At 36.0% G+C, this 72,089-nt stretch overlaps 5 protein-coding genes across 17 annotated transcripts; 2 read left to right on the top strand and 3 right to left on the bottom strand.

Moving 5' to 3' along the window:
• The first annotated feature begins 27,805 nt into the window (after window positions 1-27,805).
• LOC141721342 (uncharacterized) lies at window positions 27,806-37,767 on the top strand. 12 transcript variants are annotated; one of them, XM_074524245.1, is made up of 14 exons: window positions 27,807-28,076; window positions 28,758-28,865; window positions 29,673-29,761; window positions 29,898-29,936; window positions 30,449-30,537; window positions 32,110-32,195; window positions 34,064-34,135; window positions 34,934-35,023; window positions 35,780-35,822; window positions 36,150-36,256; window positions 36,555-36,656; window positions 36,942-37,132; window positions 37,237-37,306; window positions 37,462-37,767. In XM_074524245.1, the coding sequence occupies exons 6-14, from the start codon at window positions 32,112-32,114 to the stop codon at window positions 37,564-37,566; spliced, it is 864 nt and encodes a 287-aa protein (XP_074380346.1). In that variant the 5' UTR covers window positions 27,807-28,076; window positions 28,758-28,865; window positions 29,673-29,761; window positions 29,898-29,936; window positions 30,449-30,537; window positions 32,110-32,111; the 3' UTR covers window positions 37,567-37,767. The 12 variants fall into 12 exon arrangements, with proteins under 12 accessions (XP_074380348.1, XP_074380351.1, XP_074380350.1 ...); XM_074524240.1 differs by having other exon boundaries at window positions 29,883-29,936; XM_074524243.1 differs by having other exon boundaries at window positions 28,758-28,930.
• Window positions 37,768-38,334: 567 nt separating this feature from the next.
• Window positions 38,335-44,278, top strand: LOC141721340 (sodium/hydrogen exchanger 4). 2 transcript variants are annotated; one of them, XM_074524236.1, is made up of 14 exons: window positions 38,335-38,555; window positions 38,657-38,775; window positions 38,865-38,962; window positions 39,103-39,162; window positions 39,372-39,418; window positions 39,542-39,736; window positions 40,279-40,325; window positions 40,459-40,525; window positions 41,867-41,967; window positions 42,084-42,185; window positions 42,985-43,129; window positions 43,219-43,281; window positions 43,384-43,467; window positions 43,788-44,278. In XM_074524236.1, the coding sequence occupies exons 1-14, from the start codon at window positions 38,388-38,390 to the stop codon at window positions 44,055-44,057; spliced, it is 1,566 nt and encodes a 521-aa protein (XP_074380337.1). In that variant the 5' UTR covers window positions 38,335-38,387; the 3' UTR covers window positions 44,058-44,278. The 2 variants fall into 2 exon arrangements, 1 of the variants encoding a protein (XP_074380337.1); XR_012574706.1 differs by having other exon boundaries at window positions 43,219-43,428; window positions 43,788-43,891.
• A 205-nt stretch (window positions 44,279-44,483) lies between these two features.
• LOC141721341 (uncharacterized) lies at window positions 44,484-47,878 on the bottom strand. Its single transcript, XM_074524237.1, has 6 exons — window positions 47,215-47,878; window positions 46,449-46,560; window positions 46,193-46,364; window positions 45,866-46,101; window positions 45,333-45,476; window positions 44,484-44,880 (listed from the first exon to the last, which is right to left on the bottom strand). Exons 1-5 carry the CDS (start codon window positions 47,706-47,708, stop codon window positions 45,336-45,338), a joined length of 1,155 nt encoding a protein of 384 aa, XP_074380338.1. The 5' UTR covers window positions 47,709-47,878; the 3' UTR covers window positions 44,484-44,880; window positions 45,333-45,335.
• Window positions 47,879-54,136: 6,258 nt separating this feature from the next.
• On the bottom strand, window positions 54,137-54,442 carry LOC141719899 (uncharacterized). Its single transcript, XM_074522263.1, has one exon. The coding sequence runs from the start codon at window positions 54,440-54,442 to the stop codon at window positions 54,137-54,139; it is 306 nt and encodes a 101-aa protein (XP_074378364.1).
• Window positions 54,443-54,553: 111 nt separating this feature from the next.
• Window positions 54,554-55,174, bottom strand: LOC141719898 (uncharacterized). The gene has a single exon (XM_074522262.1). It carries the CDS (start codon window positions 55,172-55,174, stop codon window positions 54,554-54,556), a length of 621 nt encoding a protein of 206 aa, XP_074378363.1.
• Between the last annotated feature and the right edge of the window lie 16,915 nt (window positions 55,175-72,089).

Raw genomic sequence — 72,089 nt, 5'->3', positions numbered from 1 at the left:
AAGTATCTTTTCTAGAGAATAGAGTTGATTGTTATAGACAACTCAAAACTATTCTCAATGACAAGATCACCGGTCTTGAGACTAAGGTCAAAGCTTACTTTAATTCTTGCTCTAAGGCTAAAGAGTTCTATAATAAGCAAGCTATTAATCAAACATCTGGAGTAGGTTATGATTATAATGTTGCTATTGGAGAATTAGGCATAAACTTCCCTCCTCATGTTTGTGCTAAAGGTAGGGAAGTACCACACGTGCTTAAGGGTGTTGATAAACCCCTCTATAAAAAATCAATTGCTGAACCATTTGATGAGACCTCTTTTATTATTCAAGAAGAAATACGTGCTGAAGATCTTGCTAATGAGAAGGTTGTTTCCAAGTCAAGTGTGTCGAAAGTTCCAGTCAAAGTTGTGAAAGCAAATAAGACTAACTCAGACACACCTGAGTTGGATAACAAAAATGCCATGCCTACCATGCATAATTTGCATGTTGCTAATTCCTCTCATAAAGTATGTGGTGTTTCTAATTGCATGTCTTGTGCTTTTAATTTGAGGGTTGCTTATTTTAATGATAAGCACGTTTCTAGTGATAAGACTACTCCTCGTCAGCATGTGAATAATAAGAAGCATAATAGGTCTAAGACTGCTAGTCCTCCTAAAGCTAGAAAGGAGACATTTGTGCCTAAGCCTAAACATAAATTTGTCAAGGCTGTTTACAAGGTCAAATGTCCAGTCGTTGAGAAAGTTGAGAACGTAAAAATTAAGAATGTTGTTTTGCCTGCTAAAGGCCAATTCTACAAGTATGCCAGACCCAACCAAGTTTGGGTTCGGAAGAAGGTCTAATCCATTTGTATTGCAGGGCATTAAACAGGTGGAACCGGTAGTGTGGATTCTTGACAGCGGATCGTCAAGACATATGACCGGAGATAGAGCCCTGCTATCAAATGTGGTTGAGAAAGCTGGCCCGGTGGTTACCTTTGGAGATAACAGCAAAGGTCTAACTGAGGGATATGGCTGTTTGCAAGCTGGTAATGTTATCATTGAAAATGTGTACGTTGTGCAAGGACTTGAACACAATCTACTTAGTATTAGTCAGTTCTGTGACAACGGCTACAATGTTTTATTCGACAAGCTGAAGTGTCAGATTCTGCACAAGAAAAGTGAAAACCCCTCCTTGATGGGAATCCGGAAAGGAAATCTGTTCGTAGCTGACATGAACTCTGGAAGCAATACTGAAGTCAATTGATTCTATGCAAAGGCATCGTCAGATGAGAGTTGGCTATGGCACAAGAGACTTTCCCATCTCAATTTCAAAACAATGAATTCTCTTATCAAAAGAGAATTGGTCAGAGGTCTGCCTCAGCTGGAAGTCTCCCCAGAAGGACTGTGTGAGGCTTGCCAGAAAGGAAAGTCAAAGAAAGCAAGTCACAAAGGCACTGAAACATCCTCCATAACTGGTGTTCTGCAATTATTGCACATGGATTTATTTGGACCAATTAATGTTCTTTCGATGTCAAAGAAGTGTTATTGTCTTGTGATAGTTGATGAATATTCCAAGTATACGTGGGTTTTATTCCTTCACTCTAAGGATGAAACACCACAAGTTGTGATTGATCATATCAAGTTGATCGAGTTAGATTCTAATATCCCTGTTAGAGCAATAAGGTCAGATAATGGAACAGAATTCAAGAATTCACTTCTCAATGGATTTTGTACAGACAAAGGGATTACCAGACAATTTTCAGCTCCTAGAACCCCTCAGCAAAATGGAGTGGTAGAAAGGAAGAATCGTACATTGATTGAAGCTGCAAGAACTATGTTAAGTGAATCAGGTCTTCCAATGTACTTTTGGGCTGAAGCTGTCAATACTGCATGTTATACTCAGAATCGAACTCTAATCAACAAAGACTTCATGAAGACTCCCTATGAGATTATGAATGAACAGAAACCTTCTATCAAATACTTTCATGTATTTGCTGCCAGATGCTTCGTGCTCAAGGATGGAGATGATTGTCGTGGTAAATTCGAGGCAAAGGCATATGAGGGTATTTTTGTTGGATATGGAAGAAGATCATACAGGGTGTATATCATTGATCAACACAAAGTAACTGAAAGTGTCAATGTTACATTTGATGACACTAAACTCCCTAGTATCCAAACTGAAGATCCTTCTGAGAAACTGAAGTTTGATGATATGTTAGATTCAGAATCAGAACATGATCAAGGACCTGAGGTTGTTGCTGGTAAAGAACCTGTTAATCATGATGATACTCAAGGTAATGGTGATGGAAACATTGGCAACAATGGAGATACCACTGCTACTGACGGAGAATCTTCAAGTCAATATGGCAACAACTCAGGGGGAGATGCTGAAGGATCAACTAGTAGGACACAACATCCCAATGAATTTCAAGGCGAATCATCAAGATCAAATCTTCCAAGACAGACTATCTGGAATAAAGCTCATCCTTTTGAGTTGATTATTGGTGATCCGGATGTTGGAGTCAGAACTAGACGTGCTACTCAAAATGAATGTCTGTTCTCAGGATTTCTTTCTGAGATGGAACCTAAGAAGATTGAAGAAGCACTGACTGATCCAGATTGGGTGATTGCTATGCAAGATGAACTCAATCAGTTTGAACATCAACAAGTCTGGAAACTGGTACCTAGACCTACACACAAGAAAGTTGTTGGTACTCGGTGGGTATTCAGGAATAAACTAGATGAAGATGGTGTGGTTACAAGAAACAAAGCAAGACTGGTAGCTAAAGGGTATTCTCAAGCTGAAGGCATTGATTATGATAAAACATATGCTCCAGTGGCTAGACTTGAGGCCATTAGGATATTTCTGGCATTCGCAGCATTCTCTAACTTTAATGTTTATCAAATGGATGTCAAGAGTGCCTTTCTGAATGGAAAGCTGGATGAAGAGGTGTATGTAGAGCAACCTCCTGGTTTTGAAGATCCAGATCATTTGGATTTTGTCTACTTTTTTTTCAAGGCTATCTATGGTCTCAAACAATCTCCGAGAAAATGGTATGACACTCTCTCCGACAAAACTCTCTTTTCTAAAAAGCATAAGAATGATACTATATTAGTCCAAGTCTATGTGGATGATATAATATTTGGGTCTACTAATGATAATCTCTATAAGAGATTTGCTAAGTTAATGCACAACAAATTTGAAATGAGCATGATGGGAGAGCTGAAGTTCTTTCTTTGATTACAAGTAAATCAAAGGTTAGATGGAACTTTTATTTGTCAATCCAAGTATCTCAAGGAACTCCTCAAAAAGTACAATCTAGAGGATTCTTCATCAGCAAGGACTCCGTCAACTACAGCTGTCAAGCTTGGACCATGTGAAAACTCCATTAAGGTAGATGTCACAAGCTACAGAGGTATGATTGGCTCGTTACTCTATTTTACTGCAAGTAGACCATATATTATGTATGCTACATGCTTATGTGCAAGGTTCCAAGCGGATCCTAGAGATATTCATCTCGTTGCTGTTAAACGAATCTTGAGATATCTTAAGGGAACACCAAATCTAGGTATTTGGTACCCTAAAGAATCTGGTTTTAACCTTGTTGGATATACAAATTCAGATTATGCAGGAAGTGTTGTTGATAGGAAAAGCACCTCAGGGAGTTGTCAATTCCTAGGTAGCAGACTAGTCTCATGGTACATCAAGAAATAACAAACAGTTTCTAATTCAACGGCCGAGGCTGAATATATTACTGCTGGAAGATGCTGTGCTCAGATCTTGTGGATTAGGAATCAGCTACGGGACTATGGCTCTGTATTAAACAAAATACATATTCTATGTGACAATACAAGTGCAATAGCCATCACCAACAACCCTGTGCAGCATACAAGGACCAAGCACATTGACATCATGTATCATTTTATTAGAGAGCACGTCATGAATGGTACGGTTGAACTATTTTTTGTTCCAACAGAAGAACAAATAACAGATTTTTTCACTAAACCACTTGATGAATCCACATTTACCATATTAGTTGGTAAATTGGGTATGTTGAATAGCTTTAGTGATTAAACTAGTTAATATCTGAGATCTGTTCTTGAATGAATTTACAAATTAATTTTTCATGAATGAAAAATTCATTTGCAAATTTATTTTATCATATTTATCATTTTTCTTGCTTATTTCTATGTAAGTTTTATTATCTTATCTTCTTTATTTATTCTACTTGTTAATTTTAATATCTCAGAATATTTTATTTTCTCTAAAAATATTTTTCTATGAATTTTATTTGCTAAAATTCAACAGAAATCTATTTTTGGAATAAAATATAATTACTTCTGAAATATTGTTATTTTTGTAAATATTTTCTGTAAGTGTAAATTCTGTTTAATTTGTTTTATTACTGCAATGACAATCGGCAAGACAATTGAAATTGTCTTGCAGAAAGTCATTCCAATGTATATGTGTATATGTGTTTAATTTTATTTTCAGTTTAATTTTATACTGGCAAGACAATCGGTATGACTATCAATAGTCTTGCCAGTTATAAAACTTATATTATATATATATATATATATTTATTTTTGTACTAGAATGACAATCGGTATGACTATCGATTGTCTTTCTAGTATATTCTGTTTAACTTCATATTATTTTATACCGGTATGACAATCGGTATGACTATCAGATTGTCATACCAGTTATCTTTTTCCTTTTTAAATTCCAACCGTTTGCCTGGTATGACAATCGGGAAGACAATCGGTATGACTATCCTCGATTGTCATACCAGTTGTCCTACTTAATAATTTTTTTGATTGTATTCAGTTTTAAAATCAATTCAACAGTCGTGTCTTTCTCTCTCTCTTCGAAGTTCGATCAAATCAGTCACTATTGTTATCTTCTTGCTCGAGTTTTTACTCAGCACTCTTAACTGTGATATATACATATATGTGTGTATACATACAGTGAGGAAGTGCTGCCCATTTTTTTTCTATTTTCACTTCATTTTTTTTCTCTCCAAAATCATTTTTTTTTATTTATTTCTTTATTTCAATTTGGTTTTGTGTCTTGTAAGTTTGCAAATATGATTTTGTGAGTTAAGAACATTAACGAGATACATTTCTTTCTAAGTTTTTCGGATATAATTGATTTAATTCGAATTATTAATTTTTTTTAATTTGAATTTTCTTAATTTAATTCTTAAAATTCTGAAAGTGTGTGTTTTATTATATTTTTAATGGCTCTCAATTTCCAAATTGTCTCGCATAATCATGTTGGTTATTTTAATCCAGAAAAGTGTGATGTGGAAAAATTTAAGCCGTGGATTAGATTTTAAATGACCATTCGATTGTTAGCTCTGCTATTAAATCAAATGTGCTATTAAATGTCGATCTGCTTAGACTGATTTGCACAACCTCTACTGTGGCCGATGATTCAAAATCTTTTTCATTCACCGTGGCAAACACACAGTATGTAGTTGATGAAACAGTCATCAATCGAGCGTTAAATTTTCCAATGGACAATTTCTGTAATTTACCCTCTGAAAATGAGATTTCAAACTTTTTTCATGCCATTCACTATCAGGGGGTGATTAATTTAACCAAGCTTTCTAAATCCAATTTGGTTTCTGTTATTCCTAGAGGACTAACAATGAGATTTACAGAAGGGGGGTTGAATGTAAATCTCAAAACTTTTTCAGGTTTTGAGAAGTTTATTAAAGCAGTGTGTTCTAGATGAACAAGTGTATGAATTGCTTTGAGCTAATGCAGACAGATATATATTCAAACACAAAATGTAAAGAACACAACAAACTTTAAAAACTTTTCTGGTGGATTTGTTGTTCCACCAGAGATGGTATATTAGAAAATCTGTGTTCAACAATGTTGATCACAGCTGCATCCTAGTACAAACTAGATGAATTTTCTCTCAAGATATTTCTTAACAGCTCTGGAAAATCTCTCTCTAATTACTAGCTTCTTCTTGGTTTATATATTACCAAGTGTACAAGTGAAAAACAATATAAAATTACAATAGTAAAATAAGTTCTTCACTTGCTTCTTTTCCTGTTCATTCAAGTACTTTGTTGACTATTGCATCTTTGTACTAAAGAAGAACGGCTGCTTTTTCTGTTGATCCTGAAATTCGGCTACCACATCTCAGTTTTCTCTGTCAACCCATGTGCCTCTGTCTGTAGGTACAACTACCACTTATCAACGGCTAATTAGCAGAACATCCGTTGAAGCTTTCATCCGTTGATGCATTTATCCGTTGATGCTCTCATCCGTTGATGCTCTCATCCGTTGAAGGATGTTATCCGTTGAAGCTTTAGAGACATCCGTTGAAGCTTAGCTTCTCATCCGTTGAAGGTCTTTAAGTCATCCGTTGATACCACTTCATTTATACAAAATTACAAGGCATGAAATATTTACAATTGGCCTTCCTATCTGCATATCATCTAGTAGTCAACATGACTTATAGTTTCTCTCAACTTCTAAGAATTACATTTTAAATACAGAGACTGAAATATGCTACAATACTAGACTTATTTCTAAGTAAAGCTACACCATCAACGGATAGCCAAAGTGGTCTTATCCGTTGAGGCTACTGACACTAAATTTCTACTTAAGTGTTTTGTTAAACATATCATCAAACTAATGCACATATATTCCTAACAATCTCCCCTATTTATGTCTATAAGAATTGTAGGCATAAATTCAGGGTTAACTTGATGATAACAAAACACTTAACAAATATTTGAATTGAAACTAAGTAGAAATATAAAAGTGCTGCAAAAGTGTATGTACTAGGAGGTAATTGAAGATTTACAGTATTTCCAAGGGTGCTCCTCTAGCCTGAGCAAATCATCATTTTCTTCTTTGTTCCCTGGTTTTCTTTCCTAGCCCTTTGTCATTTTCCTCAAATTGGAGTTGGAGTTGTCTGAAGAATTCAGCTTCATCTTCATCACTGATATCCAACTTAGATTGCATTTCCTTGAGAGTTTCATTGCTGGCAATCTTGAGTTGGTCTTCAAGTCTGAAAAATCTTCTGACTCCTTTGTCATCTCTAAATTCCATCAACCAATGAGGTGATTTGTGAATTTTAGTTCCCCTTTCTTGTATGAGTAAGGTTCTGGGCAAAGCATTTGGTTCCCTCCAAGTCTTCCTTATGTTGGCAATCTTGTTGAGAATTTCAGTCTTGGCTGTTCTGGTAAAGCCAGAATCCTTTTTGATGGCTGAAAAGACTCTGATCAAGGTAGAGTAGCCTTCATTTAGAATCCTGTAGAGAGGCCATGTTCTTTCCCCAGCTCCCTTATATCTGAAAACCAATCTCTCTGGTAGCTGTCTGTAGGCAGCTATTCCCCTTACTTCCTCCAGCTCATCCAGATAGAGATTAATGTCTGAAGCTTCTTTTATGTCACAGATGTGAACATAATCATCTTTAGAAATGGGTGGCTTAGGGTTAGGTTTTTGTTTTTGAGTGAATTTCTTAGAGGTTAGGGGAGGTGTAGATTTAGATTTGCTTTTCTGTTTCTTTGGTAGTGGTAGAGTGGTTAAAAAGGTAGGCAATGTGATGTTGTCCCAATCAATAGGTTCCTCTTTTGGAATGATTGGTTCACCATGGATATTTATAGAGGGATCAGCAACAAAAGGTTCAGGTATGGAAGGTAGTGGTTTAGATATAGATTTGGTATCTTCAGGGTTATCTTCACTCCTTCTGTGTGCCTTGGCCTTTCTTCTGTTTCCCTTCTGCCATTCCTCTCTTTCTTCCATATTTTCACCAAATATGCTCCCAAGAACCTCATCTAAGTTAGCAATCTTTTCTTCACCCCTGACTTCAATTCCTTTCATTTCTTCAACTTGGCTTGACTTTAGCTGTTTTTCAAGCTTTGCTTGTGCTCTTTTGTCAGCCTTGAGTTTTACAGCTTCTTTCTTCAACCTTCTGGTTTCTTCCCATTTGGCCTTTAGAAATTTGGGATGTCCTTGCATCACACAGATACTCTTTCCCTCTCTATAGATAAAGGCCATGTCCATTCTCTCACCCTTGTCCTTGGTCTCCTTCTTCTTTATGATGCTTGCACTTAGAACTTTGTCTCCATCAGGTTTTGGAAGAGGAAAGTCTACTTCCTGCATCTGAGCAAAATCTAGGGGATTCTTTGTGGAGTCCATACTGGATCTAGTGTTAGGCTTTAGAACCATAGGTTTTAAATTCTTGAAAGAAGTCTCTCCAACCTTATTTCTCCCTACTGGCTTGAGCTCCATGTTGATTGGTTCAATCTTTGTGCTAAATTTCACAGATGTTGATTTATTTTGTGTAGAACCAAACACCAATTGCAACCTTTCATCAATTCTCCTCCATTGTTCTTTCATTTGTATTTCAGCTGCTGCTAGCTGAATCAAATCAATTCCATCAGGTTTTCCCTTGATTTGAATGATTGGAGAGGTAGTGATGGCAGGAACTAGCACTTTAGATATCTGAATCTTTGTAGAGGGCTCTCCTTCCCCTTCCCTTTTATTCTCCCCCTTTTTGTTATCATCAAGGAGAGGGGTCAAGCCTTGTGCTTTTGCCAGCTGCATTAGGAGATCGGTTTGAGATTGTTGGTTGAGAAGAAGGGTGGCCACAGAATCTTCAATTCCTTGAACTCTGTCTTCCAACTTGGCCAGCCTTTGTTCAGTAACTGATTCCTTTTTCAATCTCGAAACCAAGTCCTGCAAAGTACCATAGGGCATGACTGAATCCAATTTTTCTGAAGTGAAGGATTTCAAGTCAGCAATATCTTTCCTGAGATCATCTAGACTCATATTTTGCTTTACTTTCTGCAACTTCATGAGATGCAGTGAGTCCAGGTGAGCTTGGAGGATAGCCTTGATATTTGCATTTGAAGTGTTCTGAATGGCCTGTTGAATAGTGATGATTTGTTTGACCAAGTGGACATTGAATTCACCTGTTCTATGCTCCTTAGTCAAGGCCCATTCAGGTAGATTAGGAATGGAATTAGGGTCTTCATCTCCCCCTATGTTCATGCTTCCATCAGAAGAAATAGAGTCATCATCATCAGAATTTACTCCAAATTCCTCAGATGGCTCACCAGCTGTAGAAGGCATCCTGTTAATAGCAGCTTTATCCCTTTGAAGAGATTCTGTTGTGTGCACTAGATGTAGTGTCCTTTCTGCCTCCTCATTGCCCTGAGCAGCCAACATTTGATAGGCTGTCACAGGATGAGTCAAGTGTCAGCATCCAAGGAAATGTTATCAATTACAGCTTTGTAATGTTGCTGTAACTGTCTTTCCTTTTCAGCATCATCCACAATCATTGACTCATGAGCAATGGCTGGTTTCACCCTTGTATCAACTGTACCTGCTTTTCTCTCTTTTTCTCTATGTTCTTGCATCAGGGGCTCCCCCTGGCTCACACATCTCACTCCCTCACCTTCACCTTCTAAGGTGGTACTCCACTCACTGACTTTTGCCATGCTGGAAGAAATAGCATGCATTTTTGTGCTCTCAATCTCTCCTTTTGCCTGGGAGCAACCCAGCCTCTCACTCAAATTTTCACTCCCTGCCCTCAATCCTAAAAGTGATTGCACAGTATTCATGTCTTCTACACTTGGAATCATTTCAGTTATTTGTGTAGAGACTATCAACGGATGTGGAATATCCGTTGAAGTTGAAACTGTTGTTATCAACGGATAACTGCTATTAAGCTTATCCGTTGAAGAGCAACCACTTGTCAACGGATGAGTGATATCCGTTGAAGAAGGAAAAGAAGATGAAATTGAAAGTGATATAATTGTTGAATCTGTATAGATTGATTTGATATGTGTTGATACAGATCCTTCAATTATATCTGAAAGAATTTGCGGGTGATCCAACAAATCATCTAAAAGATGATGATCACCTGTATTTGAGTGGGGCTCCTCCCTGAGTTGTAAAGAGGGAGAATCAGGAATTGATGGGAATAACATATCCACATCCAGAGATGGTGATGAAGTGTTTGGTGATTGATGTGTGATTATTGTGAGAGAATGGGGCTGTGACTCCACATTTATTGGAGTCACATCAAACTGAGTTTGAGAAGGCACAGAGACAGATGGATGTATCTGTGCAGTGTGTGCACCCTGTGTAGAAGATTGGGTTCTAGCCTTCTTTCTTCTAATAAAAGCTTTTGTAGGTGAGTGTTTGGCTTTAGTGTCCCTCCCTCTTTTGTTCTGTGTTCCTGGTTGGGAACTCTTTTCAATAGTAACATCCTTTTGGGAGGATGCTACTAGGGATGTGCTAGAAACCTTTTCAACCACCACAGCTTTTTGAGAAACTGGGGCTTGGCTAGCTTGGGAAGCACTCAACTCTCCTTCCTTATCCTGGGGGTTTCTTTGATGTTCACCCCTCCCCTCACCACTCACACCCTGTTCACTTCCCTCAGGGTTAATGGTTGTTGTTACAACTGTTGTCTTTTGAGAAACAACAGAGGTGGTTTTCTTTGTCTTGGATTTTGAAAGTTTAGATTTGGTGACCTTGGTAGAAATCTGTTGGGGCATTGACACAGATTTCATGGCCACACTAGAAGATAAAGAAATAGAGGGGTTGGAAGAAGTAGGAGTTGTAGAAGCAATTACCTCACCTACCTGGGGTGCATTCATGATTGGTAAATATACCAATTGCACACTGCTGTTAAGATCCATTCTCTTCAAGTCTGCAAGAACTCTTTTCTCTTGTGCCCAGCACTTGAGTTTATTATTCTCATTGATTATGACTAAACCTTCAGCAACATGGTTAGCCAATAACATAAAGAATCTAGCATAATAGATGTTATTAGGTCTATTAGCTTTGTTACCCAATCTAGTACCTAATTCTAGCATCACATAGTTGCTAAAGTTAAAGTACCTATCAGAAACAAGCATATAGAACATATTAACAAGAGATGAAGTTATGGCATCAAAATTACTAATTTTCCCAGAGAAAACCTTTATGAAGGCATCCCCAAGAAAACTCCATTCTTTCCTAAGGCCTTTTCGTCTAATACCCCCTAAATTAGCAGAGTTAAGAGAGTAACCTATGGAATCTAACATGCTGGATACATCACTATCAGTGTGTGGTGTCATGGCATTGTTCTCAGGTAATTTAAAACATGCTTGTAAGTCATCACAGTTAATACAGTGATTTTTACCTTTGAGAGTGAAGGAGATAGTCATATCCATGGAGTTGAACTCAGCAGTTGTCCAAATCTCCTCAACTACTTCACAGAAAATCGTTGGGGCTTCCAGCATTGCATAGCTAAGTTTACAGTTTTTGATGAAGTCCATCATTTTGTGATAATCTGAGTGGGCTTCATTCTTTTCTACCAGAGCTATGAAATTGTTCTTCTCGTAGATGAACCCAGATTGAGACATAATCTTCACGACTGGTGCCATTGTTGTGAGTAGAAATTGCAGAGAATAACTTGAAGGTTTTGCAGAGAGAAAATGGTAAATGCTTGAAATTCTAAGAAAGCGTAAAGTAATAATGAACAATCAGAAGGGCTTATATGCTTTCAAAGAAAAAGAAATAAATAAAGGATTAATCAATAAGTAGGTGTTAGTGAATTTCAGCCGTTTAAGAATAAACTGTAAGTATTCTAATAACTACCTTTAAAACCAATACATACAGATGTATGTATGGTATCAACGGTTAAGAAAATAGAATCAACGGCTGTGAAACACCTCAAACGTCTGATGTGACATTTCAACGGATAATGTAAATTGTCATCCGTTGAAAGGTACTTCAGCTTTATCCGTTGACGGATAAAAGTTCCAGAGATATACTTGTCTTTCAACGGATAATGAATATCCGTTGATAGAGCAATTTTGACTTTCAACGAATAGGGAACATCCGTTGATGGAATAAACTTTGTTAAAAGTCAAATTTGTTCTAGCAACTAATATATTTCAGGCTTCTCATCAAATTGCAAAGAAGACATGAATTTTAAGAGTAATTAAGCATACCTAGCTCACTTACCAATCTTGTGAATGTTGATTCATCAAGTGGCTTGGTAAATATGTCAGCAATTTGTTGTTCACTTGGAACAAAATGTAGTTCCACTGTACCATTCATGACATGCTCCCTAATGAAGTGGTACTTGATATCAATGTGCTTGGTCCTTGAGTGCTGTACAGGATTCTCTGTTATGGCTATGGCACTTGTGTTGTCACAAAAGATAGGTATTCTATCAACATGAAGTCCATAATCAAGGAGTTGATTCCTCATCCATAACATTTGAGAACAGCAACTTCCAGCAGCAATGTATTCAGCCTCAGCTGTAGAAGTAGAGACTGAATTTTGCTTTTTGCTAAACCATGATACAAGCTTGTTTCCCAGGAATTGGCAGGAGCCTGTTGTACTTTTCCTGTCTATTTTGCAACCTGCATAGTCTGCATCTGAATAACCAATCAGATCAAAGCCAGATTCTCTAGGATACCAAATTCCTAAATTTGGTGTACCCTTGAGATATCTGAAAATTCTCTTGATAGCAATTAAGTGAGACTCCCTAGGATCAGCTTGAAATCTAGCACACAGACATGTAGCAAACATTATATCTGGTCTGCTAGCAGTTAAATATAAAAGTGAACCAACCATGCCTCTATAACTTGTAATGTCCACAGACCTTTCAGTCTTATTTAATTCAAGTTTGGTGGCAGTGGCCATGGGAGTTTTTGCAGATGAGCATTCCATTAAGTCAAACTTCTTTAAAAGATCATAAATATATTTAGTTTGACTAATGAAAATTCCATCACTAACTTGTTTAACTTGTAAACCAAGAAAATAGGTTAGTTCTCCCATTAGGCTCATTTCATATTTACTTTGCATTAGCTTAGCAAACTTTTTGCAAAGTTTATCATCTATAGAGCCAAATATTATGTCATCTACATAAATTTGAACAAGTATACTAGAGCCATTAACATCCCTAAAGAAGAGAGTTTTATCAACAGTACCTCTAGTGAAGTGATTCTCCAAAAGAAATTTTGATAAGGTTTCATACCAGGCTCTAGGTGCTTGCTTCAGTCCATAGAGTGCTTTCAACAGATAATACACATAGTCTGGAAAATTTGGATCTTCAAATCCTGGAGGTTGACTTACATAGACTTCTTCCTCTAATTTCCCATTTAGAAATGCACTCTTGACATCCATTTGATAGACTTTGAAATTGGCATGGGCTGCATGGGCTAGAAATATTCTGATGGCTTCAAGTCTTGCAACAGGAGCATATGTTTCATCAAAATCTATTCCCTCTTGCTGAGAATAGCCTTTAGCAACCAGTCTGGCTTTATTCTTTATGATAATGCCATTTTCATCCATCTTGTTTCTGAATACCCACTTTGTGTCAATAGGACTCTTGTTCTTTGGTTTGGGTACCAGCTTCCAAACTTGGTTTCTCTCAAATTGGTTTAGCTCTTCCTGCATAGCTAATATCCAATCTGGATCCAATAGAGCTTCTTCCACTTTCTTAGGTTCCTCCTGAGATAGAAAACTACTGTACAGACATTCATCTTGGGTAGCTCTTCTTGTTTGCACTTTAGATGATGCATCACCAATGATCAGTTCAAAGGGATGATTCTTGGTCCATTTCCTTTGTGGTGGAAGATGTGCTCTAGATGAGGTGGCCTCAGTATTGTCATGATGTGAGACAGAGTGTTGACTAGTTGAAACTCCCCCTGAGTTGTTGGTCCTTTGCAGGGAACTTGGAGTTCTATCAACTGATGATGTAAATCGATTATCCGTTGATGAACTATGATCAACGGATGCTTCATTTTGTACTTCAATGGATGATGCACTATGTCTTTCAGCGGATACTGCATTGCTTCTATCAATGGATGCAGTATTTTGTGCATTATCCAGGGGCATGTTTTGAATCCCTTTTGAAGTGTCATCTCCATCAGTCTCCTCTTCACTATCATCACAATATATCTCAATGTTGTCAAATTTGAGTCTCTCATTATGTCCCTCATCTGTTAGTCCATCAATCTTTTTATCATCAAATACAACATGCACAGATTCCATAACAATGTTGGTTCTTAGATTGTAGACCCTATAAGATTTTCCAGCTGAATAACCAACAAATATTCCTTCATCAGCCTTTGCATCAAACTTCCCTTTATGGTCAGATTGATTCCTCAGTATAAAGCATTTACATCCAAAGACATGAAGAAAGTTTAGAGTTGGTTTTCTTCTCTTGAACAACTGATAAGGAGTCATGCCTTTAGCTTGATTGATCAAAGAAATATTCTGAGTGAAGCAGGCACAATTAACAGCTTCAGCCCAGAAATATGTTGGTAACTTTGATTCTTCAAGCATTGTTCTGGCAGCTTCAATTAAAGATCTGTTCTTTCTTTCAACAACCCCATTTTGCTGAGGTGTTCTTGGAGCTGAGAACTCATGCATGATTCCATTTTCTTCACAGAACAGCCTTAATGTTAAATTCTTGAACTCAGTTCCATTGTCACTCCTGATATTTCTAACCTTCAAGTCAGGATGATTGTTGACTTGCCTGATGTGATTGATAATGATTTCACTTGCTTCATCCTTTGATCCAAGAAAACAGACCCATGAGAACTTTGAGAAATCATCTACAATCACTAAGCAATATCTTTTTCTTGCTATTGACAATACATTGACTGGTCCAAATAAATCCATATGTAGCAGCTGTAATGGTTCATCAATTGTTGTTTCAAGCTTCTTCTGAAATGATGCTTTCCTTTGTTTGCCTTTCTGACAAGCATCACACAGACCATCCCTTGAGAATTCAACAAGAGGAATTCCTCTTACTAAGTCCTTTTTGACTAGATCATTCATTGTTTTGAAATTCAAATGGGATAGCTTCTTGTGCCATAGCCAACTCTCAACTGAACTTGCTTTGCTGAAGAGACAAGTAATAGATTCTGCATCTGTAGAGTTGAAGTCAGCTAAGTACGCATTTCCTTTTCTAACTCCAGTTAGAACCACTTTGTTGTCTTCCTTACTAGTGACAACACAGGCTTCAGAATTGAAGGAAACTGTATTCCCTCTATCACATAGTTGATTGATACTCAGTAAGTTGTGCTTGAGACCATCAACTAATGCAACTTCTTCAATGATGACATTCCTTGTTGAAATCAAGCCATATCCCATAGTAAACCCTTTGCTGTCATCTCCAAAGGTTATGCTGGGGCCAGCTCTCTCTTTAAACTCTGTGAGCAGGGAGAAATCTCCAGTCATGTGTCTTGAACAGCCACTGTCCAAGTACCATAGATTTCTTCTATTTTCCTGCACACCACAAAATCAATCAATTTGATTTTGGTACCCAAGTTTCCTTGGGTCCATTCTTGTTAGCCTTTCTCCTAGACTTCATTCCTCCTGCATCTTTAGACTTAGGTGAGTTTGAGTCAACCTTGGTCTTAGATGTGGTTGGTTGAGGTGTAGGGTTAGTCACAACATTATCCAGCACATTTATAGAATTATTAGGCATGGATTGTGCATACATGTTATTCCACATTGGCATATTGTATGGCATTTGAGGCATACTGAATGCAGCAAGATAAGGATTGTTAAAATATGGCATGTTTGCAAAATGTGCATAAGGATTTTGTTGAGACATAACAGGCATAGCATGTAGAGGTGATACAGACATGTTAGGCATGGAAGAGTGTACAGTTATGGGAGATTTCTTAATAGATTTACAATTAGCAGATAGATGATTAACACTACTACAATGCACACAGCTTTTTCTAGGAGCATACTTGTCAGGTGTGTAATTGTTATGTTTGTTAACTCCTACCTTCCCATTTCTGTTGGATTTCCTTTTGGATTCCTTTTTATCCTCAACCATCTTGAGCCTATTGTTTAACTGTTCTAAGGTCATGTGCCCTACATTCACCTTTCTGACATCTTTGGATGTGCTTGCTCCTTCTTTGACAAAGTTCTTTGAAGTTGAACCAAACTTTTTGTTGAGTTTCTTTAGATTTTCTCTTTTAGAAACATCTGCCTGTTTTAATTGAGGAACCTTCAACGGATGTTCCTTTTCTTCCTTCAACGGATAACTTTCATCATCCGTTGATTCCACATCCGTTGACAGTCCATCAATTAATTCCAGTTTCTTTTTATTTTTATCCCAGGCAGTTTCACAGAATGATTCAATTCCTTGGACTTTGGCAATTTGAGCACTTACATCCCTAGATGTTTTCCAGGCTTTAATCACCTCTTGCTCTTTCTCTAATTGATTGGAAAGTATTTCTACTTTCTTAACAGATTCAGCTAGTTCATTTTCAACAGATATACAATGCAATTTGGTTTTCTCTAGGTCAATCAACTTATTTTCTAACACAGTATTTCTATTACTTAAAAACAGATTGTTCTCTTTGATCCTACTATTTTCTTTAGCAAGAGATTTAAGAGACACACGCAAATGATACAATTCAGTAGACATGTCATTGAAAGCATCATTGCACTCTTCTTTAGTAAGCTGTGTTAAATCAGTAGTGATTACCTGATTGCTTGATGAACTAACTTCGTTTTCTTCAGAATCAGCCATGAGAGCAAGGTTGACATAATCCACATCTTCATCCTCTTCATCTCCATCAGCTGCCCAGTCCTTTTCTTGAGTAATGAAAGCCCTTTCCTTCTGTTTGAGTAGATCAAAATATTTCTTTTTGTAATCTACTTGTTCAAATTTCTTCTTTTCAGAGGTTGGCTTTCTGCACTCACTTGCAAAGTGTCCACTTATACCACAATTAAAACACTTGAACTTGGATTTGTCCACCATGTTCTTATAGGGTTTAGTGGCTCTAGTGTTTTTCCTGAACTTCATCTTTGCAAATATCCTGGACAGAAATGCAAGATGCTCATCAATACCATCAGAGTCATCTTGACTGGAGTTGTCTTCATTTTCAGCAACTTGCTCTTTACCCTTGTCTGATTCTGGATTTCTTACACCATCTTTGGAGCTTGATGTAGATCTCACAGTTTCTTTTCTGCATTCTTTCTCATTTTCAGCTACTAATGCAACTGAACCTCCTTTCTTTCTCCCCCTCTCCAATACCTCATCCTGTTCCAACTCTAGTTCATAAGTCTTCAAGATTCCATATAATCTTTCAAGAGTAAAGTCCTTATAATCCTGAGAGTTTCTTAAGGAAACAGTCATGGGTTTCCATTCCTTTGGTAAGGATCTCAAAAATTTAAGATTTGAATCCTTCACCTGGTACACTCTACCATACAGCTTCAGTCCATTCAACAGCTTTTGGAATCTATTAAATGTGTCATTTAAAGATTCATTCTCTTCAAAATGAAAGTACTCATACTGTTGAATGAGAAGCTGCATTTTGTTCTCTTTTACTTATTCTGTACCTTCACACAGCAACTGAACTGTGTCCCAAACCTCTTTGGCAGTTGAACAATTTATCACATTATCAAACATATCCTTGTCAAGACCATTAAACAAAATGTTCATAGCCTTCTTATCCTTGTGGACTTCTTCTGTGTCTTCCATTGTCCATTCTGCTCTAGGTTTTGGAATGGATTGACCAACAGCAATTGTGGCCGTAGCAACTGTGGCTACTTTGTGGGGAATGTGAGGACCATTCTCAATGCAGTTTACATAACCTTCATCTTGGGAGAGTAGATGAAGGTGCATTTTCACCTTCCAGTGGTGATAACTGTCTTTGTCAAGAACTGGGATCTTTACTCCAATATCCTTCTTACTCATCTTTGTTAGATTCCAAGATCTTTAAACTCTTTGTATGTCAAGAGCCTGCTCTGATACCAATTGTTATTCCTAGAGGACTAACAATGAGATTTACAGAAGGGGGGTTGAATGTAAATCTCAAAACTTTTTCAGGTTTTGAGAAGTTTATTAAAGCAGTGTGTTCTAGATGAACAAGTGTATGAATTGCTTTGAGCTAATGCAGACAGATATATATTCAAACACAAAATGTAAAGAACACAACAAACTTTAAAAACTTTTCTGGTGGATTTGTTGTTCCACCAGAGATGGTATATTAGAAAATCTGTGTTCAACAATGTTGATCACAGCTGCATCCTAGTACAAACTAGATGAATTTTCTCTCAAGATATTTCTTAACAGCTCTGGAAAATCTCTCTCTAATTACTAGCTTCTTCTTGGTTTATATATTACCAAGTGTACAAGTGAAAAACAATATAAAATTACAATAGTAAAATAAGTTCTTCACTTGCTTCTTTTCCTGTTCATTCAAGTACTTTGTTGACTATTGCATCTTTGTACTAAAGAAGAACGGCTGCTTTTTCTGTTGATCCTGAAATTCGGCTACCACATCTCAGTTTTCTCTGTCAACCCATGTGCCTCTGTCTGTAGGTACAACTACCACTTATCAACGGCTAATTAGCAGAACATCCGTTGAAGCTTTCATCCGTTGATGCATTTATCCGTTGATGCTCTCATCCGTTGATGCTCTCATCCGTTGAAGGATGTTATCCGTTGAAGCTTTAGAGACATCCGTTGAAGCTTAGCTTCTCATCCGTTGAAGGTCTTTAAGTCATCCGTTGATACCACTTCATTTATACAAAATTACAAGGCATGAAATATTTACAATTGGCCTTCCTATCTGCATATCATCTAGTAGTCAACATGACTTATAGTTTCTCTCAACTTCTAAGAATTACATTTTAAATACAGAGACTGAAATATGCTACAATACTAGACTTATTTCTAAGTAAAGCTACACCATCAACGGATAGCCAAAGTGGTCTTATCCGTTGAGGCTACTGACACTAAATTTCTACTTAAGTGTTTTGTTAAACATATCATCAAACTAATGCACATATATTCCTAACAGTTTCTGAATGGGACATTTTCTTTGATACTCTTTCCAAAGTGTTTGCCAACTGCACTAAATCAAATTTTCACAATATCACTTCCACTCTGCAGTATATTGGTCTTACGGTTGTTTTCAATCAAAGGATCAATGTTGGCAAATTACTTTTACCCATTCTTCTGAGACGTCTCATTTCAGCTAAGCGTGATCATTCCACAAATCGTAGGGTTTCTTGCTATTACGCTCGCTTTCTCATGCTTATAGCAGAACATCTTCTCACACCTGAGCATAAGGCTCTTTTTGCTAACTCATCAGTAGCTGAACCCCCTCCCGTAAGCAAAAAGATCTACACACGCCAAGACACTTCCTTCAAATTCATGCAAGTTCCAGTACTTGTATCTACTTTCATGGCCACCTTCATTCCTTTACCAATTTTTCAATCTTCCCGGTCATGAACAGCAACCTCAACCTCCAGTGGTTCAAGCCACCCAGGCTCAAATATCAGATGCTCTTCCACTGCAGGTAATAATTCCTCACTTTCACACCATTCCTACTTCTGTTGAAAGACCCCCAGTGGTTGATAGGGCTGACCATGAAGTTGTAGAACCGCAGCTTCAATCCCAGGTCATAGAGCCAAACACAGAGTCTCAACCTGTCTCAACCTTTCCCCCACTGTCTAAAATGTTACCGAGAAGGTTAGTAGGAAGTAGTATGTTATTGGATGTGAATGAACCCTCAGCTCTGCCTCGTCCCAAGAAAAGAAAAACACTTACTGAGGCATCTGAAAGCCCATCTGTGTCCTCCCAACAGGACATGGACTTTGATATGACCAATGAACAGTTACTAGAGACATTCTCTCAACAGGATGAATCTATTGAAATTCGCCATAGGGCCATGGCATCTTGTACTGAGTCAAGCACACTTTCATTACTCACAATGGAAGCATACAGACCAATAGATTATACTCAGGACACAGAGAGAGGAGTGCACATTGAGTCGGTTACAGTGCCTGCCATAGTTACGGCAGAAGAGCAGTCACATGCTTCTGAGGGAAAATCTGACTCTCAGCCACCTCTAATAGAGTCATTTTCTCCCCTCCCAAATCCAACACCTCTGGCTCCCTCACGGGATTCTCCACTCGTAGATTTATCTGGAGAAAGTGGAGGGCAACTCGGTCAATCTATCCCTGAAGTAATTCAGACATCTATTTCACATGAAAAGATAGATTTGACTGAGGATCGGGACTCGTGAATTCCCATTGCACCACCACTGACCTCTCTTGAAGAGGCTATGATGATTTCAATTGCAGGTACAGAAGATCAGCAACAGGATGGCTCCTCACGAGCACTTATATTGAGAGAAACACAAGCACGTGAGTTGAGTGAACCAAATAGGAAAGATATTCAGGTGAGCGCACACACAGATACAAACACTGAAAATCTGTTAGCTCAAATTGCTGATCTGAAAGAACAACTTGCTAAAAGTCAGGCTGAGGCTCAAACATTCAAAGCACAAGTGGTTGAACGGTCTTCTTCTTCCACCTCTGTCAACAATCAGCTGGCATTCATTAGAAATGATATCTCAGCTTTCAAGACCACTGTGATACCAAAGCTTAATTCCATTCAGGAATCTCCAACTTTATCAGCCGACGATATTACAAACTTCTGCTCTCTCCATACTAGAATGAATTCTCTTGAAGACCTAGTTGAAATGAATCATTCACTGGACTCTTCCAGATTCGTGAAGATAGAAATGGGCATGGAACATCTCAATGAAGGGATGAAGCACTTGTATTTCATGATAAAAAAATTCTCATTGCCCTAATGAAGAATAAAGGACTTTCTTTGAAGGGTAGTCTGGTGAAGGCTCAGGCTCTGGAGGTAATGGAGGTCATGGAGGGTCTAAAGGAAAATATGTAGAGGATTCATCAACTAAGGGGGAGAAGCAAGGGAGAAGTGAAAAGGGTAAAGAAAAAGATTCTTCTGCTGGAGACACAAGAAAGGCTGATGATGTCTACTATAGTGGAGAACAGGATGACTTTGATATTTTTGACATTCCCACTGAACCAGTCTTGGAAGATAAAGATGGTAAGCAAGGGAGAAGTGAAAAGGGTAAAGAAAAAAATTCTTCTGCTGGAGACACAAAGAAGACTGATGATGTCTACTATAGTGGAGAACAGGATGACTTTGATATTTTTGACATTCCCACTGAACCAGTCTTGGAAGATAAAGATGGTTTCTTTGAAGCTGAGGAGGAAAGTGATTTTGAAGAATGAGAGGAGGAAGCTCAAGTGGATCATGTTTTTGAGAAAGAGTTTCAGCAGCAGCAGTCAGAGTTGAAGAGAAAAGAAGTTGAACTTAAAAAGATATCCCAGATCATTGACACGAGGAAAGACATTCAACGAACAGAAACTCTTGAAAAGCAACGTCTTCATGACATTAAAGCTAAAGAAAGGAGAAGAGATGTCAAACTGAAGATTGGTGAAAAATGGGATGAAGCTAGGAGAGTACTTGATATGCCTCAGCTGAGCACAAACAATGATAGGCAGTTTCTACACCTTCTTGACAAGCTGGAAATCTCTAATCCAAATAATGACGTGTACATGAATGCTATCAAGACTGAAGTCTCAAGGATCACAGCTGCCTTTGACAGATCTTTAAATAAAATGAGCATCTTTGTATATTGTCATAATGAAGGATCTTTCAAAGTATCACTTCACTTGTTTGAGAATCGTTCTTTATCTGAGATTTGGGTTCTACTCAACAAAGTAAAAAGAAGCTCAGAATTGAATGAAGTTCTTCGAGAAAGGCTCAAAGAGTTTGCCAGCAGGGCTAGTCCTCAAGTGGTCAACAATCCTCATCAGGTAAGATTCTTTAAGTCTGACTGTCTTCAAATCTGACATCTCGATGCACAATCTCTTAAAGACTACTCTGCTAAGCATCTTGTCTGGATGGAACATCACTTAAGAACTGTCGGATACTCATCCATGTTAAAAACTCAAGCTGCTGATCTGATTCAAGCTTATTGTGAAAAGAATATTAAAAGGTACAATCAGTTCAAGAATAAGCTAAAGTCAATTGGAGTTCAACCAGTCAGACCAGCCAGCTTCACTTCAGAAAAGGATCGTGTCTTTGACAAGGAGTTGCTTCAAGATTTGGAAGAAGGTGAATTCGGAAGGGAAGACAACTGAATTCAATTAGCTCAAAACTTAATGTAATATGCTTAGAGCTTTATGAATCAAGATAGACCAATGTAGTCATATGTTCAGTCTAGAGGAACATCTATCTTGTATTCACTTGTAAATTTCTTTTGGAATCTAGAAAATGTTAAATATAATCCAGAACTTTTCTGCTATTTACTTTGCATTACTGTTTATATCTTTTTCTTATTTGTTAGTTGAGTTATCCTCTAGGTATTTGTTGTTATTGTCTAACAAACAAATAGGAGGAGATTGAAAGGCATATGTCATAGCCTATTTGTTTATTCGAGGATTTAACTCATCAAATAAGGATGTAACAAGTAAATAGTGGTTCTATCGTCAGAGAGATCTCTCAAAGTAACATATGTCAAAGGATTAAGTAACATTGTTCATCTACAGACTTGAGGACTTAATTCACTGGAAGAAGCTCAAGAAATTGATCAAGCCTCAGTGATATAAATCAAGATTGTGGATTTAATCAAGTGACAGAGATCTTGTTAGGGTATCAATTAATTACAGGGATTTAATCTGAAGAAAATCAAAACATGAAGAAACATCACAGATGTTAGTCATTCATGAACCAGACACTACATCCAGTGTCAACATTGAAGTGGTGAAATGGATTCATAAGTTTCAGTGATTTTCAGAAGATTGTCAGAAGAGTGGTTGCTGTTCAAGATCAGTATTAATTCTCTATTAATTCAGTAAGTCATATAATTTAATTAAGAAAATAAATTATATCTGCAAAGATTAATTTATTGATTAATTGAATTAATTGGTTAATTAATTCTAAATTAATATTATGCATTTTTCAAAAATGATTTTGAATTAATATTCAAAATTAACTCAGCAAGACAAATATTTGAACTGGTATGACAATTGGATTGTCATACCGAAAGTCTTTCCAAGTCTTTTTAGATTGTCTTGCCGATAATCTTTCCAGCTTAAATGATTGTCTTGCCGATAGTCTTACCAGTTCAATCAATAGTCCTACCGAAAGTTCTACTAGCTGTTGGGATTGTCTTGCTGAGCTAAAAGGATTGTCTTGCCAATTAAATCAAGTGGGTTGATTGAATAGAAAACAACAGAAACTGATTTTCAACATAACAACATTGAATATCAAACCAACTGAAGAACACAGAACAAAAGCAGAGAACTTACTGCAATTTCTCAAGACATTAATTTCTAGTATTTATTGTTAAATCTAAACCACTAGAAATCCTTCTCTTGTTCTTGTGTAACTATCTAGCGGATCAAAATCCCTAGAACTTAATCTCAAATTACTTTTAGCATTTGATCCTTTTTATTTCAAAAATATAAAAAGTTCATGTCGAATTTATTCTAGATTTGAAATAATTTATTTGAGATTAATTTCTTGTAAACGATACCGTTGTTGTAACATCTTTCAAGTTTAATAATAGTTTTATTTAACTTGAATTTTGTTTCACTTTTTTATTCCGCATTTTATTCGATTAAACGGTATAGCTTGTATTCAACCCCCTTCTACAAAAATATTGGGACCTAACATGATTTAATAGTCGCTAAATATGTAATTATATATCATAAAAATGTTCACTTATTATCCATGAGCTTGTCCTTATCTTAAATTGCGATACTCTATACTACATCGGGATCATGCTCATTTTAGAGAGCTCTGCCTGGTAGTCCTATGACAGGTAACCTTCTATGGGAATTCATCCAATTACGGATGGTATGACTACATTCTTGGAGATGAAATTTTGATAAACTTATGAGAGATGTTATTAACATACATACGGGTTGGAATCCTCCTTTGATTGACCTATAAATAAGAAAATGGGAGTTATTGTTCTCCGATTCAATTCTTGAAATAAAGAGTTAATCTGATCGAAATAGGTTCAAGAATACAAGAGATCTAAATAACTTTTTGGTAGACATTATGAATGTGTTGATCACGTCTACCCTCGTTATTTGGCCACATTCAACCATAAGTCGTTGATTATATTAGGTCTTCATCCTTTGCACCTATATTGGGTCCTATATTCGGTCCCATTTTAGCAACTCTTGTTAAGATGGCCTCTAACATCAACAATATAAAACTTTATAAATTCTACATTAATTTGGCGAGAATTTACACAAAAATGAAATAATTAATTTGACGAGAATTCGCACAGTATTGAAATAAGTAACAACCATATAATAATTATATATACAGAATACAAGACATACCATAATTTTTTTATAGACAACTATTTTATGCTTTGATATTATAAAAAATATTTTACACAATGAAACGATATTAAAAATATTTTTTATCATTATTTCGTGTTACCATAATTTATACGTATAGTTTTATACCTGTGCGATGCACAAAATGCTTTATATATAAATCTCTTATCTCATGAGCAAATTAATATTTCTGAACCAAACTTCTGAAGCAATTTATTATCCTCCTATTTATAATAGCCCATCGTGGGTATAAAATTAGTGAGATATTTTATTCATATGAAATGACGAATTTACCCTTGTATCTACTTAAATTTAAAACAATGTTGTTGGTGGGAATCGAACCAAAGTCTACATATTAATTCTCATACCACATACCATAACATCTTCTATGTTTTTAATTAAATACTTAATATATATGTGTCGCGAAATAGTAAAATTTCAGCCCCATATTGCAATTCATGAAATAACATTATTATTCATATTTTTTTCCTGTATATTGATTTAATAACTATATATTTCCAAATGATTAAAGTTGGAAATAAGATAATAATTTTGATCAATATTTAACATATAAAAATAGTCATTATATAAATATATATATATAAAATAAGACATAACATGTATTTAGTAACTAATATAATTTGCGGCAAAAAAATGTAAAAAATGTAATATATTTTTAAGTAACTGCTTATTAAAATGATGTTATATATACAAATTAATTAATAATGTAAAATAATCATGTTCATATTAGTAAGGAAAATAAATAAAAAATAATAATTTATAATGCGTGTTTATTCAATATATTTTTTTAAAATATATGTAATATTATTTTTAAAAAATAGAATGCTAAATTTTATTTATTTGACCAAATTGACCGCAAAAAGTCAAATCAATCAACAATTATGTGATAAATTGAGTAGTGTTAAGTGTACACATAATTTATAAATGTATTCAATTTTTTATTTAGACCAATATATTTAAACTTATTTCAAACTTAGCATCAGTAACTACTCGATTTAAAAAAACACAAAATTTGAGCATTTTTTCACAAATGTATCAGAATTTGTTTTTTGATCGATGAGAATGTTATATCAATGAAATAAAGTGTTCGTGACAATCTATATTCACAAGGATGAATGTGTTCGAGATTTTTATTAGACTAGATCAATCATTGTATGTGAAAATTGCAAGATTGATTTATTGTGATTTGTTGTAAACTTGACCCGATTTATGAAAAATACTCAATTTTTTTTTATATTATCCTCCTAATCGGGTAAAGCTACGATCATTGTACTCAACTAATTATTTTTCCCATATTCCACTTTGTTGAATAAGAGTAATATTAAAATTTAAACTATTTGTATGTAATTTTTAAAGAGCAAACTAATTTTATATTTCAAAAAAGGATCAGAAGAAAGGTGCTATTTTCTTAAAAAAAATAGCAAGTAATATAATTTGAAAAATTTACCGGCTTTAAACATTTTGGATAATAGCCTAATTATAAAAATGTAAATTTGTATATTGTTTCATATACCTAAATTTACATATGGATCTAAAAGTTTTTGAATGAAGCAGTGAATTTCTTGCAATTGTTTAATTTTGTATGAAACTATTTCATATAATTATTTTTATATTTTCATATTTGAAATTATAATATATGAGTGAAATTTATATACACACTGAAATATATGATTTTATTCGACCTGTTTTACATTAAAAATAAAAAATAATTATATGGATCACATAAATTATCGTATTATCTCTTTCATGATTACATTAATGTTGAAACACCAAAATGCCCATTTAACACGCCACTCCAAAAGGAATATCATGTACATACGTCCGAGTAAGAGGAACATCAATTTGACAGTCTAGACTTGAAGGCGTAGGACTCCAACACGCCACAAAGACACCAAAATTATACTTAAAATACGCCAAAAGTTACTTAGTATCAGTTCATCACGCTACTGTAAAAAACGTAACGCATGTGCCTAAAATTACCCGGAAAACTTGAACTGAATTTTAATGTGGAGAAAGTTGGATCATTTCCTAATATAGTAGATCCTCCGTATAGTAATAACCTCCGTATTTTGTATTAAAAAATTACAGTTTCAACTTGGACCAATTATAATTAAGAATAAACTCAATATTGTAATATTCTATAATATTTTAAAGTCCATCCTTTACTAATTTTTCTATGTATAAGAATAAAACTGCTTAAAATTTATTAATTATATTTATTTATCCAGTAAATATAATCTTGTTATATAAATACTGAAATTTCATGACAACTTAAAATATTTTTTATAAAGTTATTTGTGACAATCTCTTGTTCGTTCGGGTCAACATTGCATCAATTATATATCTATAATATATAATAATAGATGAAATATCAAAAATTTTGTAGTCGGTCGGTACTTGCTCAAATTACTTACTTACACTCACTTAATTATTCAATTCTACTTATTGGGTCGATCAATTGTAATTCCAATTGATATTGAAGTCAACTTACTCTATTACTTTACCAATTTTAGTTATATTTTATATCGAACTCCATGTCATTATAATTTATATTAAATTCAACTTCTTCTACCAATTTATATTTTAATTCATATTCATTTGTATATTATTCTAATTTGTTACTTCGGGCTAAATTAAATTTAAGCAAACTAAATATAATTATGAAGATTTAGTTGATATATATCATGTGAATCGGGCTAAGATAAAATAATAATACTATCCATCCTCCTAAAAAAATTATACTAATGAATTTGGATAAACAAAATAAAATATATTTCATTTATCCATTATAAAAAAATACATTATACAACTAATACATACTAACACAAAATTAAAATAAAAAACTATTCGACCAACAAAAATAAAATCATATATACTAATTATTCAATCTAAAACAAAATTATCTTATTGTTCCAGACTATAAAAAAATGAAAATTAAATTAAAAATAATTAGTTTAATTTGGTCGGTATATTAGGCATCGGGCTAAAATAAAATAATGCAAACCACTGATCCGAGATAAATCAAATTAATATTAGAATAAGTATAATTCGCATCCTATCGATGTGAACTAAAAAATCAATTTTTAAATAAAATATAAATATTATTTTTTTTAAAATACACATAGAATTATCAATAAAACTATATCGTTTAATCAGTAATATTGTCTTTTTCAAATATCTTTTATAGAATTATAGTTAATCGATTAAGTAATCACCATGCTAAAATAATATTTTTTTACGGTCCGAACATAATGAAAACATTATATTTTTACCCTCAATAAAATAATAATTTCATTATAATAACATTTCCCCTACCAATGTTATCACTTTAAATAAGTTTAAATATTCTAAAAAGTTATGAATATATACGTCTACTAATATAATTATTATGAAGTCATATCATTTAAAATTTTAAATGAATAAAATTAAGAATTGAATTCAAAAAAAATTTAAAAATTATATAATATTAAAAAAAATTTGTGCAATCTGTGCATCGCACGGGTTTAAAACTAGTAGTTATCTAATAGTTGTATAATTAATTCTGGTTTTACAATACTATATAAAGAATTATTTTAATTATTAATGTTAAAAAAGAGGTTCTCGAAAGATTTTGATTTGAAGGAATTATTTTCACATTTTGCCGAACATTATAGAAACTTGTCTCTTCCGCATTTTACCCAGTTGCTAAATTTAACAATTCAGACAGACCCTTTGCTCATTTTACATTTTACACAAACACGTTTCCCTCACACATTCTGGACAACTTGTACTATGTCATTTCATACAATTATGTTTATGGTACAATTGTAAAGACTTCAATGCGTAAAGTCCCAGGAGTTGCTTATAATGTGTTTGCTAAATTGCCAAGCTGAATCCTAGGTTTTGCTTACTATACTTTGACTGTCTTTAAACAGCACAGATTAAACCATGCTTAAGTAGTTAAGTGGACTGCCAACTATACATTTTAATTCTCATGTGCATTTTTCTTTGCAATTTAATTTCCTGTCTTTGTTTAATATTGTGGGTGATCCTGTTCCGCGAGAAAGATTTCATAATAATAAGCCCCCTCTGCCATACTGGTTAGAATCTCGTAAAGGAAGAAAAACATAGCTGAAAATATAGAGTACATTTTAACACCCCTAGGGGACCTATTGAAAGGGTTCCTTCTTGTGCTACTTGTGTGATTCTAGGCAATGTTAAGAGCTAATAATGTTTGTCTAGTCATTTAACGTTATATATTTCAAGAATTGTGTTGATGATGCCATATAGCGTTGTACCTGTTATAGAGAAGGGAATTTTTCCCTTGAACCTCTTTCATTTTTATGTCATATATTATTAGTGTCTTGCTGAAGAAGCAAGTGCAAAATATAACCTTGTAGATTGGGAAGAGCTATGTTTCGTTATTTTGAAAGTCAGTCTACAAGCCAGGAGAAATCCCTACCTATATTTTTACTTATGACTGAATGCAAGCCCTTAAAACATAACTTCAACTTTAAAGCATTCATTCTATTTTCTATTGTATTTACAGCACTGAATATTGGTGTCTTTTCACTGATGCAGATGGAACCAAGCTTATGCAGTGCACTGGGAACCGTCTCCTGAGTGTACATATAGTTGGAGACACGAATATCCCTGTCCAGAAAAAGCTTTGCGTATCTACAATTCCATGTTAGAATTAGTGGGCAGGAACCAAAAGTTGCCTCTTTCAATAATCTTATCGAGGATGTGATTGGGTCTTCTTGTTACCTTCTGTCTTGTCCAACCGTTAATTTATTATATTTTCATTGACTAACTACATTTTTTACCCTTTCTCATTGCCATATTGAGTTAAAAGAAGAACCAACGTTTATATATATTTTTTCATGATTGTTCATTCGTAGTCGGTTTTTAATGGCTTGAAATTCAAGCCTTGAATGACTGCTATTTTTTATACCGGCAACTGCGCTTTAATTTCTTATGTCGATACTTTCCAGAATGCATTTTAACTCTAAGTGTTGTTAGTGTTATGTGTTCTCAAGTCATACACCCAAGTAATTTCACTCACTTCTCTTACACGACCCTTTCTAAATTTAAACTACAATGTTTCCACATGCTGATATGTGTTTGTGATTCCAAGTCCAAGTGGATGGGATCCCGCAAGGTTCTTATCAATTGTTTTTGACCGAATAGTTAATTCATGTAGATTGAGGACAATTTTGGAGATAATACAATTCAGGTTATTAAGAAGGTAACATTGTATGTTTATTCCGATAATTTAGTCTGAAAATAAAAATTATAAGATGCAAAATGACTTTCTCCTATGTTTATTATTTAGTCTGTATCTGTAATTATTCGTTGTTACTCTAATAGAAGTGTCCCTTTTAGAAGAGGATTCAACAATTTCCATGATCAACTACTGTGACCAAGCTTAATTTTTTTCCTCGTTAAAAGTTTTTTTAAGTTTGATCTCACTTCAATAAATTCATTCATCCATAGGTAACGAGGCCAGCACGATGATCAGGGAACGAGATTTTTTATATATGAAGACTTTAAAGTGCTTCATTTTTACGCTCGAATTTTAATTGGTATATGAAGTTCTTTAATTCTAAATCTTTGTATATGTATGTACTTTTTTTCCCTAATTAATTCTCTCTATCTGACCTTTCAAGGCACAATCTAATCTTCAGTATTTCTTGTTTATATAAGTTGGTCTATGTTCAGGTGTTGATATTCTCAGATTGGTAGAGGAACACAATATAGGTAGGTTTCATTGTCATTATCAACGATGCACACACAAAATTTTTGCTTCTTTTATGGCCAATATGGAAGACTGAGATTGATGTTGATCTAAATCATTGTTGTTGTGTGTGCAATGTTTTGAACTTTATGGCTTCTGTTAATTGGCCTTTTTTAATTGTTTTTGGCATGCAAGGTATATATTTCTTAAAAATTTATTTAGTGAAAACCTAAAATTATTATTTTGAAGGACAAAAAAATTGTTTGTCCCAATTATTTAAAATTTTTAGCATATTTCTCTGCATTTTGATAAAAAATATTATTTCTTCAGGGATGGCTGTTGATGTTTTATCTACCTCACTTTGAAAATATTTGTGAGATTCTGTAAAATATTAATTAAATTGATTGTAAGCGTAAGACGGTAAGTTAGCAAAGAAAATGAACGCATTATGGTAATGTAGTTTGATAGAACATTATCTTATGATAGACTTTTTTCGTCATTTCTTTCTAACCGGGAACCTACTTTTTTGTTGTAGGTACTATAACCAATATGTTGGCAAGGATTCCTTGATATACTTGATATTGACATATAAAACATCCGAGTTAAATTACAATTGCTAAATCTGTAAGTAAAATCCAAAGTTAACCTGATTTCTAATAATGCAATGTCTTTGTCTTACCCACTACTATTGTATTGCTATAAGAATGTAGTATAGGATCACAGTGTCTTCTATGCATTCTATAATCAATAAAATGCCCATCCACACAGAAACACAAAGACGAAGAGCTTGCAGGCTCCTGAATGTTAGTCTATACATATTAAATATTTTGGCTAATTAGAAAATACAATATGGAAATGTTTCTGAATCAATGATATAAGGTTACTCGCGAATGATCCTGACTAAGGAGAATAAATAAGTTTACAAAACATATTCATTCTGAAGTTGTTTGAATTCTAATGGTTCCATTAAAGTAAATTCTGAATCTCACTTTTAGCCCTCGGCGATTGTAAAAAATCTAATGGTTAATAAACAAACAGTGAGTTACATGATTCAATGTGCTTAGAGTCACAACCATGTCTCCAGTTTGATCTCACTGTATTGTCCCAAATTCTGCCCTTGTTGACCCCCAATAAATTTATCTCCTCCCGTACCTGTACAAATGCTACTTCCCCAAAATTGACCAGAGCTGAGTCCCGAGCCCTGGGGTCGATCCAATATTTCCAGACCTTCTTCATTTAAACTCAACCTACTCTTACCTACCAACCCTGAATTTGTTCCTCCAAACCCTTAGTGGTTTTAGTAACATGCAACGAAGAAGAAATGAACGACCTCCTCCCCTTTTGGAACTTGAAGTGCTCATCCTTTAAGGAGTTCGTTATCCTTTAAGGAGTTCATTATCAGATCATGCTGCTCATGAGATCTAGTAATTCGATCTTCCAATCGTGGTGATCTTTGGTCCATAGTCATAGTGAAATGCTAGATCAAGGAATTCTGCATATCTTGAGCAGCAGTTTTAATTGCAAAAGCTATTTGCTCTGCCGTATTAGACTTCATATCGCCCAGACCTTACTTCAACAACTTATCTATGTTAATTTGTTGGTGGTGCCCCCAAATTTCCCTTTTTAGTAGACCATTTTGCTCCGATACGCATTGCTACGAACTAAACACAAATGCTTTCACAGAATCCACGAACACACAAATATAAACAAGACTCCAGCTATATCATAAATTGAAGTTACTAATATTGCTTGCAATTTTCACTATTCGAGAGGTGAGATATCTCCTAAAAACAAACCAATTCTCGTAAATAATTTAATTATACCTTACTCTTTCTCTAATATTTCCCTACGACACTGCATTCGAAAAACTACAATACCCCTTTACTGTAATGGGTAATTATGTTGTCACGCCTGCAACTTTGGGCTGGGCTGGGCTGTAATTTTGGGCTTTCCTCTCATGGCACACACGTTACAATGTTATACGATTTAACTGAATATTTAGCAGATTCTCAAAAAATGCAATCAATATCTAGGAGATTTTCTGTATTTCTAGTGAAGCTTTTTTTTTTATTTACAGTATATGTCTTTAAAAGAGGGAGAGAAAAGTGATTGGGTGTTTGTTATTTTATTTCGAAGGTAAATAAATAGAGAAAAAGGTAAAGAATCGGCAAATTAGCAGTGGTGTTTGTTTTGCAGGAATGGATAACCTGATGTTAGAGCAACTTGTGCTGAATATAAGCTATCCGGATCGAAGAGAGTACGCCATTCGCGAGCTCTCGAAGGTCTGTATCTATATATTGATGTCTTATTTTTTGTTATATATACACTTTCCGATTAGTTTCCATAAATTGCGTTATATTGTTTCTTTTTTAGGCTTTCTGTGTAGCGTGCAATATACATATAATGTTTGATGTATGTTGTTATAAACTCTCGTAGAAACTAATTTATTTTGTGCCTTAATTTATTCTAAAATGCTAAAATGATGTGAATTTTGCTGTGAATTTTGCAAGTTAATTGTGGTTACAAGTCTGTTGATATTATAATTGTGACATTATTGTTATCGACAAAACTAAGAATATAGTTAGATTTATTTCAAAACTACTTTTGTTAGTTTCCTTAATTGCCTTCTTGATGTTAATTTTTCTATCCATCCCCAATTTTATTTGTTGTATGCGTGTTATGTTCTTTTTTAATCAACTCACCTGTCTTTGGAAATAATTCCTTTCTGTTAGAATAATAATTGAAAGTTGTTTTAATTAATTTTATTTGAATTTTAATAATCAAAATTGTTAATTATTGGTTAAAAGATAAGTGGAATTAGTTCAAAAGATTAGGATGAATAAGTTACTGGAGATAGTTATTGAAAGTCATTATCTTCTAGGTGTAGTTATCACAATGTACTAGCCTACAAAACAAGGGTGTGTATTCAGAATTTTATGATTGAGGGTGGTAAAATATTTGTTCTTGTTATTTTTTCCCGTTTTTATCAATAAAACCAACATTTTCCATTAACGATAAGTCTATCAATGTTAAAGAAGTTTTAATAAAAAAATTAAATCTTCTGTAGATTGTTCCAGTAACACTAAGCATAGTTGCCACTCCGTCCGTGTCAATTTTTTTATGGGACACTTGATCTAGAACCTGTTTATGAGGTGCCCTAATTATTATGATTAACTGCTTACTGTGTGAGATAGCTATAAGCGGAACATGAACTGATAATTCAGAAAAGTTCTATTCCTACCCCTTTTAGTGTTTTGAATTTCCCTACCCAGCATTTGAAGTCATTCACTCCTTTGCCACTGTTAGTATGTACCATTTTGTCTAGTGATCGTGTGTTTTAGTAAAGAATGTTCTCATAGTTTCCTAATTACCCTCCAGACTCTTTTGTTTATTTACACAGTGTTTAATTTCCCAAGCTAGATCTTACCGACAAATTACTGCCTTTGAAACCATGAAAGATCATTCTCTTCTTAATTTCTCTCCTATCACCTAAAAAGTGCCTGCCACCACCAATTTATTGCTAGCACTAGTGTAGAATGAGAGTCATTTATTTAAGGTTACTCGATAACAGATTTTTTTTTAAAAAAGGAGGAAATTGCTGACTTGGAAAGTCCACCGGCTAAAGCTGTGAATGTTATATTACATTGTAATCAGTGGCCATTTGATGCCCTCCCTGCTACCACCTCTCTCCTAGGAAAACAATTGTCTGGAAAAAATTTAAACTGCTCATCCAAGATTAACTATCACTGCAGCTGATTTAATGTCGATTTTCTTTTCTTTTTTGTTCTTACAAAAAAGTTAAGTTTAACTGGTTTAATAGGTGTGCAACTATTTAGCATGCGGAACTGGGAGTCAATATCAAATGTAATAAATTATTCAAAAGTTGGGTTGTCTTTATTTTATTTTTTATCCTAATGGAAATATGGCAAAGTGGCTATATTACTTAACTGTATGATATTATCAAATGAAAAGAAGACACAGACTGTATATTCCTGTAATTTTTACAATTTGAGAGTATGATACGGTTATATTTTATAGAAGAAGGAATCATTTCAAGATTCGGCTGCTTTTATGTAATTCTTTTTTGGTACTTTTAGTGCACTCATTCAGGTATGCCTAATAAACTTGTTTCGTCTTTGTTTTATTTTAGAAGAGAGGATTATTTCAAGAATTGGCTCCATTACTGTGGAATTCGTGTGGTACCATTTCTGCACTTATACAGGTATGCTTCATGTAGTTCATAGCAATTTTTCTCCCCCAGTTTATTATACTGATATAAAAAATCATTTCTGCAAGTCACTAAATAGTAAATACGATGTCTAATACGTTTTACATTTTATGTCGAGTGATGGATGTATTTTGTGCATATAATGATGCCAGTTTCTCGGTTTGATGTAATTAATTCTTAAAAAGGAATGTTAAAGTCAGTAGATGTACGGTTCTTATGAGTGTGGAGGTTATCATGTTGGATTTCATCAGCCTTTTCAGTTATCCAGAAAACTTCAAATATGTTGCTTTTTAGTAGGTATGCTGATTTAGTGATCAAATGAATAACTTATCTGTTATCCTATTCTGGTAGGCTCGTGGATAATATTTACATGCTTAGACACTTATTTATCAGAAGCACGCGACTTATTACGAACTACTGAGAGACAGAGTTAAAATGTAGGACTCTTGTTATTGATCAATTGTTAATTCCTGTGCTGACCTCTCCTGTTCTTGACAGTTCACCAATTGCACTTATTTATCAGATAAAATGAGGAGGATGTTACTTATAAACTGTGTAGAATATAATTTGGTTTGTGGTAACTGATTCTTGTGGTACTAGGTTAAATTAGTTCCTTAAACAGAAATATTTTATCATCAGGAATTGCATGTATGTATTGTACCTAATTGAAAATGTTTGAAAAATTACTGTAATAATTTTCTTGCTTTAACCAATTATCTATTATCTATGAAGTTGCATCAACCAAAAATCTGTTAAAAATTACTATAATGTTTCTTTGGTTTGTAAATGCAGGAGATTATTTCAGTCTACCCTGTCTTATCACCGCCTAATCTGACTCTGCTGCAGTCAAACAGAGTTTGCAATGTGCTTGCGCTTTTCCAGGTATTCTCCTTAACTGTTACATATTTATGGAAAAATATTCTTACATATAACTGTTATTACTCTTATTTTTACTCACCGAGGACTGCCAGCTTTATAACTGTCTTGGTCAAGTTTTTCGTTTTATAGTTAAGATTTTTCAATTTGTGTGAAAAGATTTACTATCCATAGCTGCAACATGTTGTGATTAAGTTATTATCCCGTCCTCTTATAGTTGCTTCCTCTGTCCCTAATTTTGGAACAGTGGCTAGTATTATTCAATAATCATATAATTCATACTTCTATTTGACCCTTTTATTTTAAAAGCAGTGGACTTCCAAACAAAGTAATGAGCTTCCAGCTGTCTCTTCTTGATATGAAATCTTTACCTCTGTATAAGTATTAAGTACTGAGGATGGACCAGACATTAAGGGAAATTTCTAAGAACACATCACTCGACATTCAGATGGTTAAGTTCCCATTAAGGCTAGATATGAGTTGCAGGTAAAAAAGTATAGGACAGCAAACTGTACTTGAGTACTATTATGAGTTTAAATGATAAGTTCGACAAAATATCCTAAATTTGTCTTCTGAAGCCCCTCAAATGGTGAACCTTGGTCCTTGCTGCGAATGATTGCCTATAATTAATTGAAATTTTGGTTTAGATAAATAAATTTCCATTCTGTTGGTTGCTTTTGTTTGATAAAATTTACTCGGTTTGTATTTCAGCTAGTAATATCATCTCTTCCAGGTCATCACTTATGGAATATTTTTTTGCAGTGTGTAGCCATGCACCGAGATACAAGGATGTTGTTACTTAATGGTAAACACCTGTATATTTTCAGTAAGTTATAGAGTATATATTTGTGCAAGGGGAGGTGGGGTGAGAAATTGAAGAAAATTATGGAAGACGAAATCATTTAAATACCAATTATAGAGTGATAGGCCTACTTATAAAGCATGTTATAGAAACCTCTTCCTCTGATATGGTTTGTTTTCTGTCTGCGTTAAACTAAATAATATGGCATCATGATATGTAGTCTTTCTGTGCTTAGAGGTTTAAACAGTCGGGTTTGGTCAAGTCTTTTCATAATTATTTTTACGATCTTTTGGGAGTTCTCTGCAACATGACACATTTACTCTCTTGCAGCTCAGATTCTTCAATATATATATCCTTTTATTAAAATCACCAGTGAGTTAAGGCCTTTCAACAACCTGAGGCATACCAGTTTAGGTGTCATTGCTGCCCTAGTGAAGGTACTTTATTCCTCTTGATTTATACACATACTCACGCACAAACACGGACTATGTATTATGTATTTTACTTTTACTTGACAAGTTGGTTACATAAAGATACATGGACTTGTTGCTTACTCTTATAAATTATTTTGCTTGTAATTTGACCCGAGGAATAATGTATCAGTGCCTTAGTTCCTTGTGTTTATTACCCTAGGAGGATGTTTTTTGTATGCATGGTATCTGTTTAACCATGTCATTTGTTTGCTCACTTCAGATTTCTCAAATCCAAATCAGGAATAGTTCTTTTCTTTTTCAGGTTGATGATCCTGAAGTAATAAGCTTCTTGTTGCCAACTGAAACTTTTCTTCTGTGCTTGGATGCAATGAAGACGGGGAGTGTATCATCTAAGACAGTTGAGGTCTCCTAAATGCTATATTAATTTTTCTTTGTTCTTTCCTTTATTTTCTCTCGAGGCAAGGGATCACTATCAGTAAAACAATTGGGTGTATAAGGTTTTATCATGATATTGTTAGAAACCAGTTTGAGGCAAGGGAACACTATGAATAAAATGAATTTGTATATTACGTTTCCACGAGATTGTTAAGAACCACAACTTATAACTTATAATTGTTATGATTATGAAGGTAACATTTTGTACCTTTGCCTGGCTTGTTTAGATGTCTAACTGATGTATTAATGTCAGGTTGCAACTTACATAGTGCAAAGGATCTTGTCGAATGATGATGGCCTGACATTTATTTGTACCACACCGGAGCGATTTTTTACTGTGCGACAAGTCTTGGCCAACATGATTGCTGCTCTCGCAGAGCAACCATCATCAGGGCTTCTGAAGCAAGTTATTCGGTGCTACTTGCGCCTAGCCGATAATTTAAGGTAAAGGACACGATATGAAATGTTATACTTAAGGAAATTTGTCAGGTTGGCTCTGCTTTGCCATATTCACTATTGACAGATGCCTTGATCTTATATTGTTGCAGAGCTTGTGATGCCTTAACAATTTGCCTTCCCAGCATGCTTAGAGATACTACATTTAGCAGCTATCTACGTGTAAGTACTTTTCAGAACTCATAATCTGTCAACTGTAGCTCTGGATGTAATTATAAAGAAACAAAAGACAAACTCCGGGCCCTTTTGGACGTTCGATGTATTTGTCACATCCAAGAAGTTTGATCTAATCTCGAATTGCTGGTGTTTGTTGGCAGGAAGACCCGACAATGCGGAGATGGCTATTGGAGCTGATCATCAAAGTACAAAGGGCTAGTGTAGCAATGCAAGCAAGTGGAGGGTCAGGGTATGAGCATATATGATGGTGAACTGATTTGGTATCTTTGGTTAGCCACAGTTGCCATATGGCTAATGTATGTCATTGGATATCTGTTTGATCCAAGCTGTGTTGTGAACAGACTTGGTCGTTGAATTATGTACTCTTTTCTGTCGCAATTACTTTTATCACTTTTGGTTTCTTCGAAATCCTAATAAGAAAGAAACGGATATCTGTTTTTTTGACATTTTTTTTTTCTTGCATGTGAATGTTTGTTTATTTCGGTTTCTGTGTGGTTTAGAAAAAGTTGTTCATAGTTTTGAAATTATTTTACTGATGTTTGTTTGTGTAAAGAAAATTATTATATTTAGAGTAAAAAAAAATCCCATTGTAAACTACTGTGATTTTTAGAAATTGGCTTCCATTTTATCTGAAGACTACAACATTTTACCAATGATTTTTTTTCTCTCTCATTTCTTAAAAAAATCTCAAATATTAGACATCAATTTATTATTTAAATGAATCCCTATATCCATTTTAGTTTCAGTAATTAAAAAAGGGTCATGGATTATTTAGGGACAATTTTACATAATACTATTCTCATGTAAATATTTGATTACATATTTGACAAAAAATATTAGATTATATAATTTTAGCATTTTTATGTTGGCAAGGGTAAAAATGAGATAAAAGAAACTGAGAAAAGCTGAGTTGACGGGTATCACGACACGTGGAACGGAGAAGAAAACGTGTCAAAAAACACAACAAACATGATGACACACTCTTTGAGCTAAGCGTTAACTGAAATCATGCTATTATTATTATTATTGTGATGAATCTAATCGGGCGATTAATCGATCGACGAACATGATGAATATAACAAAAGCAATTCTAAGTAATTACGTGGATGAGAGGAGTCACGAACAAGTTGTACCCATAACGCTATTCATAGCAGTCCTCTGCCTTTGTTTAGTCATCGGCCACTTACTTGAAGAAAATCGTTGGCTTAATGAATCCATTACCGCCCTTCTCCTCGTACGTGCGGAACCAGGATTTCAAAACAGTGTGAACTAAAATATTTAACACATGCATGCATGTTTGAATATGTTTAATGTTATTGTTTGGTATTATTACAGGGGATTATTGCAGGAGCTACTATCTTATTTCTCAGCAAGGGAGAAAGTTCTCGTATACTTACATTTGATGAAAATCTCTTTTTTATTTATCTTCTGCCTCCAATTATTTTTAATGCCGGGTACGTGCCATTTTTTGTTAATTTTTAGTTTTGTTATTAATTTTCACCTGATGAACTAATTGGTAAGTATTATGTAAATTCATTGACAGATTTCAAGTTAAAAAGAAGCAGTTCTTTCATAATTTCTTGACTATTATGCTGTTTGGTGTTACTGGTGTTTTCATTTCTTCCTCCATTGTTGCAGCTGGTAATTTTTATATATATTTTTTAAAATTATACAGATCACTAGAATGCTAATGATTCATTAGGGTATTTATACGGCAACCAATGTTTGTAGAATTGTAGTCTATAATGGTTTGTATTTGAACTCGAGTTTGCATTCAACAGGTAGCTGGTGGATGTTTCCCAAGTGTGGATTTCATGGCTTGACCATCCGAGACTATCTCAGTGAGCTCTTCGTATATAGCTTCCTAGTTTCGTTTATTTAATGGCCGAACTTTATCTGCTTTTGCATTTTGATGGCCGAAATTTCAAATTCGCAATTTAGTGGCCAAACATTGCTTTTTATATTTTAAAAAGGTAGCTAAGGGCTTCTTTTTTCTGAGGAAAAAACTACTTTCACAGCAACTGAGTTGTTTATACTCCAATTTATCCAGGTATCGGAACCATCTTTTCGTCGACTGATACAGTCTGTACACTGCAGGTTAATTAGGCATCTTAATATGTATATTTCATTCTGTCTGTCTCATCTCAGGAAACTTATAATCTGTCAGCCATTTGCATATTGTTCGTTTGTCTGAGGTACAAAAAATGTGTTGTATTCCAGGTTTTACACCAAGATGAGACCCCTTTGCTATACAGCCTCGTCTTTGGGGAAGGAGTTGTAAATGATGCAACATCTATAGTGCTGTTCAATTCTGTTCAAAAGATCAATGTTGATAACTTTAATTCCCAGGCAGCTGGTACTATCATATTGGATTTCTTGTACCTGTTTTTTACAAGCACTTGTCTGGGAGTTGCCGTACGTTTTCTTGTTCTTTTACTTTTCTAGTATCTGTAAGTTGCTATATGTGGGTCTGAAAGGTGTTGTGTGGTTATTTGGTTGCCTTTGTCGTGTTATTCTATGTGCTGGTACAGTACAGTAAATAGTATATTAAAACTAAAGCTCACTTGTGTACATGTTGATTCAGAAAATTCAGTTAAGTCTTTCCAGGACTGAATTCTAACTTCGATGAATTACTGATTAAAAAAACTGATGAATTTTTATTTTAGTTAAATTCCTTCCTGACAAAGAACATAAATTAACAAGTGCCAATGAACGTGCTGTACAAATGATCTGATCTAAGCTGTTTAAGGCCTCTATTTGAAACCCATCACTGGTCCAGTTGTTCATATCCTTTATAGATATTCGTAATGTCTGACGAAAGTAAATTCCTCTGAGCTTAATCCAAAGTCCGGAATCAGTAAAATTTTACCTATGTATCTGACAGTATTAACTAATTTTTAGTGATTAGTTTATATAAACCTGACCAGTCTAAGCTCAACTGCACCTTTGTTCTACAGACGGGGCTATTGGCAGCATTAGTTCTTAAAGGCTTGTACTTCGGCAAGTAAGTGTTCATGTTTGGGAATTTTTCTAGTCATATTGTGTGAATAGTTGTATTTATGTTGTAGAAGGACGCACAACTTATCTTTCAAAATGATTTTCCGCTTCATCTGTTAGTTTATTAACTTTCTATGCAGGCACTCGAGTGTCCGTGAAGTTGCTCTCATGATGCTAATGGCTTATCTTTCGTATATGTTAGCTGAGGTACTGATGATGTATTCTTCTGACTGCAGTATTAGCAAGCTAATAATACTAAACATCTTAATATATATAGTGATCTGACAAGGGTTTTATTCAAACATCTATGACTTATATGCATGTTCTGGTAAAGGAATGTTTGTCATGTAACACTCTGGTATACTAACATCTTAATATGGTGATCTGACATGACAAGTATTTCATTGTATATCTTTGACTTGTATGCATGTTCTTCTGTCAGGAATGTTTGGCATGTATAATTCTAGTCTACCGATTCATGAAAGTAGGTTTTCAGGAAATCATTTTGTGTGTTGTTAATTTAATTTGCTGGTTTTGCAATGAATTACTTCATTGTTGTTGGATGAATAGTAATAAAGAACTAAATAATTACACTATTTGATTGTAAAATGTAAATTATAGTGATCAGCAGCCAATTTAGCTCAGAAATATACTTCAGCTGTGTTGATCAGATGTTCTCTTAGTTTGGAAAGTGATTGCACCTTTTTCTTACTATGAACAAGCAGAAGGTTGATTAAGTTAGCTGCCTAGCAAGTAGCACTTTTCGAATCATGTCATAATGTCTTATCCTATCCTATGTTTGTTTTGTGGGATAATACTTGGGATTGGAATATAGTCCTTTAAATTTTCCAATCCTATGTTTGTTTCATATGGGATAACAATGAGGGGATTATAATTTTTTAAAAAATGACTTGTAGGAGGGGATAAAACAATACCTCCTCCCACCAAGCATTAGATGGGATTATAATCTTATCCTCTACTCCAACAAAACAAACATGGGATAGGATAATTTAAAGGATTATAATCCTTGGATAACCCTTCACTAATTTTTTACAAAACAAACATGGGATTGGAAAATTTAAAGGACTATAATCCTATCCCCTACGTAATACCATTAAACAAACATAGCCCTAGTTATTTGTCAAGGAAGAGATGTAATTTATTTAGTTCATGTCTGTGGCAGAATAGTTGACCACAGGGTGCTGTTATTTAGAGGGCTCTGCAATACTTTTTGTGTGGCTTCTAGACTGGCATTCACTTCACTTCAGGTTAAGTTTAGAAAATTAGAAGCTTCTTTGAAGATAAGATTTGTGGAAATCCTTTTAACATGCCATGTAAAATCTTAATTTTTCTGAAAAACTATGAAACTTTACTTTTAATCCTTGATATAGGGAAGTGATATGTGCAAGCTTCAACTAAAAATTTTACTGTGCACAAAAAACCAGTATTAAGCCGTCTACGTATCATGCTGTGAGTTCCTTGTATTCCATTGTTGTTACAGGTAACATGTATTTAATAGTCAACTCTAGTTTCTGTTGCTTTATGCAGCTATTAAATCTTAGTGGTATTCTCACCGTCTTCTTTTCGGGAGTTATTATGTCTCACTACGCTTGGCACAATGTCACTGAAAGTTCAAGAATCACTACCAGGTAATCATGCGACTTTAATTTCTACCTCTGTTGTCCATCTTTCAAACAATATTGTTAAGACTTCATGATGTTGTTGATCTAGTAAATGCTGACGGCTTTCCTACTCGAAACTGCAGGCATGTGTTTGCAACGATGTCTTTTATAGCTGAAACATTCATATTTCTGTATGTGGGAATGGATGCCCTGGATATGGAGAAGTGGAAGATGAGTGTATTGAGGTAAATCGAAATATTATGTAGATGTTTTAATTTAGCACGAATACTGTTGCAATAATTATTATATGTTGGAAATACTGTCGTAATAATTATTATCCATGTTTTATCAGTCCGGCTTCGACTTCCTGATCTGCATGTTCATTTCCAGCTGATAAAAAATTGTTCCTCGGGTTATGGTTGATAAAGTAGACACCTAGGATCTCATTTGTTACAACCTTGGCTTACAGTGACAAACTGTTTCTTTATGTAGTAAAGGTTCAATTTAGTAGGATATTATTGCTTTTACGGGTCATTTCCTTTCAAGTCTTCTGGCTGTTCCTTTGCAAAAAAGAAGTCTTCTGGCTATTTACTGTGAAATGGAAATTTCAGTGAAAACACGAACTGATTTTAGTTTAGGCCGTTAGGTCACCTATTTAGAGTTATGGACACATAAGGCCGCACCGCAGGCGGGCGCGTGGTAGCGTTCGTGATACCAATACTTCACATATTATATAACTAAGAGCTATTACCACATAATTGTAACATTTATCTCGGTGGTTTTGCTGAGCTGTAATTTCGAAAATAAAATGCATTTGTTTACTCAGAATTGTGGAAAGCGTGTTGGCGGGTTTTTATAAAGATTATGCAGCTTTCTACTACTATTGTACTTGATGTGCAAAACTGTTGCATGATTTTATACTAAAAGTCTCTGACCACATTCATACATGAGAGCTGCAAGCAGTTATTTGACTACTTGTGAAGTTATTTGGTTTCAGTTTTAAGCAATTGAATAAAGTATACTGACCCTAATTCTTTCTTGCAGTTTTTGGACTTCAATAGGCACATATAGTATTTTGATCTTCCTGATATTAGTTGGCCGTGCTGCCTTTGTGTTTCCCCTGTCCATGTTATCCAACTTTATGAATCGAAGAGCACAGAGAACATCATCAATCACTGTCCGACACCAGGTGAAATATCTGAATTTCTATTTTAACTAATTTTCTCCAAAAAAATTTCAGCTACTTTGTGACTTACAATGTTTTTGCTATCCATCTAGACAGTTATTTGGTGGGCCGGGCTAATGAGAGGTGCCGTATCTATTGCGTTGGCATTTAAACAGGTAGGCGCTTCCTAAATTCTAGGTATAGCGGGCTAGGAGACTCACTTCCAAATTATCAGCGGACGTAATCCTACTGCACCATTTCTTTAATTTTCTCTGCAGTTCACTCATGCTGGTGTGACACTGGATCCCGTCAATGCTACAATGGTAACTACCACCATTGTTGTTGTCCTCTTTAGCACGATTGTAAGTAACACTATAATGTATTCAATCCGTTAAAATTAGAGTAGAAGTGGTCGTCTTCAAATATGTCCCTTGGGGGGGGGGGAAATTGTCCTCTTCTCCTTTGCATCTGATTATTTTATTGGTCATATCTTGTGGCAGCAATAAACTCTCTAGACATGATTTATCGAGATTTGAGAAACTTGTACATGAAATGATTGAGAATGACCAACATAAGCAGACTATAAAGTTGTTCCGAGTATGCATGCTTTCGAGTGGTAGATACAAAAAGTTTATCAAGATGGGACGTATTTTTGACTTTGTTTCTATGCTATAATTTTCAGGTGTTCGGCTTTTTGACAAAGCCTCTTATAACTTATCTGCTTCCTCATAGTGACTCAAACAATGCAGAACCAAAATCTCCCAGAGAAAACATGAGACTTCCTCTGCTTTCATTTGATGAATCGGCAACTACAAACATCGACCGAGCAAAAGATAACATAAACATGCTGATTGAAAGGCCGGTGTATACTGTTCACTCTTACTGGAGGAGGTTTGATAATGCTTTCATGAGACCTACATTTGGTGGGCCACGTAGTGGTGATCCCTGTTAGGAGTTGATCCAGTACAAGCAAGTTGAGAAACCTGATGTGGTGCCAGATGGTTTGGTGCAGGCTGAAACAGTATATGAGAATGAGATTTTGGAAATTCCAAAATAACAAAGAAAGGTTCTCAGACAGAAGTGCAGCAAAGATAACAAGGAAATTGTTTTCAGAAGCATCACATATCATTACATTTCCGTCCATGTTCCTTTTGGTTAATGTTTTCTTTGAACACAGAGGTTTCACTTTCCGTTTACTTTGTATGATTAAGGTTGACACCTAACATATCCATATACTTCTGACTTCTTGCTCATTAGTAGTTCAGATTCCTACACACTTCAAGCCCCAGCATGGATTGGTGATATAACTTATCATCAAACTTTTGAAATGAGTTTCCATGTAAATATCTCAAACAGTCGACTCGAACGGAAAAAAACATCTTCAAATGATTGGCATCCAATATTAGTATTCTGCTACTAAAATTAGAGAATAAAAAGTTGCATCATCTAATTACCCATTTCCTCCTGTTTTTCTACATATATCTGCATCTCTACATAAAACTCCCATCATAATAAATATCAACACCTGAGCCAAGCTACAGCTATACTGTTATCAAACAGTCAATTTTGTCATTTCTACCAACTGCTACTACACAGCAAGGCATCCATATGATGAAGCCTCTAATGTGCTCCTAGCTTTCATCAGTAACAAAGAACAGGGGAAACAAGGAAAAGAAAAGAGAAATAACAAACAATATTCTTCTGGCAGCCGTTCAGCCCCCACAGCAGGTCAATTAGGGTACTACGCATCTGTATTTAATGACATATTTTTCGACCTGCAATCACACCATAAATTTGCAGCTGTAACTACAAATATAAATTGTATGCATTGCATATAGTACAAATGCTCAAATTTAGCTTCGGCAATCATATGCATTGCTTGCTTACGTTATCAAGTCTTAACATAGGGTAAAGACTTGGATATATAGCTTTTTGGCTTTTCTAGTTCTTGATCTTGTCCAAGATGTGTATGATATCAAAAACTCACACCTCTTGGAAGGCTGATGAAAAATGCTTCAAGCAGAGTATAATCCAGTTTCACGAAACAAAATTTTAAGAAAAATGAGCTTCCTGGAATGCAAATTACCGGAAAAAACATCGAGTTTATGCAAAAAACCTACAGTCTAAAGAAGTTTGACATGGAGAACTGATGCATCTGAATCACCAAAAGAATAACAATAAACCTAGGTAAAAATTGCAAGGTGAATAAGTAAAATGTAATACTGACCAATTAATTTGATGGAGTATCTGATTTCTTGCAAAGATGATAACGTGCTAGCATCTCAGGTACCCCCAACGCCGAAACACTTTCGCATTTAAGGAGCTCTTGAAGCTTTACATCACACTGTATAACCATTGCATTTGAAGGATCCTAAAATTGGAGAGAACAGCAAGCGATTTTAATTTTTGTTTGTAAAATCAGATTCTCGTAGATAATCATACACTACCCAGTCACAAAAAACCCACAAGGCCTATAATTTTAGTAATTGTATCATAACAAGGGTCTTATATATATAGGATCTCACTCTGATATAACTGACACTGGTCATTTGTACAGTTAAAACTGCTGATTTCTATATACACACACACACACATATATATATATATGTATGTAGGTATGTAGGTATGTATTCATAGGCTTTACTAATTAACTACTTAGTATTAACATACGACTTTAGATGTATAAAATATCATATTGTAACCCGGAACTAGAAGATTTTTACATGAGTTTCTGTCAAGAGTATTTATGTGGTTACCAACCTCAAGCTGGTTGACTTTTATGTATTCCCAAATTTGCCTCAGGACCTCTGCTTGTGACATCTCCCTTTCATCAGTGCCGAAAAAACTTGCAAGTTCATCAGATATTATCACAATGGGAACAATATCGGTAGATTTATTATCACTGTTACTTTCAGGTACACATTCACTTTCAGGTGTACATTTATTTTCAAGCTCAACATTGGCCTTCGATTTCTTTGAAACTCGATTTGTTGGCTCTGCAAGCATCAGAGAGTATATTTCATGGTACAGGTAAAATAACCTTAAGAAAAGGAAACAAAATTTGAAAGCATTATAAAAATTTCATACTAGTTGGTTCAAGAGGGATGATATGTTTAGCTAGCAATTTATTCATCCTGAACATGTCAGTACTGTCAGTTTCAAAAACTAAACGCAGCTCATCATTGCAGATAATTTTCCTTTTGTTACTTGGATCCTGAAGGTTATTTTTCCTTATGTATATCCACAGCTGCTTCACAATCTGGACCAGATGAAAAGTTATAAAGGGCTTTCAGGAAAATGACATGGAACATATAATTAAGAACGCGGATTTGAAAGTCCTAACCTCAGTCCGCGGTAGTGTCGCCTGACCAACAATTGGCTGAAGCAAGGGGGAGACACCACAAAGTTTGTTAAGGCCACCAGGGCCACCTCTTTTTCTCTTCACCTTTTGAGCACTGAGAGACAACAACAAACGTCAGACACCAAACAAGCAACACAAAACTTCTTGAGTTTGCAACACAGAATGTTGCAAATTCTGCCCTGTAATAAATATTGTCAAATACAGTGATCTCGTGTTTGGTACATTTTAATCGCAATCTGAACCTCAATTCTAACATTAAGGAAGACTACTTAATTAATTAATAAATTAATACAATATTAAAAACCTCGTGCAACAATCCGATAGACCATTAGGGCTAGATACCAACATTTCTCAAAAGTTCTTTTTTTAATATCTAAATAACGGATTCCTCAAAATAAATTAAACAGTACATCTAATTTGATATGGTCCATGTCTCCATGAACATTGGTGGAAATAAAAGTAAGACAGTGATACACCGGCTGTTCATGTAAAACAGTCTTTAAGTGCAAGCTAAGCAATACATATAAAAACTTTATAACACCAATACAAAATACACAAAGAAATTACTCAATTATAATCACATGACTTTAAACCTACTAACTTCAACATACACACATAAGCAATGCAATTTAGGTATTATAGTTGCACCAAACAAAATGCAATGTATTATTAAATTAAAGTCATTAACCAATCTAATATTAATTAAATTTATAAACTTAATCGAAAAAAGGGAAAACCCGAAAACGACCTCTTTTTCGAAGATTGAGGCGGAGCTAATCCAGGAGCAGCAGCAGAAGTAACAGCACTAGTAGCAGCACTCGTCGGAGAGACCGCAGCTGCAGCCGCGGCAGCATACGCCTCGAACTGCAGCTGCTGAGACTGAAGGTGAGGCCGAAACGACAATTCATTCGAGTGACGATTAAGAGCGAAAGAGTGTTGTTGCTGTTGAAGAGGGGCAGAGCGGGGAATTGGAAATTGTTGGAGGGCAAAATGGTCTTTATGATAAAGTTGTTGAGGAGGAGGAGGAGGGGGACGAAGAAGGTACTGGATGTGACTACGAATGAAATCGATCTTGTGAGAGACTTGAAACCCTAATTTGGACTCTAATTGCTCAACGACGTCGTGTAATGAGGTGTAGGTAGTGAAATTAGGGCTCGCCGCTCCTAGAAGATTCTCTAGGCCTTGCGCTATTTGTTGTTCCTCTCTGCTTACCATTCCCCCCGCACCTTGCCCTGTTACCATCTTTTTATATTTTATTCTATGTGTTTGTATACAAATCTCTCTCTCTCCCTCTCTCTCTCTCTCTGAATTGTAATTAACGGTCTCTTTTCACGCACTCTCTTTCTGTATCTCTCTCCCTATCTCTCTCTATCCTGTTTAGTCTTTCTCTATCTCTATCTCTATCTCTACCTGACTCTCTCTATGCCCCTGTTTGTCTCTATCTTTAAGGAGACATTACATTTACGATTTTACCCTTTGAAATTGGGGATTGTGGGCCCACATTCCTTAATTCTTCCTTAAATTACACACTAGCTCACCTGTTCATCTTCATTTTTAATTTTTTTCCATTTTAATTTAATTACGCTTTTCTTTGTACAGCCTCTTTTTTATATTTTTTGCTAATTATGTTCCGTCTTTTTGAATTGGGATATTGCATTTCATGGTATTATGCGAGCAGCATGAAATACTTTCGACCAATAACACTATGCCTTTGACAAAAAAAAACAATAGCATTATACGATATGTTTTATAAAATTTTGGCAAAGATCGTAGCTAACCGTCTTAAGGTCATTTTATCAAATTTGATCTTCGAAAATGAGTCTGCATTTGTACCACGACGAAGTATGACAAACAATGTCATGATTGTCTTTGTAATTCATTATACGAAAACAAAAAATGGGGGTAAGGACGGAGAGATAGGATTAAATTTGATATAAGTAAAGCCTATAATTGAGTGAATGGAAATTTCTTAAAGCATCATGTTACGCCCAGATCTTTTTTTGACTAAATGAACGGTCTTCGGCCTCCCAGGAACTGCCTTCGGCCTCTACCTGAAAGGGAAGAGAATGCGAGGGAATGTCGTCCCGATTCACTTCCGGTATGAGAATAAGAATCTGGATGTAGAGTGAGTTTTAGGAATACAAGAAATTAGAGAGTAAGTGAGAGAATGAGTGTATAATTGTGTATTTCTTACTTTTCTGGGGGTTTTATACCCGATCCTGCCATGAATACTAATCTATTACACCTTATTAATAGAGAGGAGGAGAAAGGGGCGTTATGATTGCACAATCCCAACGGTTGGAAGAAAGATGGGTCTCGACCTGTGGTGCTCTGTGGGCTTCGGTATGTGCTCCCGTTGGGCCTTCGTTCTCTGGGCCTTATTGGGCCCATAGCTACCACATCATATGAGAAGCATGATTTTTTTGTAATGGATGAATTAGATGGATTATGATGTGTGTTACTGCGGTTTCCTATGAGGTACTTTTTAATGGTTCATCTATGGATTCCATCATTTCTAGGTGAGGCTTCCGTAAGGAGATTCCTTGTCCTCGTACTTATTTCTTTTATGTGTTGAGTGCCTCTCCAATTCTCTTAACACCGCTGCTACAAGAGGAGCTATTCATGGATGCCAAATTAGCCTAACGGTGTCAATAATCACTCATCTTTTATTTGCGAATGATAATTTTTTATTTTTAGAGAAAATAATTGTTAAGTAAACAGTCGCACTAAAACCTTAATGTAGTAGAGGGAGACACAAACAACAACAGTTCTCTCAAACTTTTCAATCACGGGGAGCAACAATTCCACTTCTCCCAACCATCCCATCACAATCAAACAACATCTTCAAATTAGTAAGTTCTTTCTTGCACATTTTTATGTTTACATGCAAGTTATTATGTGATGTTCTTTGCATGTGGGTTCTATTATTTTTAAAGGTTACTTTCTGGGCTCGAGTTTTGTGTTTTGTGTTATTTTTTGTACGGGGTGTCTTTTCTGGGTAGGTTGTAGGTCATTTTCTGGGTTTTTTGCTTTTTTAGGGGCACCCAATGGGCTTAAAGAGGGCAAGCGAGTTGTTCTCAGTCAAGAACTCTCTTCGGGGGGGGGGGGGGTCTTGGTTGTAGAACGTCCTTGGGGAGCCGACCCAGGGTGCTTAGTTTTTCCTTCTTCCTTGCCTGTCGAGTTTAAAGATGACATGCGAAGGGTTCTGGGGGCAAAAACTTACTTCAGGAACACTTGTCTGAAGAGCGGATTGGACGGCCACTAACTCCAGCAATAAGTCCACCCACACCCACTGGTGCTTCATCAGTGGGCCTAAGTTGGCCGAGATGTCGGTGTGGCGTTGTTAGTGTTTGTGCCCTAGAGACAACACTATGATGTTTTATAGTTTAAAATATTTGGATATTCAATGTTTATGTTCTATCGATTATTCTCTTTTATAATTTATTAATTCTTAATTTACTGCGATATAAATATTAGATTAATAAATATCCTTGGAATATGATATGCAATTCTATATCTCTAAGTACGTGACTTAGAAATGAGATTATGAGAATAGTATCAATATTCCTAAAGGTCCCTGGTTGATTATTATTATAGGGGACAATAATAATGCATTAAGACTAGTGTATTTGTTGACTGATGATCATATCTCATTGATCATAGGTATGATGATACTAAAGTCAAAACACATGCATATGTATTAGATACAAGGTGTTGGATTGTCTTGTTTCGAGATACTACATGTTTATAGTGTCATAGATTATTCTCACTGTGATAATGATGTAATGGTCCTTAGATCCGAAGTCATTATATTTTTATACGAGAATTAATATACTTTAATTCCATTAAAAGTTATCCTTAACCGGGTAATGATAAAAGTGGACATTGGGTATATTATGAATCGTATGAGAAATATGAATGATCTAGATGGGATTTATCCCTCCTAATTTAGGAGTGATATTATTGGTCTCTTGTGTGAGCTAGACTATGAAATGTGTGGGCACGCTCAAATGTTGATTTGATATGATAGTCTACTCATTGATCAATGAAACTTGGATTAAAGTATGATGAGGATTACACATTACATGCCTCTAGTTTAATCTATAATACTTGGTTAAAGAGATTATATTACATTGTACATTTTCACGAAAGGTTTAATCGAATCACTGATTTAATTATTATTACTTGGGTAGCAATGATGTATTACTAGATGCCGCTCATTGTTTATAATTTTAATATGAGATATTAAAATTATTGCCAACGTAATAATAGCCTACAGGGTCACACACAAATCATGCTTGAAGGAGAAATAATTTAAATTATGAATCTAAATTAAATAAGTAATTTGTTTTATTTATGACATTAATTATGTATGACTTAATTAATTAAATAAATAAATAAGAGAAATTACTTAAACTAATTCCAAAATAAGTTATTAATTAATTAAGTGTGACTTAATTAATAAATTGGGATTTCGGATTAGTATTAATTATAATTAGATTATAATTAGAAAACTCATTATTCTCTCTATATAAACTCTTTGAGGGCTGATTGATATATAAGTATATATGGTTTACAAAACCCTAGACTTTTAAGGATAAAGAGGAAGAAAGGTAGAAATGGAGTTTTCGGGTGCTAGTACACATCAATCCTTCAAGTAAAGCGTTCATGTGGATACCTTAGAGCGTAGATCGCGAAAGCGGGATATGCGGTGATTCAACAAGGTTTGGAACTCCATTAATCCTCCATTAATAAACTTTTCAAGCTTCTTTAAGGTAAATATTCTTACTACGAATTAAATATCTATTTTCGCATGGATCCTGCATAGGGTTTCGATTTTATTCTGGTTTTAATTTAATTTTACATCGTTCTTGTTAAGTTTATGTGCTCGAAACCCATCAGGAGTGACGTCAACGCTTCGGCGCTCATAATGCCGATCTTGACGGAGGAGGAGAAGGACCTATACACTGCCCTGGTGGACACGAAAGTGAGCAAGCTTGGTCCTGAGGAGTTCTGGGAGAAGGACTGGCTTCTAAGCTTGTGGGGTGGGGGTAACAGTCTCTTCCTTCGTCTTTTTTACTTGTAGTTTTATCATTATATAACTGTTTTCCTTCGTTCTGCCTTTTCTTCCTTCTGTTTTTATGTAGGGTTTACTTAGCATTTTATAATTCTTACTTGGACTGACCTCCCTTTCGTCTTCCTTATTTTTTAGTGTCTTCTAGGGAGGCCCTCATCGAGAGGAAGAAGGCCAAAGCGGCCGAGAAGCGAGCTGCTGAGGAGGCAGAAAGGGCCAAGGCGGCCGGGAAGAAGGTTATTCCTGATCCTTCTGAGGAGACGAAAGAAGGGGGCGAGGCTGAGCGGTCTGTCCCGCTTCAACAGAATCCTTCGGCCTCTGAAGATGACTAGGGGGACGACCTGGAGGTTATGGGCGAAGGAGGCCCTTCTAAACAGCTTCGGAGCCAGGATGGGGTCGTTTAGACCTTCATTCCTAACTGGGTCGTTCTGTTGTCTGACCACACCGTTTATCCGGCCAGACAGTCTACAAAGGATGTGGCTTCAGACCTTTGTCATTGTCTTCAGCTTCCGGCTGACAAGGCGTCCTTCGCAGCGGCCTCTCCGAGAAGCTTGCACGGAGCTGTCATCTTTCTTATCCTTGGTATGTAGCTTCTTTACTTTTATTTATTTCAGTCATTCCTCATATTTTTTCTTCGTTTATTTGACATACTTCTTGCCTTGTGTATTTTTTGCAGGCCACTCTTTGGGTTGCTGTCGTGGAGGATAATGTCAGAGATTTAGAGGCCAGGATGGCCCAAGTCAGGGAGCTGGAGAGAAGGGCAATGACGGCTGAGGAGGAGTTGGGGAGGACACAAACCCAGAATGGGTGCTGATTTGTCAGGCCAAGGTGCTGCAGGCCGATAAGGAAAGGCTGGAGGGAGACCTAGCCCGGGCGAACCGAAGGATCGTTCATAGGAATGGTCAGCTGAAGAAGTCCAGCAAGGAACTTCGTAAAACCAAAAAATAGCTGGATCAGACAGAAGAGCGGTGCTTCCAGTTCGGGGCTGACTATGTCCTTGAAAAGGCCCATGGCCTCGGATAGGATCATAAGCAACTACTGGACGATAGCTTGGAAGACTTCATTGGTCGGGCGGCCATGGAATCTCTTGTTGTCCTCTCGGGAGAGGACGAAGAGATTTCTGACGAAAACCCTCAGCTTTAGATGCTTATTTCTTTTTCTGGACTTGTAAAATTTATTTTGAATTGATACTTCTATCTTCGGGCTTTTGTAATTTAACTCACCTTTGGGCAAAGTTTAAATTTTTAAATGCATCTTTCTTTTCTTTCGTCAGTATTGTGATTTATTTTTACTTTTTTCATTGCATTTTCAGCTTTATTTTTTCCTTAGCAACTTTTTATGTAGGATTTCTTTGTCTTCGGCTAGAATCCTGTCATAGTAGTTTTTGCTGTTTATTACGCCGTATCCATCTTCGAACCATAGTGTTAAAGGGGCAAGGCCTTATTCCGAAGGTAACCTTGGGCCATTAACACTGAAGATGTTGTGTTCTTTTGGGCGAAGGAACATGGGGATGTCCTTCTTTGGGTTTCCCCTAGGTGGGTCCTCCTTCATTCCATCCGTTAAAAATTGCACTTTTCAAAATTAAAGCTTATCCTAAGTGGGGAAGGGCTCGTTTTCTTCGGGATCGCCCTTAGACGAGACCTTCTTCGCTCTCCAGGTGTACTTATAAAAATCTTTGATGTAGGATTTGAGGATGAAGGGCTTTTTTTCTTCAGGATCGCCCATAGACAAGGCTTTCTTCGTTCCTTCGGCAATATCGCATTTTTCATTATTTTCTTTGGTGATGATGAGAAATCATAAGGGATGAATGAAGGGGAAAATATTTTTTCATGATCGCCCTTAGACGTTCCTCATTCATCATCGCCGTGTACATCCACTTAATACTTAAATAGTAGTTATAGGGTGAAGGATATTATTCTATTTAGGATCTCTCCTAGATAATATCCATTCATCCTTTCGTTAAATTGGCGGGCGAAAGGTGTATCTTCTTCAGGATCGTCCCTAGATAATACTCGTTTTCCCGCTCAGTTTATTGTAATTTAAAGTAATAAATTTATGAGAAAGAAATGCATTTTTATTGATCATTAAGTCATTACACTTTTCACATAGAATTCAGAATCAATTACAAATGAGAAATCTGTTAAAATTTTCGGAGGCGACTAGCATGTCAAGTATTTTTTATTGCTTCGCCAACCAGTGTTTCCAGCTTGTAAGTTCCGGGACGAACGATCTCAGTTACTTTGTAAGGCCTTCTCCAGTTTGGCTGAAGTTTTCCTTGTCTTGATAGTATGGATGCGGCTAGTTCTCGTAGGACGAAGTCTCTAATGCTGAATGATCTCTTTTTTTATTCCTGAATCATAGTGTTAGGCTACCTGCAATAGGTATTTTACGTTTATTTGGGGGGTAACCTCTCTTTCTTCTTCCAACAAATCCACATTCGCCCTTAATCCGAAGTTGTTGATTTCCACATTGTAGACTTCGGTTCTGTAAGACTCTAGGCCCAGTTCGACCTGAACCAGGGCATCCGTTCCATACGCCAGCCTGAAAGGAGTTTCCCGGTGGAAGACCGGGGCGTTGTTCGGCAAGCCCACAAGACCTAGGGCAATTCTTCGGCCCATCTTCCCTTGGCTTCGCCTAACCTTTTCTTGATCCCTTGAAATATAATCTTGTTGGCTGCTTCAATCGCCCCGTTTCCTTGGGGATGCGCAACTGAGCTGAACTTATGTTGGACCCCGAAATGATGCAGAAACCTTCGGAACTTATTCCCAATAAACTGGGTTCCGTTGTCCGAAACACAAACTTTCGGAATTCCAAATCTAAGAATGATCTGCTCCAAAAAGAACTTTTTGGCCGCTTTCTCGGTTATGGCAAATAATGGTCTGGCTTCGAACCACTTGGTCATGTAGTCGATGACAATTATATATTATTTTACCTGTTTGGTGCTGGTAGAGAGAATTCCGACTATATCTATGGCCCACATGGAAAACGGAATGGGGCTAAAGACAGAAGTCATTTATTCGGGAGGTTGCTTCAGAACAGTGGTGAACAGCTGACATTGCTTGCATTTATTTGCATATTCACTCGCATCGGCTCGTAAAGTCGGCCAAAAGAATCCTTGCCGAAGAATTTTAAAGGCAAGAGACCAACCAGCCAGATGTTCTCTGCAAATTCCTTCGTGCACCATTTTTAAGGCTTGTTGTTGTTCTTCAACGTTTAAGCACCTCAAAAGGGGTTGGCTGACCGATCGACAATACATCCTTCCATTGATGATGTTGTAGTTTGATGCTTTTTGCTTTATTTTTAGAGCTTCCCTTTGGTCCAAAGGCAGGATTCTTTTTGCCATAAAATTCCGAATATGGGTCATCCAATCAGCGCCTTGGTGAATCTCAAGGCATTCCTTCCTTTCGATCGAAGGCATCTTGGCTTCGGTGAGATAGATGTAACCAGTTAAGTTCCGTGTCTCAGCCGAAACTAGCCTGGATAGGGCGTCTGCCCGACTATTATCCTCCCTGCCTATCTGACTTAGTTCGAAAGTTTTAAATGATAAAGAAGAATCTTTTACCTTAGTGGCGTAAGCCTTTGTCCGAGGATCCCTATGTTCATATTCTCCTGAAAAGTGCTTGACTACCAGCATGGAGTCATTAAATGCCCTCAGGTACCTCGCCTCGAGGCTTCAGGACAACTTCATTCCTGCAAGAAGGGTTTCATACTCTGCTTCATTATTGGTGAGGGGAAAGTCGAACCGTATAGCCTGACATATTTCAAACCCGTCGGGGCTGGAGAGGGTCAAACCGGCCCCGCACTTCTTCCCGATGACTGATCCGTCCACAAAAAGCTTCCATTTACCTGGGGTCCGAATGAGTTGTTCCTCTGGTGTGAGGTCCTTTGGCCCTGAAAAGGTACATTCGTCCATGAAATCTGCCAAAGCTTGGGCTTTAATTGCCGTTTGGGGGACATACTCAAGGTCGTACTCTCCCAATTCGATGGACCAGGCTACGACCCTTCCCGAAGCTTTTGACCTTGTCAAAATTTTCTTCAAAGGTTGGTCGGTGACAACCCGAACTGTTCGACCTTGAAAATAATGTCATGATTTTTTAGAGGCCATGACCAACCCATATGCGAATTTCTCGGCGTTGGGATACCTTATTTCTGCATCCTTAAGGACATGGGACACGTAGAAGACCAGATGTTGGTCCCCCTCATGATTTTTCACTAGTACCACCCATAGTGTTCGGTCGGATACAACCAAGTAAAGCCGAAGGGTTTTCTTTGGATCCGGCCTCATTAAGAGTGGTGCCCTAGTGAGATATTATTTTACTTCCTCGAACGCCTTTTAGAATTCTGGCCCCCACTCAAAATTTTTTGACCCCCCTGAGCACGACAAAGAAAGGGAGTGCTTTCTCGATTGACCTGGAGATGAATTGCCGAAGTGCTTCCAGCCGGCCGGTCTGCTTTTTGATATCCTTGATGCATTTGGGAGCCTCCATGTTGATAACTGCTTCAATTTTTTTGGGTTCGCCTCTATCCCTCAGGCGATGACCATGTAACCTAGGAATCTTCCACTTGCAACTCTGAATGTGCACCTGTTCAGATTTATCCTCATCTTATTCCTTCGGAGAGTCTCGAAGCACTCTCTCAGATCTTTGACATGGTCTTGGAACAGAGATTTTACAATCATTTCGTCTATATAAGTATCCATATTTTGGTCAATCTGCTCTTTGAACACTTTGTTCACCATTCGCTAAAATGTGGCTCCAGTATTCTTAAGTCCGAAGGGCATTTTAATGTAAGCATAAGTTCCCTTCGGATTTATGAATGTTATCTTGGGCACATCCTTGTCATTCATGGAAATTTGATGATAACCAGAAAAAGCATCAAAAAAACTAAGTACCTGGTATCCGGCCGTGGCATCTATAGGTTGGTCGATGGTGGGTAAGGGGTAGTGGTCCTTCGGGCAAGCTTTATTGAGATCCGTGTAGTCCACGCACATCCTCCACTTCCCGTTGGATTTTTTGACGACCACCACGTTAGCCAACTAGTCAGGATATTCAATTTTTCTATGAATTTTGCTTCCAATAGCTTTTCTACTTCAGCCTCAATTATCTTCTGTCATTCGGCTGTGAAGGTCCTTTTCTTATGTTTTACCGGTTTGGCCTCGGGCTGTACATTAAGGCAATTCTTAGCCGTCTTGGGATCCAAACCAGGCATGTCTTCTGGCCCCTAGGCGAACATATCATGGTACTGCCGAATCACTGTAATAACCTCTTCAGATCTTTCTCCATATTTCTCCCAATTCGGACCATTTTTCCCGAATATCCCACATATAATTCAACTTCCTCGACATCGACGGCTGGTTCGGCGATCGGACTTGAAAGATCTGCCCCAAATTTCTCCAATTCATTGTTCAGGGTCTCTCTGCTTCCACTAGGTTCGGCCTCGGCTCTTTTTATTTTTCCACTTTCATCCGGCTTTTCATAGGCCTGATCTTTCTCTAAGTCTTCTAGCATGATTATTCGGGCGGTAATCTGATCGCTCCTCATTTCTCCTACCCCTTTATCAGTTGGGAACTTGAGCTTAAGATGGGGTATAGACTCTACTGCCTCAAGGTTGACAGGAACGACCTTCCTAGAATGGCATTATACGGACTCTCAATCCGAATCACATAGAACTTCACCGGCTTTTCAACAGTGTATTGCAATTTACCTAAAAGAACGGGAAGGGTAATCGTACCTTCAAACTGTATCGGGTGCCCTCTGAAGGCATAGAGAGGTGCTTCGTTGCAGGGCTCTAGCTGTTCGCCCGCCGGGTTCATCTTACAATAAGTCTTGTGGAATAGGATGTTGGTCGAGCTGCCTGTATCCACGAGCACCTTCTAAATTTTATTTTACCCAATGAGAGGGTTGATGATAATGGGGTATTCATGTGGGCGAATGACATCCTCATAGTCTTCTATACTGAAAGTTATGGGCATGTGTGACTTCGCCTGGCCGAACTGATAGAGGTTGTACACTTGTCATACATATTTTTTCTTTACCGTCTTACTATCTCTGTCAAGCACACTGCCCCCATATATTTTCTTCACCTTGCCCCTTATCCCGTCTCTTCATTCGGGTTCCTCAGCTTCTGGTTCTTCCTGATTATCCTTCGGCCCCAGTCCGTCCCTCAGATCTCGGACGAACTGATTAAGTTCGCCTTCTTTGATCATCTGTTTGATAAGATTCTTGAGATGGTAGCATTCATCAGTATTATGCCCCTTATCTCTATGATAATTGCAGTACTTGTCGGGGTTCTTTTTATGGTTTGGGACTTTCATCTTGGCTGGCTGAAGGAACCAAGGCTTTCCCTTGATCGCATGGAGAATCTTGGAGATTGGTGCATTCAGAGGGGTGAATACAGTCGAATCTCTATCTCGGCATCATTCAGCACCACGGTCAATTTCTTTTCTTCCTTCTTTCCTACTATCCCTTCGATCATTCCCATATCTTGAGCTTTCGTATCTTTCTGCTCGCTTCGATCGGTCATCCCTTGGGGAATCTTTGTAACCCCCCAATATTTTTCATCTTCCGCCGAATATTCTCATTCCTCACATATATATCATTTAGGGATTTAGGGGGAAAATCATAAAGAAAGGAACAAAGTTTTTTACCTTTATAGGGGTCCAGCCCCGCCGTAAGGAAGCCCATTGCCTTGACTTTATCCAGATTTGTGACCATGCCAGCTTCTTCCTTGAACCGAGCTAAATAATCCCCCAGTTCCTTATTATCTCTCTGTCTACAGTGGACCAGGGCCTCAGTATCCTTCGCCTTGCATCATAGATGCGAATAGTACTTCAAGAACTTTCTCTTCAGCTATTCGTACGACCCGATGGACCCGGGTTTGAGGGACTTGTACCACATCGAGGATGATCCCTTCAGGTAGGTATTGAACATTTTGCAGAGCATGATGTCATTATGCCCCATCCCAATCATCATCAATTCATACTTTATGTAATGGTCCTCTAGATCACCCTTTCCATTAAAATTACTCATATTTGGAAATTGCCTTTCCTCGCATGAGGGAGGTCGGTACTTCTCGATTTCTTCCATCACAATCGGCTCTCGATCGACCCTTCTGTTGCCGAACGTAGTCTTTTCCAGGCGAGTGAGTCTGATTTAGGACCCATCAAGTTCTTCGTTCGAATCAGATGAAAAGTGTTGTTTCGTATGCTTCCTTCTGAGGTGTGAATCAGAGTCAGACTCGTCTTCTTTGTCATACCCCCTTCGCTCCTTCCTTGATTTGGTGGCTTTCTCTAGCTCATCAGCTTGCAGTGCTTCGTGCAGTACTTTTTCCTGTAGCTCAATTTCTTCCCTCTGGAGCTGAAGAGCTTTGTTAGATATATTTGTGATGTCATGTCTAATATGATTTGTGTTTAGTTTTCAGATCTTACTTAACAAGACAAATCAGGACTTAACTGCAAATCAGTACTTATACTGAAGTCAGGACTTAAGATATCAGAACTTAAGTTGTCAGAACTTAAGTTATCAGGAGATGTTTATCAGAAGATAATATCAGGATTTAAGGATACTTTCAGATAAGGAAGGCGGTTGATAGAAAGGAAAGAAGATTAAGGCAAACACAAGAAGAGATATGCATGAAGAAGAATTCTATAAGGAATAGAATACTTGGAAGAAAAGATAACTGATTGATATATATTAGGAAGCAAAATTATATTTGATATCAATTAGAAGATTATCTTGTAACTGTGTAGTATATAAACACAGACATAGGGTTTGCACTATATGTGTTATCATAATCGAGTTTATTATTCATTGTAACCCTAGCAGCTCTCGTGATAATTTGTTCATCACTGGGAGAGGACAGTTCTTTGTAACAGAGTTTATTGTGTTAAATAAAATCTGTGTTTTGTTACTTGAGTTCTTATATTCGATTTGATTATAGTAAACACTGTATTCAACCCCCTTCTACAGTGTGTGTGACCTAACAGGTGGTATCAGAGCAATCTGTTAACATACATACAGTAAAGATCCAAAAACAATCATGTCTGAAGAAGTACAAACTCCAACCAAGCCCACCAAAACTGAAGAAACTCCAAAGACTCAAATCCATAATCGATATGAGACTATAAGGGTTCCCATACTGAAACCTTATGAGTATCCCATATGGAAGGTGAGGATGTCTATGTTTCTGGAAGCTACAGATCCAGAATACCTTGACAGAATCAATGAAGGACCACATAAGACAACCAAGCTCTCTGTTGTAGTTGCAAATCAGCCAGCACAGACTATACCAAAGGAGAAAAGTGAATATACAGCTGAAGATATCTCATCTATTGCAAAGGATGCCATTGATAATGTCATGTCAAACAGCGTAACTAACTACAAGACTGCAAAGGAGATATGGGATGCCTTGGAGACAAGATGCCAGGGAACTGATTCAATTAAGAAGAACATGAGGACTATACTCACTCAAGAGTATGAGCACTTTGACTCAAAACCTGGTGAGTCATTGACTGATTTATATGATAGATTTGTCAAACTCTTGAATGATCTGTCGCTGGTGGATAAGGAATATGATCTTGAAGATACTAATCTCAAATTCCTTTTAGCTCTTCCTGAAAGTTGGGATTTGAAGGCCACAACTATAAGAGACAACTATGTTCTTGATGAAACTACTCTTGATGAAATTTATGGTATGCTCAAGACTCATGAACTTGAGATGGATCAAAGAAGCAAGAGGCATGGGAGAAAGTCAAGGATAATTGCTCTTAAGGCTGAGGAGGAATCCCCTAAAGTGGCTGTCTCCAAGAAAAGCAAAGGAAAGGCTCTCATCACAAAGTCTGATACTGAGTCATCAAGTTCTGATAGTGATGAGGATTCAGAGACTGAAAGTCTATCTGAGATGGACCCTGATGAAGAGATGATGAAGCTGTGTGCTCTTATGGTGAAAAGAATCACAAAGATTGCATACAGGAAATTCAGAAGGGGAAAGAAATTTTCCAGGAAAGGTGCAAGTTCTGATAAGAAAGGTTTCAGAAAATCTGAAGGCAAAGGAGGAAAGTCTGACAGAGGAGATTACTCAAATGTCAAATGCTACAACTGTGGTGAGAAAGGCCACATATCTCCTGATTTCAAGAAAGTGAAGAGTGACAAAGGCAAGGCACTTGTCACAAAGAAGAAAAGCTGGACAGACACTTCAGATTCTGAAAGTGAGGTGAACTATGCCTTGATGGCAAATGCTGATAGCAGTTCTGAAGTTGTTGAGTTAAAGGTACCTCAAACAACTTATGCTTTTCATACTGATGATATTACTGAGTTGAATAGATATCTTAAAACCATGTTCATTAGTTATAGAGATCAAACTTTAACATGTGAAAAATTAACTTCTGAAAATCTTGCTTATAAAAAGAGGAATGATTATTTAGAAAAAGAGTTAGTTATGTTCCATCAAACTCAGAAAGATAGAGATGATGCTTTCTATGTTAGAGATGAAGTGCTTAAAATGAATGAATCTCTAAAAACTGAGTTAGAAACGGAAAGAGAAATAATCAGGACTTGGACTAACTCTGGCAGGATAACTCAGAATTTGTTAAGTAGTGGAAACTGGAAAGAGGGCTTAGGTTATGGAGATGATAAGAATAATAAAGAAACTGTAGAAATTGAGCCTATAGTTGTTAAACAAAAGCCAAAGGTAAATCCTGTTAAGTTTGTAGTTGTAAAGTCTGATAATGATAAATCAAAAGTTAAAGAGAAATTAACTTCCGACAAACCAAAACAGGATAAGCCAACTGAAATTAACATAGGCTTAATGACAAAGAAGCAGCTTAAGCATAAGCTGAAAGATGTTAAGAATGTAAACAAGGTAAAGCCACCTAGGAAAAATAGGAATGGAAAGGAAGGCGTGAATAAAAGCAATGATTATAAGCCTGTTCCTAATGCTCTTAGAAAGAAATGTTATAACTGTGGAAATTCTAACCATTTGGCTTCTTTTTGCAGGAAGAATAAGAATATAAACTCCTTACCTTCAAAATCAGGAGTTAAGAGTCAGTCTGTTAGATATAGGCCACAAAATCCTTGTTTTTATTGTGGTAGTTTATGACATTCCATTTAAACTTGTAAGGAATATCATAGTTTGTACTATGATTATTATCAAATAAAACCTTCTTTAAAGAAAGTTAGCATTATTCCTTCTAGTGTAAGTTCTGATGCAAAGTCTAATATTGCAAATTCTGATAAGAAAACTGTTAACATAAATTCTGATGCTAAATCCGCTGCAAATGTTAACAAACTTAATAAGGCCAAAGGATCCAAGCAAGTCTAGGTCCTTAAAACTAATCATTAGTGGTCTTTGTGATTGCAGGGCAACAGAAAAAACATCCTAGTTATGTACAGTGGATGTTCAGGATATATGACTGGAAATAAAGCCCTGCTATCAAACTTTATGGAGAAAGCTGGCCCAGGTGTTTCATATGGAAATGGCAACATGGGACAAACTATGGGATATGGCAATATCAATCTTGGGAATGTCATCATTGAAAAAGTAGCTCTAGTCTCAGGACTTAAACACAATTTGCTGAGTGTTAATCAAATCTGTGACAGAGGTTATCATGTGGATTTCTTTGAAGAACACTGTGAAGTTGTAAGCAAATCTACAGGCAAAGTTATTCTAAAGGGGTACAGGCATGGTAACATTTATGAAGCCAAGCTTTCAACAAGTACTGATGGTTCTACAATCTGTCTGTTAAGTAGAGCATCAATTGAAGAAAGCTGGAATTGGCACAAGAAACTCTCTCATTTAAATTTCAGTAATATAAATGAACTAGTCAAGAAAGATCTTGTGAGAGGACTACGAAAATCAGTATTTTGCTCCTGATGGCCTTTGTGATTCCTGTCAAAAGGCAAAACAAAGAAAATCTTCATTCAAGAGCAAGACTGAATCTTCAATTCTTGAGCCTTATCACCTACTACATGTTGATCTATTTGGTCCAGTGAATGTCATGTCTATGGCAAAGAAGATATATGCTATGGTCATAGTAGATGAGTTCACCAGATACACATGGGTGTATTTCTTGCACACAAAAAGTGAAACTGCATCTATCTTGATTGATCATGTCAAGCAACTGGATAAATTGGTTAAAGACTCTGTGAAAATCATAAGAAGTGATAATGGCACTGAGTTCAAGAATTTGATTATGGAAGGGTTCTGCAAAGACCAAGGAATCAAACATGAATTTTTTGCTCCTAGAACTCCACAACAAAATGGATTTATTGAAAGAAAGAATAGAACTTGAAAGAAAGAATAGAACTCTTATTGAAGCTGCATGAACTATGTTTGATGAAGCAAAGTTACCAACCTATTTTTGGGCTGAAGCTGTGCAGACTGCTTGTTTTACTCAGAATGCAACACTTATCAACAAGCATGGAAAGACACCATATGAGATGGTGAAGAAAAAGAAGCCAAATCTGGAGTATTTTCATGTATTTGGATGCAAGTGTTTTGTTCTTAAGACTCATCATGAACAACTATCCAAATTTGAACTAAAAGCTGATGAAGGAATTTTTGTTGGATATCCACTTTCCACAAAAGCCTTCATAGTCTACAATTTAAGAACAAGGGTTGTCATGGAATCTATCAATGTCTATTTTGATGATAAGAAGATTACTGGAATTGAAGATTTCAATAATCATGATCAGCTGAGATTTGAGAATGAAGCTTTAAATTCTAATTTTGTAAATCCTGATAGTCTAAATCCTGACAGTCTAAATCCTGATACTGCAAACTCTGATGGGTTAAACTCTGATGTTATTGAAACTGTGGTGACTATGTCAAAGGAAAATACACCTGTGCAGGGGGAGAATATAGAAGATCCAACCACATCTCAAGAAGCATCAGAATCTAGAACAGGCTCTTCAAGTTCTGATTCATCAAGTTCTGATGAGCCAAGTTCTGATAATTCTGGAAACTCAAGTTCTGATATTCTGGAAACTTAAATTCTGAAGGATCCAACTCAGAGAGCATAATTTCAGGGGGAGCATCTGAAAATGTTAATGGAGACAACAAGGATCATGGGGGAGCATCTAGTTCTAGAGATAACCTTCCATCTGCAAGGAAGTGGACTAAAGCATATACACCTAACTTGATTATTGGAGATCCTGAAGCAGGTATAAGAACTAGAACAGCAACATAAAATGAATGTCTCTATCACTCTTTTCTTTCTCAGATTGAACCAAAAAAAGTGGAAGAAGCTCTTCAAGATGCTGATTAGGTGCAAGCAATGCATGAAGAGTTAAATGAATTTGAAAGAAATAAAGTTTGGACCCTAGTGCCAAGACCAAAGAACAGATCTGTTGTTGGTACAAAGTGGGTGTTCAGAAACAAAACTGATAGTGATGGCATAATTATAAGGAATAAAGCAAGGCTGGTTGCAAAAGGATACTCTCAACATGAGGGAATTGATTATGATGAAACATTTGCACCAGTTGCTAGATTGGAAGCCATAAGGATATTTTTGGCTTATGCTGCTCACAAAAAGTTTACAGTATTTCAAATGGATGTAAAAAGTGTTTTTTCTTAATGAAGAATTGGAAGAAGTATATGTTGAACAACCTCCAGGGTTTGTAGATTCAAAAATTCCTCATCATGTCTACAGACTTGATAAAGCACTTTATGGCCTTAAGCAAGCTCCAAGAGCATGGTATGAGACATTAGCTCAGTTTCTTCTGGAAAGTGGATTTAACAAAGGGACTATTGACAAAATATTATTTTATCTCAACCATGGAAAAGACTTACTCTTGGTGCAGATATATGTTGATGATATCATTTTTGGTTCTACAAATGACAGACTTTGTAAAAAGTTTACCAAGCTAATGCAGTCAAGATATCAAATGAGTATGATGGGAGAACTTAGCTATTTTCTGGGCCTTCAAGTCAAGAAGAATGAAGAAGGAACTTTTATATGTCAATCTAAGTACACCAGAAATTTGTTGAAGAAATTTGGAATGCAAGATTGCTCAAGTGCATCCACTCCTATGGCCACTGCAACAAAATTGGATAAGGATACTGGTACACCAGTGGATATTACTGATTACAGAGGTATGATTGGCTCACTACTCTATCTAACTGCAAGTAGACCTGATATCATGGATGCTACTTGTCTTTGTGCAAGATTTCAAGCAGATCCAAGAGAACCTCACTTAACAGCTGTGAAAAGAATTTTCAAGTACCTTAAGGGCACAGCTGATCTGGGATTGTGGTATCCTAGAGAATTAGACTTTAAGCTAATAGGTTACTCAGATGCAGATTTTGCAGGATGCAAAATTGACAGGAAAAGCACAAGTGGAAGCTGCCAATTTCTTGGAGGCAGATTGGTTTCTTGGTTTAGCAAGAAACAAAAGTCAATTTCCACATCAACTGCAGAAGCTGAATACATTGCTGCAGGATGTTGTTGTGCATAAATTCTTTGGATGAAGAATCAGTTATTGGATTATGGGCTAACATATTCTAAAATCCCTATTTACTGTGATAATCAAAGTGCTATTGCTATGACAGGTAATCCAGTTCAACACTCAATGACAAAACACATCAGCTGTGGCGCCCTCCAAACCCGGGTCAGAAGTTTGGGGTCCACACACACCTTAATTATAACCTGCTTATAACAATAATAAAGATAATAATAATATATGCAGTGACCCTACTTACCAACCACCACGGACCGCAACAGGTTAAAGTATGCACACAAGCCAAACACACTAATATATTACAAACCGTTCAAATCCCAACAATTTGAAACTCAAACTGAGTATTAAACATTATTACAAACTTTTACAAACTTAAATTATCCCAAAAGAAGCCTACTAGCTCAGCTTTCTCAACCTGAACCCCTAGCTCTCGCGCTGGACTGGGGATCCTTGCTACTAACTGGTTCCTTTTTAACTGGAAAGAATATAAACAACATCGCACAAATGAGCTAACTAGCTCAGCAAGTCACAATGACAAAACTGAGAATAATGATCATCAGGTGAATATGATTATGATATCAAGTGAACAATGGATTATGATTTAGAATTGTATATTATACTTTTTATTTAAAAACCAAGGTTAGGCTGCTGATCAGTCACGCACTAACCCCGAGCAAGGCACACAACATTGCTCTAACTACTGGATCCAAGGCACGCATTGGCCTAACTTGACCATTATATGGTCTGACCACGAATCCGGTCCACAATTTTATAAAAACAATCCAATTCTAACATAATAACAGAATATGCAATAATAAACAACAACCGAAATCATTAACAACAATAAATGTTTAACAATGAAAGGGTTTCAACCCTTGTAAGGATCAATAAGGCAATTTAAAAGCTTGGATGCTGGGTAATGAAAGAATTGGATAACAAAGGAATCAACATTTCAGGGTTTCAAAGATTTGGGCTTTCAAAGCATAGGATACAATGAGTGAATGTACAAGTAATTCAGTTCAGTGTTTGGGATTTTTGTTTACATGTATTTGTGGAGTAATATCGTATACTTGAGATTTGTGTTTAGGTATACAACAATCAATGGTCTAGAAAGAATAAGGTTTATGGCTTAAGAACAATAACTGGAATCAGGGTTTAGGTTTCAGTGCTTCAAAGCACTTGCAATATCAATCTGACTATCAAATACTATAATATCTCGAGAAAGTTCAGAACACTTGCCTGATATTAGCTTACTACACTGCACTCGCTTCCAATCACAAGCGTCTTACTCCTCAACTATCTGTTTCCCTTTCTTATGTCTTGCCTCTTCTGCTCACATATCATAAGCATCTATCAATAATTTACTCATGGAATTCTATTCAACACATACTTCTATCTACCCTTCGTTTTACCCAAATCCGATTAACGGAGTGAAAGTTATGCAATAATCAAGTAAACACCGAATATATAGACCGTTAGTCAATTAACAAGTCACATAAGCACATAATACATCACGTAATCAATGATATATTATTTATAAAGAAGTTTCGGGTCATAAATAGGCTTTCTGGTATTTAAAATGATTTTTAAAACATTTTTCGGAATTAAAACGGGTCGTTGGATCAATTTCGGGTTAATAAACAGGGTTCGGTTGGCCAATTCTGGCTCCGAAATAATTTTAGAATAATTATCGAGCCTTAGAAATAATTTAGAATAATATTTTAAAGCTCGAAACTATTTTTCAGAATTTTTAAATCATTTTTAAATAATTAAATCTAATTAAATAATTAATTAAAACAATTAATAATTAATTAAATTAATTAATCAATTAATTTTCAAATTAATTGACCAATTAATCAATTAGAAATTAACTGAAATTAATTAACTAATTAATTTAGATTTATTTGTGAATTAAAAATAATTTTCAGAATTAAAATAATAATTTTTAGAATTTTCAGAAATTAAAAACAAATTTTTATAATAAAAATAAATAGGAAATATGATTTTTAAACATTTTTAAAACAGAAATCCAATTTTTGCAAAGTCTGGAAACTACAGGGACCAAACTGCATCGTTTTCAAAACTATAGGTACTAAACTGTAATTTTCCAGGGGGTCGCCGGAAAACAGTCGGGGATGGCCGGAGAACACGTTCCAGGGATGCTCAGGCCACCATCACCTCCAGATCACATCTACACAACACCAGGAACACAACCATGCTATCAATTCATCCTAACAATCCCTGAGTTGGCCGGAATTTGGCCGTGAAATTTTCCAGTCTCCGGCGAACATCGGAAAACTTCAAAACACAACTCCCTTCTCTACAGACCTCGTTGGTTCATGAAACTTATACGACTAGATTGCAAATTTCACAGAGAACACAACCCACTATAACACAACATCAATCTATCACAGAATAAGAAACCCCCAAATTTCAATTAAGAACATTCATACGGGTTATAAACCCTAATTTTAAAATTCGAAAATCAAACTCAAATTTGAACATGTTATTGAACTCCAAATCAGACGTATGACATATGAAAATCATCAGGAAAACAAGCTCTACAACATGCAATCATCAAATAATACAAACAATCATCCAAACAAAAATTCATATTTTTAATAAAATAAATTCGAAAATAAATAAATTTTTAGAGAAATAACCTTGATTTCTGCAGGTGTATGGATTACAGAATCTGGTAGAGCTCTTCAAGACCTTCAGATTGGTTACTCGAGCTTTTCAAACCGAATTCAATAACACCTCCAAATGCTTGTTTGATTCTTAGAACAGTTTTAGGAAATTAGGGTTTTTCTCTGAAAATTATATAATTATCTGTCTGCAAATGATTTTGATACAAAATAAAATATGGTAAAAGGTTATTTATAATTACGGAAAATTAGTATCCCGTTGGATCATTCCGGATATAAAACGGTACGTTTATTTGTAAAAACCGATCCAAACGGTATCGGTTTTCGGGATAATTATCCAAATCAGTACAATTTGTACTGCGGTCTTGGTCTCAGCGCCTGGTTACACGTATTACGAAGTGATAATTGTGATAGTTTAATAAAAAGCTCCCGTTTATGGAAAATACGGGTTTTATTGATTTACCGAAACGAATATTGTATCGAAAATATTGCGCCGAGACCCGCGCAGGACAAACCGTACGCCGGATCGAAAAAGTCGAAACATGGAATATGCTCGGAATATTACAATTTGGTTAGAAAAGAGTTCTCGAAAGAGTTTCGAGTTCCAAAAACGTAACAACGGTTGACGTCGGTTGGTTCCCGTTTTTATAAAATAGATTTTAATTACCCGGAAATTTTTTTTAGAAATTTCATATGATTCTTATAAATCCATAAACCAACATAAAAATAATTAGGAATATATGACAATTATCTATATTTTATTTTGGACATATAAAAATTAAAATACTCAATTAATATTATTTTTGAATATTCAAGTACATATAACACTTAACAATTAGCTCACAGAATAAATACTGAACACACATATTAATTATATAATAGCAAAAATAATTACACGATATATCCCGGATATTACATCAGCATTAAGTACCACTTCATAAGGGAACATGTGGATGAAGGTACAGTGGAATTGCATTTTGTTCCAACAGATCAACAACTAGCAGATATCTTCACAAAACCACTGTGTGAAGCTACTTTTACAAGATTGGTAAATGAACTAGGAATGGTTTCAGGTTCTTTCTCTAAATCTGCCTAGTTTATGTTCTGATACATCAGACTTTATGATCAGTATTTACAGATATTACTATCCTTGTGTATTCTGTGCTTAAATTGAAATTTTCTAAGTGCTGATTGTTGTCTGATGTGAATTTCTAAACTCTAATAGTAATATGAATGTTTCTGTGACTATTCATTCCAATGAGGATAACTGTGCTAGATGCTGACCTAGTAGTCTCTAATATACTAATAATCCCATGTTTGGAGTAATTGTTTATTTGGAAATCTTTTAACACAAGCAAATTCTGATATTGAGCTTGGTTAAAGTTTACTTTGTGTATCTTATTACTAAATCAAAAACTAGAATAGTGCTTCTTATCTGTTAAATTCTGATGTTAGTAAATCTGATGGATGTACTAAGTGCCGATAAGCCTCATTTATCAAAAGAAAAAGAAAAGAAAAGTAATAAATATCAGGTACTCCTTTGAGATCTAGAGAAAAATATATGTGGAAGGGAAGACCCAAGTGCATTGTTGGTATTAAGTAATATGCATTAGAAAAGCAAAATAAAATTTTCTTGGTGACTTTTCACATTCTCTGATTACTGGAGAAATACTATGATAATAGCATAAATTCTGATAAGCAGTTGTGACTCACTTATACTGAGAAGCCACTGTAAAAAGGAATTTCAAAAGATGCATAGAATGAGCACAAAACAGTTGAGGTGAACTCATGTATGAACTCATTCTATAGTAGACTTCAGAATAATGACAGATTTTGAGCAAAGTTCTTAGTTATGCCTTATTTCTAAGATGTACCGAAGTGAATCAGACTTTACTCTTTGTCTGATATTTAGCTTAATGCACACACTTACACTCCATATGAATGATGAAAATTACTGTGGTGATAAATATTGTTTTAGATGAACAGTTTAGGTGTCAGTTGCAAAAATTCTAAGGACAAGTTCTGATGATTAAGTTCTGATGTACTCATATCAGTTTTTGTGTGAAGAATTACAGGAATAAACATTCACTTTTCGAGTTAAGGAGCCATATTCTGATGACTTTTAAATCCTGATAATAATCAAGTTCTGATGCTGACGTGGCAATATTTATCTACTTGGTTTATTTTTGGTCATTACTTGAACGGTCATATTTTTCCAGAATATTGGTTTATGTGAGTTAAAGCAGTAATAATTATTTGTTTAGTGGGAACAGTATTTTTTAAAAAAGCTGAATGTGCAAAGTAATTATTACTTATTTACCGTGCCCATTAACTTTTGCCTTAACTGCTGCATGCCTGACAGGTGTAAAGGTTTGTTCCACTTCTTATTAACTGCTGTCACGTGGGGTGTCTAAGTAAAAGAGATAAAAGATTTTCAAATCTTTATTTTCATTTTTATTTTACTCTCTCTCTTTTCTTATTCTCTCTCACATTTTCTGACGGTTTTCTTTACAGACATTTTCTCAAACACCTTACAGGCACTCTAATTTCTCACTTATTTCTGATGGCACCCAAGGATTTAATTATTGATGGAGCCAAGTTTGTACCAAATAACTATGTTGCAATCTTGAATAAGGCTGAAGCTCCATCAGATCTGCACTTTGTGCAAGATTTATTAGCTCATAGTGAGATTGGGTGTGCTTTGACCCAACCTCAAACTATTTAAAGCCAACAAGTTCTGATATTTTGGAGAACTGGGCTTTTTGATGATGGTGGTGCTACTGGTACTCCAAGCATTATTTTCACATTAGGAGATGTCGAGCATGTGGTTACTCCTGGAGCAGTTTGTAAAGCTCTCCAAGCTCTCCAATTACCTGAAGGTTGCACATTCTCAACAGTGGAGGATCCTGTCTTACAGTAGCTCATGGCCAGTCTGGGCTATGAGAAAATTTTGGGAAAGCTGGGTCAACTAAAAAGAGCTAATATCATAAAGGAATGGAGCTTTTTCTTTGATTGTATCACTAAGGCATTCGCCAATAAATGCTCCAACTTTGAAGCTATTCCCATCATGAGTCAGCAAATCGGGTATGCCCTTATTCATCAAACTCATTTTGAGTTTGCAAGTGTTGTGCTAGGTTTCATAGGGGATAGGATGACAGAGGATAGGAATGTAGTATACTTTGCTAGATTCTGTCAGCTTATATATACCTTCTATTGTGCTGATGAACCCCAACCTACCAGTAATTTAATTCCACCCTTTAAGCTTGCAAAAAGGGCTTTTAATGATTTGTTAAATGCTGACATTAAGAAACAAGTGCAGAGACCCTTACAGATTCCTCAGTTAGTAAAATAGATCTTGGTAAATGCTGATCCACAAACATACACATCTGTTTTCCCTGATGTTCAACCCACCAACATATCACAGCCATCAGAACCTACCATCTCTCAGCAACCTCAAACTTCTCAACCTCAACCAACTCAACCCTCCATCAGGACATATTTCAAACCATCACAGTCATCTCAACCTCAACCATTAGCACATCATGTGAAGCCTTCATCTTCCAAACCCAAGAGGACTAAGATAGTACCTCAGACTCAATAGAAAAGAAGGAGAATTGTTCTGAGAGATGAGTCAGACAATGAGGAACATGTTCCTATATCAGAACCTGTTGTTGTAGAAGCTGAGAAGATCTCTTCTCAGAAAGATACTGAAACTGAAAGTTCTAGGCCCCCAAAAGGCTTAGAAAGCTAAATACTGATAATGAATCTCCTAAAGTCTCTAATTCTGCAAAGAGTCTTAAGAAGCAAAGAGCCAGGAGGGCTGTAAGTGTATCATCACACTCTGAAGACACTCTGGAAGCAACAGCTAAGGAAGGGGGTCAGGAATCTATGATCCCAACAGAACCTATAGTCATTGAATTACTTCATACTGCTGAATCAACTCACCAGTCTCCTATTCAAGAACAAGAGGATATTCCAGAGACAGTGTCTACGCCTCCTATGTCTCCAATAATTGATCCAGTACATACTGAAGACCCGGGTACAAGTGCTGAAATTGATATTCATAACTTAATTGTGCCTAAGGTTCTATACTTGGAATCTCCACCAACTCAACTCACTCCACCAGCAACACCAATTCAAGATGCTGATTTCAATGAAGATGTTCCAACTACACCAATTCTGAATCTGGATGATGAGAATCAGATTTTAGGTGGGCATCAAGATTTGGCTGTTGATCAGAACTTAGATGCAGATCAGAACTTAGAGGATGATGTTGAAGCCTCTATAGCCTCACATACTGTCATTTTATCAGAGGATGCTGATAATGCAGGCTCTGTAAGTTCTGATGCTTATAATGCTGAACTTACTGGTGAAGCTGCTGAAAATGTAGATGCTGATGCAGCTGGTCCATCTGGACATGCACCTCAACAAGATCCATATAAAGCTG

Source organism: Apium graveolens, chromosome 4 (assembly GCF_009905375.1).
Source record: "Apium graveolens cultivar Ventura chromosome 4, ASM990537v1, whole genome shotgun sequence".
Lineage (NCBI taxonomy): Eukaryota > Viridiplantae > Streptophyta > Magnoliopsida > Apiales > Apiaceae > Apium > Apium graveolens.
Note: the sequence above shows the minus strand (reverse complement) of the source record. Positions and strands in the feature narration are given on the sequence as shown.

Excerpts from the sequence above, each read along its gene's own strand:
- LOC141719898 (XM_074522262.1), bottom strand. The coding sequence starts at position 55,174 with ATGCTGGTAGTCAAGCACTTTTCAGGAGAATATGAACATAGGGATCCT.
- LOC141721342 (XM_074524245.1), top strand. The coding sequence starts at position 32,112 with ATGGATAACCTGATGTTAGAGCAACTTGTGCTGAATATAAGCTATCCG. Across the intron at positions 32,196-34,063 it reads CCATTCGCGAGCTCTCGAAG|AAGAGAGGATTATTTCAAGA; the intron begins GTCTGTATCTAT and ends GTTTTATTTTAG. Across the intron at positions 37,133-37,236 it reads CGCCTAGCCGATAATTTAAG|AGCTTGTGATGCCTTAACAA; the intron begins GTAAAGGACACG and ends ATATTGTTGCAG.
- LOC141721341 (XM_074524237.1), bottom strand. The coding sequence starts at position 47,708 with ATGGTAACAGGGCAAGGTGCGGGGGGAATGGTAAGCAGAGAGGAACAA. Across the intron at positions 46,561-47,214 it reads CCTCAATCTTCGAAAAAGAG|TGCTCAAAAGGTGAAGAGAA; the intron begins GTCGTTTTCGGG and ends GTTGTCTCTCAG. Across the intron at positions 46,102-46,192 it reads CATCCCTCTTGAACCAACTA|AGCCAACAAATCGAGTTTCA; the intron begins GTATGAAATTTT and ends TGATGCTTGCAG.
- LOC141721340 (XM_074524236.1), top strand. The coding sequence starts at position 38,388 with ATGATGAATATAACAAAAGCAATTCTAAGTAATTACGTGGATGAGAGG. Across the intron at positions 39,419-39,541 it reads ATACAGTCTGTACACTGCAG|GTTTTACACCAAGATGAGAC; the intron begins GTTAATTAGGCA and ends GTTGTATTCCAG. Across the intron at positions 43,130-43,218 it reads CAATCACTGTCCGACACCAG|ACAGTTATTTGGTGGGCCGG; the intron begins GTGAAATATCTG and ends CTATCCATCTAG.
- LOC141719899 (XM_074522263.1), bottom strand. The coding sequence starts at position 54,442 with ATGACCAAGTGGTTCGAAGCCAGACCATTATTTGCCATAACCGAGAAA.